This window comes from Oncorhynchus gorbuscha, linkage group LG12 (genome assembly GCF_021184085.1).
Source record: "Oncorhynchus gorbuscha isolate QuinsamMale2020 ecotype Even-year linkage group LG12, OgorEven_v1.0, whole genome shotgun sequence".
NCBI lineage: Eukaryota > Metazoa > Chordata > Actinopteri > Salmoniformes > Salmonidae > Oncorhynchus > Oncorhynchus gorbuscha.
In genome coordinates, this window is record NC_060184.1 from 22,840,129 (window position 1) to 22,912,217 (window position 72,089).

The following is a 72,089-nucleotide window of genomic DNA, read 5'->3' on the forward strand; positions in this document are numbered from 1 at the left end:
AACGGAGTCCAGAAAAAACAGGTAAGGTTCAAAACCCGGGAAGACTAGAAAAAGAGAATAGAAAACAGGAGCACGGGAAAAACATGCTGGTTGACTTGAAAACATACAACACAAACTGGCACAGAGAGACGGGAAACACAGGGATAAATACACTGGGGAAAACAAGCGACACCTGGAGGGGTTGGCGACGATAACAAGAACAGGTGAAACACATCAGAGCGTGACAATAACTTACTGTGAAATGCTTACTTTCAATGCAGTTTTAAGAAAATAGAGTTAAGAAAATCTTTAATAAATAAACTAAAGTTTAAAAAAAACATAAAATAACAACAATGAGGCTATATGCAGGGGTACCGGTACCGAGTCAATGTGCGGGGGTTCAGGTTAGTCGAGGTAGTTTGTACATGTAGGCAGGGGTAAAGTGACTATGCATAGATAATAAACAGCGTGTAGCAGCAGTGTAAAAACAAATGGTGGGGGGGTCAATGCAAATAGTCCGGGTGGCTATTTGATTCATTGTTCAGCAGGCTTGGGGATAGAAGCTGTTAAGGAGCCTTTTGGACCTAGACTTGGCATTCTTGTATCGCTTGCCGTGCGGTAGCAGAGAGAACAGTCTATGACTTGGGTGACTGAAGTCTTTGACAATTTTTTGTGCCTTCCTCTGACATCGCCTAGTAGATAGGTCCTGAATTGCAGGAAGCTTGGCCCAGTGATGTACTGGGCTGTACGCACCACCCTCTGTAGTGTCTTATGGTCAAATGCCGAGCAGCTGCCAAACCAGGCGGTGATGCGACCACCAGGCGGTGTTGAGACCAAACCAGGCGGTGATGCGACCATGCTCTCGATAGTGCAGCTGTAAAATGCTAGCAATAGTGTATCATATTAGGCTAACTTATTATAAGTTGTGTGATAATTTGGGACATGTTGTCTATTTGAATCATTATGGAACATAGACCATACATAGCAGTTTAAACCAAGTGCACGGGTTCATGACAACTAGCAGCATATGTGAAGTGTGAAAGTATGTCTGTGTGAGTGTGTGGCGTCAATATGCATGTGTGTGTGTGTGTGTGTGTGTGTGTGTGTGTGTGTGTGTGTGTGTGTGTGTGTGTGTGTGTGTGTGTGTGTGTGTGTGTGTGTGTGTGTGTGTGTGTGTGTGTGTGTGTGTGTGTGTGTGTGTGTGTGTGTAGTATTTTTGAGTGTGTGGGTAGAGTCTAGTGAATGTAAATAGAGCCAGTGCAAGGGTGTTAGTGAAAAACAATTAAGATAAATAAATAATGAAGGGGGTCAATGTAAATTGTCCTGGTAACCATTTAACTAACTGTTTCATAGTTTTAATGTCTTCGCTGTTATTCCACAATGTAGAAAATAGTAAAAATAAAGAAAAACCCTTGAATGAGTAGGTGTGTTCAAACTTTTGACTGGTACTTTATATATATTGTGCATAAAGGCTCTCCAAACCTGTTTAATGTTTTAATGTTTTCCAAATACTTTCCTAATCCTAAATATTATACAATATCAGAGTTTTTTCTTACCTACCAATTGGTGCTGAAATGAGATATATGCGTGTATTTGTGGCTTTCTTTCATTTGATCCCTAATATTCTGAACATTCTCTCCATATATTCTATTGAGTCTGTCAAAAATAAATCAAATTAAATGTACACCAAATTTAAAGGAACGATCTTACATAAATGTACTGAAAATGCTATTCAATTAAAACTCCATGAGAAAGTCTGTTGACCAGCAAGTGTGAGGTTGAATTCCATTTATTCAGCACATGCAATGGAACTACACCTGCAAAGCCAGTAAATCACCTGCATAGGAAGTGCATAAGAAAAGCATACGTAGGAAAGAATTGGGCCCATAGAGAGCAATGGTATTAGAGTATTTTTACGGGCACTAACTCCATGGCTCGTTGGCCAAAGCATATGGAGAAATTAATGGAGTTTTTCTAGGATTTTTGTATAAACGCAGAAAATAAGCTCTGCGGTAAACACAGGCTTAGCCAGGGGATCTTATAAGTTCATTTTATAAGTTCATCTTCATCAGCTGACGTCCCTTTTTGTCAATTGTGAGGCATTTATGTCATTTTAAAAAAGCACATAAAGGATTCCTACTTCATAACAGTCATGTTAACTGATTGATATTATCTCACAGAACAAAACGTATAAAATCTCCTAAACAAACCTGTTAAGCTCAGACCTTATTTCCTGTGTTTATCGCAAAAACCGATTCTTTCACATGTATTTTCTCTATAGGAATCTCTGAACGAAACAGAAGTAAATCATTTGCGTTTTTTAGGATTACGAGCTGGCGAGCTCTATTGATTTCTCCGGCGCAGCTCTGCAAAATAATATTTCGTGCACGCAGACACAGCCGCACAGACAAATGCCCCTTCGCAACACTTTTACAACATGGTCTTCCTAGGCATGTGAGCTTGAGTTCTGCTGAGATATTGTATCGAATAGTCATGACATGAATACATCGTGGCAGACACCTGTTTCCTAGGCATGCCCAATCCTTGAGTGAGTGAATATGTTGACGTTGAGGAAATTGCACAACAATGGGTATCAAACAGTCATTTACATAATAGAGTAAAAACATATGGAATTTTGAGTGCATGTTCTTTTATTTTAGTATGTTTCACACAGGTTTACAAATGATGAGCAATCACCAAATGAACATATATAAAAACGTCTTACAAAAAAGACTTCCAGCCCATGTTGTGAAACATTTGGAAGGATGAAGTGCAAAGGTCAGCATGCAGTAAAAACAAAACACTTCTTGGCTGTAGTCCAGTAAAATGGACTCAAATGATTTAACTAGTGATGTCTCCCAGCTCATGCCTTCTCATAGGTACGCACTGCCACAATGTCTTCAAATGTAAGAGTCTGTGAATGAGATAAAATAACAAATACATCTCTGTGCATTGAAGATATCAAACATGAAATACAGTATAAATAACATTCGTCATGAAAAGTAAGATATTGCTTGATGGACTCTTGAAATAAGAGTCCAGTTCTTATATCACATCAGGTCAGACTGGAACTGAATGTTGCATAATATGGACTATTAGAGGTCACTCCTACAATTTGTGGGAAATGTAAAACTAGAGTCATAATGTTAAACTGATGAGGAACATGCACATAAAAAAACTTATTTGCATGTATCTCTACACTGAGAACTATGCTACTATGCTACTATGCTACTATGCTACTATGCTCAGCAGCACCAGCTTCAGCACAAAGGCTTTCAGCATAGAAATACCCTCTACACCATTTCTAGTACTAGTACTAGTGTAGCCTTGCTTCCCCATCACCTTGTTTCAAAATCCATATTACCCAGGAATTCTAATTTCAGAATACATTTAAGAAGGCTCTTACCATGACTAATTTCCCATCCTTGATTTCTCTCACAAACTTGGTCTCCTTGCCGTCCCACTTCTGAACGTGAGCAAGTTTATCTCCATCCAAGCTCACAGTGGACTGCAACCAGATGGGACAAATAGGTCAGAATATTGCTCTCAACAACAAGTTAAATATAGTTACAATATATTATGGTAATTTACATGAAGACATAAATGCAATACTTCCAAAGTTCCAATGTTTCATAATCCAGATCATATTACATATTACTAATGTGGCTAAATAGAAACAAATTGAATGAAATTTGTCAAGTAAACATGTTAGTCAATGCATTATTAAAGGCTGGAAACAATATATTACAACGTTGGACTGGGCTCTTTAACAGGTTCCTCAAACCAACCCAGTGAAAAATATAAGAGCTGTTCCGTCTGACAAAGCCTATATTCAAGTGCAGTGTCCAGTGCATATATCCCTTTAAACAAAATCCAATATTGTAACACTTACTTTACAGTTTCTGTCATCTGCAGTGGCTTCATCAAACTCCTCTCCCAGTTTGAAGGATATTTCAGTGTTCTTGAAAGTACTCTGGGTTTTAACGACCACTTTGTCCCCCTCTTTTGCGATGATAACGGTTGGTTTGGTCACATTTCCGACCTGCCTTGTTGCAAAACCAACACCTGTGAAAGTAATGAAAAAAGGCAATGAGAGAGGTGGGATCATGCAAAATGAATCACCTGACGCGAACTACTGTACATTATGTCATTGAACAAATATACAGGTAATAAATAACTTTTCTAATTATTAGGTTATAACTGTAAAATCATGAAAACTTACCAAGTGCTTTCATGTATTCATCGAAGTTGTCACTGTCGACCAGTTTCCAGGTGGCACAGAAGGCATCAACCATGATGAAGAGTTAGAGGACCGTGCAATAAGAGAACTGAGGTAAAGTTGATACGGATGGTGCCGGAGTCAATATGAGCTTTTTCACATAAACCTTCATTATTTGTCTGGGGCTTATTAATATGCTCGTAGGGGGTGGAGACTTACTTGCTATTGGCTCAGGAGATACTTTCTGTCTTCTGATTGGTGTTGAGAGCTTGTAAAGCTATGCTTTGATTTTCACTTTACATAGCATATGCCATGCCATGATTTGACACACCTATTGCAAAATACACATATTATTTATCAACTGTTTGTGCATTGATCGCAGTTGCAGATCCGTCATGTTGTGACTTAGAGTAAACATACTAGCTACACTAATCACTGTCCCTGCTCTGCAAGACAGACGGTAAATGGAATGTGTCAGATCTAGGGCTGAAAACCCACCCAACTGGAATCAGAGTTTGTTTGACAAATCTTTGTCATTAAGTGGATTAATCCACTCTAACAGTCCCATGGGCTTTCTGCATTGATGACAGTTATTATGCATTCTGTGTGCATTCAAGTACCAATGTATTTGTTTTAGGCAAAGATAGTTCTTCACAGTATCCTAAATCTGAAGGAAAGTAAAAATCAAACATTTATGTCTTACATATTATTGGGTAGGCTATGGATACTGTAATTATTCCATAGCATGATCAGGTTTGGACTATTCTGATCACATATATAACATATGCTATGCATGTATGAATACCATTAGGAGACAATCATCTTTTTAACTAAAGATTTTCAGCATAATTTTCAGTGCTTTGCTTCCAAGAGCTTTGAAATTTGATACAGAGCTTTTTATGTGTAGTTTAATAGAATGTATATATCCCTATTTGAAGAAATATGTCTCCTTGATGTATTGTTTATTATCTACTCAGTAAGTTGCTTTATATTTCATGACAATAAAAAAGGTTGTTAAAAAAATATAATGTATATTTATTTGCCAGTGGATTTTGTAAAAGATCCATTCATGTTGGTGTGAAAGACATGTTTGGTGCCCTCCTCTGGCCAAATCAGTCCCCACCAGACACTATGGTACAATATGAGGAGAGATATAAATTACATCTACAAAAACGAACAACATGGTTTAATTTTTCAAGGTACTGTAGCCTTTCATTCGTGGCCAACCAGACACATCAATATTCTGGTTCCATGGCTAAGAAAAGCTTTGCTGATGTAGTGTATTATTGCAGATGCCTAAGACAGAGTAGGAGAGACAATGTAATCGCCATTTTACTGCCAATGATTAAACAAGGTAAGTTGGTATCAATTTCACTGTGCAATGAGACGCCTCCCTTGTACAAAGACAACACACAATGTTTATTTTATTTTTTATTATAGCATCTGAAAAATATTTACCACAATGCCGTATATAAAGCATTATGTTTATTAGCTGCAGTGGACATTAAAATGCATCTTTAATGGGTGGCAACTATAATGTAAAACTATTTACTGCCCAAAAATACATATCTTTTTTTTGGTTTCTAGTTACTCAGTTGTTAACTATGCATATTCTAACAGTAAAAAAACACACAAAGTAGAGGTTGCACTGAAGTGCTCTAATAAACAACAATTGTAAGATACAAATTTGACTAACATCACCAAGTGGAATGTTTATTATTTTGTTGTGCAAATATAAACATTCCTGCAACTACATTTTGACATTCTGAGAAAAAAATGCATTCATTGGAATAGCTCCGTATGCAAAGTATGTACAAGTCCCTCTTGCTCAAATAAAAATGACATTTTTCAGTCATGCCACTTCACCAGTTCACTTCATATGCTAATATGAACCCGGACATAAGTGCAGTTTCATTCTCTGTACATGTAATAAATTATGGGTAATCTTGAACGAATACCCCCTTAACTTATAAAGAAACAGCCTTTTATTTTTTATAGTGCTCTCCCTTTCTCACCCAAATATTTCAGTTTCCATCATAGGTGTCCTGACATTGCATAGCACAGGGCATGACGATTACAGTTGTCTAGTCAATGGGGTTGGTTTGAGGAGAAGTGGCCATAGTAGAGCCAGTCTCTCTCTTGTTCTCCATCTTCTCTTGTAGTCAGTTAGCCAGAGACCACGGCCCTATTACGTCCCCTCCGCCTTCTCCTCACCCTCTATAGGGCAATTCGGTGGGCTTCCAGAGGACGTGCACTCTCCGCCTTCTCCTCCATCATCTGAGAAACACACAGAGCAACATTCATCATTTCAGTCAGGAACAGATCTTTGAAAATGCCTTAATGCCCATGTAGTTGAAAATGTTTGCATTCCATTCACAATCCAAACTGTAGCGTATACTTTCCCCTATTTTGTGTTTGTTTGTAAGACATGGAAGATACAGTGTCTTGCAGTCACAAGATGAAGGGAATATGAGATTGTCAACCTCAGCACCTGACACCTTGAGTATCAACAGACTAAACTTAACACAGATCCTCACAACTCAACCACTTTGTTCATATTCAGCATTTTAATACGGTTTTGAACACTGTCAAAATGAATTACCCTACAGAGAGCCTTCACCATCATTGAGATGACAGTCTTCAGGGAAAATGAGCCAACACAGACTGCTTCTTGACAGACAATTCCTTTCTGTATTTTATAGGGGATTTTTTAATTGCACGCAACTGTGATATATCTGGTTCATGCCCTCTACAACATTAGGATCTACATTATATGCTGCTGGTTGGTTCAATCTGCTTAAATCAAGTCATGAAAAGGCCAATGTGAGTAAGAGAAGGAGATGAATTTCACAAAAGCTATTGTTTGACCATTTGAGCCCTTGTGTGTGTTTGTGTTTATCTGTGTGTGTGTGTCTGTGTGCAACCGTGTGTGTGCATAATCTTGTTATTGACTCATACATTAATGCTCAATGGACCAGTCGTTATAGTTGAAGGGTGTAACACTGCAGCCACAAAGTGAAAGGGAGCAACGCTGAGTAAAAAAGTTATACATAAACAGAGGCCTCCAACTAACAATGACTTCCCCTCCTACCTATGAAGCAATATGTGTATTGGCTTTAGTATATAACCAAGACAGCAGCTACTATTCCTGGAGTCCAAACCTCCTGGTCTTTCCCTCACTGATAGATAGTTAGCCCTTTCCAAACTGCCTATTACTAATAGAGGAAGATGGCTGTTTCTTTCATTTGTTTCCATTTAAAAAGTTAAAGCTGTGGTTCATTTTCCCTTCTGTTAACGTTCAGATGCCCTTCCCATTAAACCCTGGTTGATTAATGGAAAGCTGGCTGTCCAGACATGACATTTGATAATGGTGATGGGTACTGGGCTGGCAGGGCCTCACAAAAGCACTCAACTATCTGAGTAAAGAGTTTCTTTAATGACAGTGCTTTATTACGTGTTGCTCCACCACACTTTTTCTATAATGGCTAGATACAGATAAGTATTGTTATGGAAAATTGCATGTACTTCTATGATTAAAAAAACAGACACAGTACCATCTTTAATATTCACAAAATACTGCTTCTGAAATAAACTGATTCAAATTCTAATTGAAATGTATCGATGAAAATACTTTGAATTACAATTCAAAGTACAATTAATCTTAATCCATACCAGAGTGAAAGCATGCAATCATGTACTGTAGGCGTATGTCAATTATTGGTAAATATCGCAGAAACTTTGCAATCATGTACTGCATGTAATTGAGAGTAAATTTCCCTACCCACCTACAACAGAGAGCTCTGCTAGTTTGTCTGACAGGTCAGCAGGCCCTGCCCCAGTGATATCAGGTACAGCGTTCCTCCGGCCAGTCCTCCCCGTGGCTGCAAAATCAGTGACAACAGGCTCCACATCAGTCATCGCTGGGCCCTGTTCTCATAGCATAGTCTGGAACACAACAACAAAGTGCAATTTATGTCTAAACATATTGTACCTGGTTGATAACACTGTGCTATGTTTAAGCAATAAGGCCAGAGGAGGTGTGGTATATGGCCAAAATAGCACATCTAAGGGCTGTTCTTAGGCACGACGCAAACCCTCGACGTGCCTTATTGCTATTGTAGACTGGTTACCAAAGTAATTAGAGCAGTAAAAATAAATGCATTGCCATGCGCATGGTATATGGTCTGATATACCACGGCTTTCAGCCAATTAGCATTCAGTGCTCGACCCACCCAGTTTATGACACTCATTACACAAGCTTTCCGTGTCACGCCTTGGTCATTGTATTTTGTGTTTTTGTTATATGTTTGGGTAGGCCAGGGTGTGACATGGATTTATATGTTGTATTCGTATTGGGGTTTGTATTATTTGGGATCGCGGCTGATTAGGGGTGTTGTTAGGCTTGGCTGCCTGAGGCGATTCTTAATCAGAGTCAGGTGCTTGTTGTTGTCTCTGATTGGGAACCGTATTTAGGCAGCCTCACTTTCGCTTTGTATTTTGTGGGTGTTTGTTCCTGTCTCTGTGTAGTCTTCACCAGATAGGCTGTAATAGGTTTCACGTTCCGTTTGTTGTTTTTGGTAACTCTGGGTCTTCCTTTCCTGTGGTGGTCCTCATGAGAGCCAGTTTCATCACAGCGCTTGATGTCTTTTTTGCGACTGCACTTGAATAAACTTTCAAAGTTCTTGAAATGTTCCACATTGATTGCCCTTCATGTCTTAAAGTAATGATGGACTGCCGTTTCTCTTTGCTTATATGAGCTGTTCTTGCCAAAATATGGACTTGGTCTTTTACCAGATAGGGCTATCTTCTGCATGCCAACCCTACCTTTTCACAACACAACTGATTGGCTCAAACGCATTAAGAAGGAAATACATTTCACAAAATCATTTTTAACAAGGCACACCTGTTAATTGAAATGCATTCCAGGTGAGTACCTCATGAAACTGGTTGAGAGAATGCCAAGAGTGTGCAACGCTGCCATCAACGCAAAGGGAAAGGGAAAAGGGTGGCTACTTTGAAGAATCTCAAATATAAAATATATTTTGAATTGTTTAACACTTTTTTATTTACTACACGATTCCATATGTGTTATTTCATAGTTTTGACGTCTTCACTATTATTCTACAATGTAGAAAATAGTTTTTGAAATAAAAAAATAAAAACATGGGATGATTAGGTGTCCAAACTTTTGACTGGTACTGTATGTCTGTTTGAAGTGTATGCAAATAGATTATGCAAGTGGTTAGGCATTTTCAACACACACACGTTTCTTAAAAAGACTAGAAGATGTAGTGAATTTCTCCTAAACCCTGGTACAGTACGGTATGGTACTCACTGAACCATAATATGAGCACTATAACAGACAATAGTGCTTTCAAAAAGAGCACTGCTTGCCTCAATACCCTGCTCTAAGGACATTTGGTCCCTTAGCTCTAGTCTAAATATCCAGGACCTTCATTACCTTGGCCTAATGACTATTGATTGGTACTACTTTATTACTATAGGGACATTGGTACACATGTGATCAATACTTAACCATGTGTTATGCAACTTTTCCTGCATGCCATTACTGCAGCTCTATTTCCCCTTAAAATATAGAACTTTGCCTTTTACATTATGGGACCCCATGTAGTAATGGACCGACAACCAGAAAGTCTCAAAATAATATGCAATGCAGTATACAATTTGACCAGCAGGGGGCTCAATTCACAGCAGTACAGTACTGAATAACTAAATTACAAATCTACTCTCCATGTTAAACATTCCCTCTTGTTGCTAAATTAATGCAAAATAAAACATATTCCGAGATTTAATTACAGTTTCTCCTGACCTATTCACTATCTTTCAATGGATTACAGTTTCTCCTGGCCTATTCACTATCTTTCAATGGATTACAGTTTCTCCTGGCCTATTCACTATCTTTCAATGGATTACAGTCTCTCCTGGCCTATTCACTATCTTTCATTGGATTACAGTCTCTCCTGGCCTATTCACTATCTTTCATTGGATTACAGTCTCTCCTGGCCTATTCACTATCTTTCAATGGATTACAGTCTCTCCTGGCCTATTCACTATCTTTCATTGGATTACAGTCTCTCCTGGCCTATTCACTATCTTTCATTGGATTACAGTTTCTCCTGGCCTATTCACTATCTTTCAATGGATTACAGTTTCTCCTGGCCTATTCACTATCTTTCAATGGATTACAGTTTCTCCTGGCCTATTCACTATCTTTCAATGGATTACAGTTTCTCCTGGCCTATTCACTATCTTTCATTGGATTACAGTCTCTCCTGGCCTATTCACTATCTTTCATTGGATTACAGTTTCTCCTGGCCTATTCACTATCTTTCAATGGATTACAGTTTCTCCTGGCCTATTCACTATCTTTCAATGGATTACAGTTTCTCCTGGCCTATTCACTATCTTTCAATGGATTACAGTTTCTCCTGGCCTATTCACTATCTTTCAATGGATTACAGTTTTTCCTGGCCTATTCACTATCTTTCAATGGATTACAGTCTCTCCTGGCCTATTCACTATCTTTCATTGGATTACAGTCTCTCCTGGCCTATTCACTATCTTTCATTGGATTACAGTCTCTCCTGGCCTATTCACTATCTTTCATTGGATTACAGTCTCTCCTGGCCTATTCACTATCTTTCATTGGATTACAGTCTCTCCTGGCCTATTCACGATATTTCATTGGATTACAGTCTCTCCTGGCCTATTCACTATCTTTCATTGGATTACAGTCTCTCCTGGCCTATTCACTATCTTTCATTGGATTACAGTTTCTCCTGGCCTATTCACTATCTTTCATTGGATTACAGTCTCTCCTGGCCTATTCACTATCTTTCATTGGATTACAGTCTCTCCTGGCCTATTCACTATCTTTCATTGGATTACAGTCTCTCCTGGCCTATTCACTATTTTCATTGGATTACAAATAGGTTTTAATAGCAGAAATAAATATTGCCAGTCGCTTGACATGGGTACGAGTCCCGGTCGGGACTACCCCTTGAATTCGCTACAATACCATACACATTTAGACACCCTATACATTTACAAAGAAAACATATCCTACCTCCAAGAACACAACACACACACATGCATGCACACACATACATTTGCGCGCACACACTCACATCCTTACACTCACTCACACACACACACACAAAGAAAACATATCCTACCTCCAAGAACACAACAAACACACATGCATGCACACACATACATTTGCGCGCACACTCACACACACACACACACACACACACACACACACACACACACACACACACACACACACACACACACACACACACACACACACACACACACACACACACACACACACACACACACACACACACACACACACACACACACACACACACTAGTCATCATTCAACAGAAGGTGCATCACCTCTAATGGGAGTATCAGTCCCGTAGAAGATAAGCACTCGCTGGATGTCACAACATTTAGAATTGAATCAAACCTCCTTTAGTCAAGACAGGCAATTATTGCATTAGATTTGTCGCTATTATTAACAGGGCTCCAGCATAACACCTGGGGCACAGGTGAAAGATGGAATAAGGGGGAGACGTTAGTCAGAATAGGGGCCAGAGCCAAGCAGGGCCATTTAGACCAAAAATGTAATTGTCTTGACTTGTTATGTAAACATTCACTAGGTGAACAACACTTCTTAAATGGGCCCTCTAATCCTCATAGCTCCCTCTCCTTTATCTGTGGCCAGCTTTGGAAGACATGTTGTGCTGGTTAAGCAGTGTGGCCCTAAAGGCCCTGTGTGTGCTGAGATGCTCTGAGGAGTGTGTTTAAAGGCCCACTGCTAAACACATGCATCCATAACTGTGTGTGACTACAGATAGACTGCTGTATTTGGACTTGGGTCCATACAACAGAAGGCTCTGGGTAGCAGTGGAACCCACAGTGGCCTCGCAGAGTGGAAGCAGCAGGAACTGGTGTTGGCATTCTTCTCCTTGCAGTCTTCCACTCATCTATGTCCACTGGAATAAAAGGAGCTGTGTGCATTGCCAGCAGGCCCCTGTGCCAAGCAGCCAATGTGAGGGAGAGTCCAGTACCAGAAGGCAAGAGGGAGGCATCAGCTTGTGTGTGTTTGACTGAGAACATCGCCCGCCCATTGCTGTTAGAAACCCAAGCTTATCTCCGTATGGTTGAGCTTGCTGGAGGGCGTTGTAAAGCATCATGTGCATATGTGGGTTGAAAGGTGTAGGTGTGTAAAGGCTTATGTTATCACAATCAGAAAGGATCACAGTTTAGACCACTAAAGACTAACATATCCTAGTTAATCAGCAAACATATTCCCCTCGAAAGTATGCAAAGAAGGAAGTCAAATATCTTGAAAATCAACACCTTAACACAGACATGACCTAATAACAACCCCTCTAAAAAAAGACTGCTACTCCAACTCATCCCAAACCATCTCAATTGGGTTGAGGTCAGGTGATTGTGAGGCCAGGTCATCGTGAGGCCAGGTCATCTGATGCAGCACTCCATCACTCTCCTTCTTGGTCAAATAGCCCTTACACAGCCTGGAGGTGTGTTTGGGCCATTGTCCTGTTGAAAAACAAATGATAGTATGCACTAAGAGCAAACCAGATTGTATGGCGTAACGCTGCAGAATGTTGTGGTAGCCATGCTGGTTAAGTGTGCCTTGAATTCTAAATAAATCACAGACAGTGTCACCAGCAAAGTACCCCCAAACCCCCACACCATCACACCTCCTCCTCCATACTTCACGGTGGGAACGACACATGCAGAGATAATCTGTTCACATACTCTTTGAACCAAAAACTCTTGGAACCGTTCACATACTCTTGGAACCAAAAATCTCAAATCTGACCTCATCAGACCAAAGGACAGATTTCCACCGGTCTAATGTCCATTTCTGATGTTTCTTGGCCCAAGCAAGTCTCTTCTTCTTATTGGTGTCCTTTAGTATCCTCCTGCTCTTAGACCTTAGTGCTGATTTTGATACCATCGATCACCACATTCTTTTGGAGAGATTGGAAACCCAAATTGGTCTACATGGACAAGTTCTGGCCTGGTTTAGATCTTATCTGTCAGAAAGATATCAGTTTGTCTCTGTGAATGGCTTGTCCTCTGACAAATCAAATGTAAATTTCGGTGTTCCTCAAGGTTCCGTTTTAGGACCACTATTCTTTTCACTATATATTTTACCTCTTGGGGATGTCATTCAAAAACATAATGTTAACTTTCACTGCTATGCTGATGACACACAGCTGTACATTTCAATGAAACATGGTGAAGCCCCAAAATTGCCCTCGCTAGAAGCCTGTGTTTCAGTCATAAGGAAGTGGATGGCTGCAAACTTTCTACTTTTAAACTAGGACAAAACAGAGATGCTTGTTCTAGGTCCCAAGAAATAAAGAGATCTTCTGTTGAATCTGACAATTAATCTTAATGGTTGTACAGTCATCTCAAATAAAACTGAAGGACCTCTGCGTTACTCTTGACCCTGATCTCTCTTTTGACGAACATAGCAAGACTGTTTCAAGGACAGCTTTTTTCCATTTACGTAACATTGCAAAATCAGACATTTTCTGTCCAAAAATGATGCAGAAAAATTAATCCATGCTTTTGTTACTTCTAGGTTAGACTACTGCAATGCTCTACTTTCCGGCTACCTGGACAAAGCACTAAATAAACTTCAGTTAGTGCTAAATACGGCTGCTAGAATCATGATTAGAACCAAAAAATGTATCATATTAATTCAGTGCAAGCCTCCCTACACTGGCTTCCTGTCAAGGCAAGGGCTGATTTCAAGGTTCTACTTGCTAACCTACAAAGCATTACATGGGCTTGCTCCTACCTATCTCTCCGATTTGGTCCTGCCGTACATACCTACACGTACGCTATGGTCACAAGACGCAGGCCTCCTAATTGTCCCTAGAATTTCTAAGCAAACAGCTGGAGGCAAGGCTTTCTCCTATAGAGCTCCATTTTTATGGAAAGGTCTGCCTTCCCATGTAAGAAACGCAAACTCGGTCTCAACCTTTAAGTCTTTACTGAAGACTCATCTCTTCAGTGGGTCATATGATTGAGTGTAGTGGCCCAGGAGTGTGAAGGTGAACGGAAAGGCTCTGGAGCAACGAACCGCCCTTGTTGTCTCTGTCTGGCTGGTTCCCCTCTTTCCACCGGGATTCTCTGCCCCTAACCCTATTACAGGGGCTGAGTCACTGGCTTATTGGTGCTCTTTCATGCCATCCCTAGGAGGGGTGCGTCACTTGAGTGGGTTGAGTCACTGATGTGATCTTCCTGTCTGGGTTGGGGCCCCCCCTTGGGTTGTGTCGTGGCGGAGATATTTGTGGGCTATACTCGGCCTTGTCTCAGGATGTTAAGTTGGTGATTGAAGATATCCCTCTAGTGGTGTGGGGGCTGTGCTTTGGCAAAGTGGGTGGGGTTATATCCTTCCTGTTTGGCCCTGTCTGGGGGTATTATTGGTGGGGCCACAATGTCGCCTGACCCCTCCTGTCTCAGCCTCCAGTATTTATGCTGCAGTAGTTTATGTGTCGAGGGGCTAGGGTCAGTTTGTTATATCTGGAGTACTTCTCCTGTCTTATCCGGTGTCCTGTGTGAATTTAAGTATGCTCTCTCTAATTCTCTTTCTCTTTCTTTCGCTCTCTCAGAGGACCTGAGCCCTAGGACCATGCCTCAGGACTACCTGGCATGATGACTCCTTGCTGTCCCCAGTCCACCTGGCCGTGCTGCTGCTCCAGTTCCAACTGTTCTGCCTGCGGCTATGGAATCCTTACCTGTTCACCGGACGTGTTACCTGTCCCAGACCTATTATTTGACCATGCTAGTCATTTATGAACATTTGAACATCTTGGGCTAACCCATCTAACCCTACTTCAACTCTGAGAAACATTTATTTGAGCTGCAATCTGAGGTGCAGTTAACTCTAATGATCTTATCCTCTGCAGCAGAGGAAACTCTGGGTATTCCTTTCGTACCTTGTCACAACACAACTGATTGGCTCAAATGCATTAAGAAGGAAATAAATTCCACAAATTAACTTTTAACAAGGCACACCAGTTAATTGAAATGCATTCCAGGTGACTACCTCATGAAGCTGGTTGAGAGAATACCAAGAGTGTGCCAAGCTGTCATCAAGACAAAGGGTGGCTACTTTGAAGAATCTAAAATATATTTTGATTTGTTTAACACTTTTTTCGTTCCATATGTGTTATGTCATAGTTTTGATGTCTTCACTATTATTCTACATGGTAGAAAATAGTACGAATAAAGAAAAACCCTGGAATGAGTAGTTGTGTCCAAACTTTTGACTGGTACTGTATATATTATGCCCCCCAAACACACACACTTATAAAAACCAATGTTGTGCTCCTGTGTCATGTAGTCTGCTCTCACAACCTTTGTCATCAAAGCTTTGACATTTTAGTGTCACTTGAACTAAAGGCTGAAACACAATACAGTCTCACTCTGTCCATCAGTGCTGGTGGGACCAATGTGGAGTGATGACCTAGAGCAGCTTGGCCGAGTGTGATAAGAGTAACGGCCATGGAAGCTCCTCCTCCTGTGTCAGCACAGCAAACAACACGCAAAGCCGCCCCAGCCAATTTACTCAGTGACAATGGCTTAAAAGAGAACCATGCCATGTGAAATCGCTGATTACTCTGGGCTAGGCTGACCTTGAAGCTCAAACATCCACCTCCACTCATCACCAGCATTGCACACCCTGTCAGCCACAAGGTTAATTTATCCTCCTCATACCCTCCTATTTTATGGAGAATTTAACAAGCTTTCAATAGCCCCAATAACTATTAATCCGCACACTCTTTGAAAAAAGGGTTACAAAAGGGTTCTTCGGCTGTCCCCATAGTAGAAACCTTTTAAATTCCAGGTAGAACTTATTTTGGTTCCATGTAGAACCCTCTGTGGAAAGGGGTCTACCTGGAACCAAAAGAGTTCTACCTGGAACCAAAAGGGGTTCTTCAAAGGGTTCTTCTTTGGGGACAGCTGAATTACCCATTTAAATACTAGATAGCACCTTTTTAGAAGCTCTCCATTGTGGTAAGAGGATTGATAAGTGAGGGAAAGTGGAGCTTTTACAACAGCTCAGATGAGACACTGGGTGCAGTGTCAACATGTGCATGTACTCATAAAGGAACGTAGTGCTATTTCAACCAACTATTTCTAGAACTTTCTGTAGTATTTTCTCTCTAGGTGACAAATACAATTTGTTAGCGCATAGTCCACCATAAATTACATTCAACCAGCTGTCATGAAGGCCATTGTTGTGATAAGTTTTTAATGAACAGTATACGTATGTCCGATTCCCAGGAGGCTTAAAGTGACACCACGGCCCAATCAGGACCCTGTCCCTGGGTCCCCCTCTTCCTTTCACTCCACTGAGAGAGGAGAGAGCTCCCAATGTCCGATAATGAGCCGTGTTCAGTGGGAAACTTCAAGGAATGAAGTCACATGGCAGCATTGTGAATGAACAGTTGACTGTTCATTATTCAGGAAGGCCTGGTGGGTCAGGGCCTCTCATAAATGTAGCCACACACAAACACAAGAGTCCTGCTCACAGAGCATAGGGAACTGCCTGCCTCTCCACCACCACAGTTACTCCCACTGTTACCCTGTCATATAGCAGTGCAAAGCATAACATTATATCATTGATCAGGCACCATTATCGAATTATCCACTGAGGTATTCTTGAAAACAATGATTTTCCAGATCCCAGATACTCTACTTCAAAAAAGAGAAATGGCCTTCCAAGAGACAGTGCCTTATTTATATCTGAGAGATGGCCATCCAATAGTATTTTATCTTGCCCCTATGGGATCTTTATCCAACCCAGTGGTAGCTGTTGACCGCGCTGTGAGTGACAGTGTGGAAGGCTAGCACGTCCTCGGTGTGTCCCTCTCAGCAGGCTCAAAGACTTTTCCCAGCACCCCTCTGGTCAAAAGGGCAGCATGTGACCAGGTGAGCGGTCAGATAAAATGGCCACCACAGAGAGACCCCACCAAGGCACTGAGGACGCCTGCCAAACATAACCGAAAAATACTGTGATAACCTCTGACAATGGCACTGCAGAACATAAATAAAACACAAACAAACACGCTAATAAACAGCCATTTATGGAAAAAATCTCTTTGAATGTTACAGGAGCGTAATGCTTGTTTATGTAACTGATAAGAAAACACATTATATTGCAAAAACATGCAATTAAATTAATCACAGCAGTACAATATTTGCAGAGACAATGTTATTTCAGAGTTACATGTGTTACTGATCATGTTACACTGCTCATTGGACCTCTTCTATTCAGAAATAAATCCCAGTGGGGGAGGCCACAATATTTCCTTTGTTATTTCCACCTCATTTTCCTGCTATTTGTCCTTTTGCTTTGGAAAGACGTCATTTGAAACAAAGCCTACAAGGTGACTTCCATATTTTGAAACATAGAGAGGCTAATTAAGTACATGTCTCACATAGCAGCCAGGAAGAGAAGAGATCTCTCCTCTTCAATACAGGGCTATATTTGGACAGGCGACCTCCTGCTGAATGGGCTTTAGAGGATACACCTCCCAGGGTTGTTCAAATGTCAGAGCACCAAACTAACAAGTGACTTCAGTGCACTCAAAAGTCACTGAGTAAGGCTCCTCCAGCGTACTTCCAATGGGCTCTAGGGTGCCATTTGGAAGGCTCTCGGGTGCCATTTGGAGGGCTCTAGGGTGCCATTTGAAGGGCTCTAGGGTGCCATTTGAAGGGCTCTAGGGTGCCATTTGGAGGGCTCTAGGGTGCCATTTGAAGGGCTCTAGGGTGCCATTTGGAGGACTCTAGGTTGCCATTTGGAGGGCTCTAGGGTGCCATTTGGAGGACTCTATGGTGCCATTTGGAGGGCTCTAGGGTGCCTTTTGGAGAGCTCTAGGGTGCCATTAGGAGGACTCTAGGGTGCCATTCGGAGTAGAGATCGACCGATTAATCGGCATGGCAGAGTAATTTGGGCCGATTTCAAGTTTTCATAACAATAGGTAACCGGTCTTTTTGGACGCAGATTATGGTCAATTACATTGCAATCCACAAGAAAACTGCGTGGCAGGCTTACCACCTGTTACGTGAGTACAGTGTCAAAAGGACCTTGTGGCTGCAATGAGCCATGGTAAGTTGCTAGCCAGCATTAAACTTATGAACAATATTAACTAGGGAAATTGTGTCACTTCTCTTGCGTTCAGTGCAAGCTGAGTCAGGGTATATGCAACAGTTTGGTCCTGCCTGGCTCGTTTCGAACTGTGTTTCTTCCTAACAATGACCGTAATGTGCAATGTAACAGCAATATTTAGACTTAGGATTGCCACCCGACAAAAAGGAATGGTTCCGTATTTCACTGAAAGAATAAACATTTTGTTTTCGAAATGATAGTTTCCGGATTTGACCATATTAATGACCAAAGGCTCATATTTCTGTGTGTTTATCATAATTAAGTCTATGATCTGATATTTGATAGAACAGTCTGACTGAGCGGTGGGTAGGCAGCAGCAGGCTTGTAAGCATTCATTCAAACAGAACTTTACTGCATTTGCGAGCAGCTCTTAGCAATGCTTGATGCACAGTGCTGTTTATGACTTCAAGGCTATCAACTCCTGAGATTAGGCTGGCAATACTAAAGTGCCTATAAGAACATCAAATAGTCAAAGGTATATGAAATACAAATGGTATAGAGAGAAATGGTTGACGCATCATAATTCCTATAATAACTACAACCTAAAACTTCTTAACTGGGAATATTGAAGAACTGGGAATATTGAACCACCAGCTTTCATATGTTCTCATGTTCTGAGCAAGGAAGTCTGCCCAGCGGCCGCCAGTGCCGCCAGTCAGCCAGGGTCCGCCAGTGCCGCCAGTCAGCCAGGGGCCGCCAGAGCCCCTCAGCAAGGGGCCGCCAGAGCCCCTCAGCCCAGAGGCGCCAGAGCCCCTCGGCCCAGAGGCGCCAGAGCCCCTCGGCCCAGAGGCGCCAGAGCCCCTCTGTCCAGAGCTTCCACCCCTCTGTCCAGAGCTGCTGCCCCTCAGTCCAGTGGGGTCATTTAGAGGGGTCGCCGTGGTTAGGAGGCCACGGAAGCAGGCAATAAGGCTGACTAAGACAATGGTGAAGTGGGGTCCGCGTCCCACGCCAGAGCCGCCTCCACGGACACACGCCCACTCAGACCCTCCCCTATAGGTTAAGGTTTTGCAGCCGGAGTCTGCACCTTTGGGGGGGGGGGGGGTACTGTCACGTTCTGACCTTTATTTCCTTTGTTTTGTATTTATTTTAGTATGGTCAGGGCGTGAGTTGGGTGGGCAGTCTGTTTGTTTTTCTATGTTTTGGGGTAATTTCTATGTTTCGGCCTAGTATAGTTCTCAATCAGAGGCAGGTGTCATTAGTTGTCTCTGATTGAGAATCATACTTAGGAAGCCTGGGTTTCACTGTGTGTTTATGGGTGATTGTTCCTCTCTCTGTGTTTTGCACCAGATAGGGTTGTTTTTGGTTTTCGCACGTTTATTGTTTTGTTTATTCATGTATAGTGTCTTTATAAATTAAACATGAATAACCACCACGCTGCGATTTGGTCCGCCTCTCCTTCACCACAGGAAAACCCTTACATTTCATTATTACAAATATATATAAAAATCGTCCGATTAATCGGTGTCGGCTTTTTTTGGTCCTCCAATAATCGGTATCGGCATTAGAAAATCATAATCGGTCGATTTCTATCGGCCCGTTATTTGGGATGCACATATGATCATGGTGCACAAGAAGACTGCATGGGCTGTGCTGTTGAAGTGATGTTTCAATGGCAGGAGATGCCAAAGTGAATCTGTGGGATCCAGCAGCGTTTTGGGAGACACTTACCCTCTTCCCCAAATCCCGTCTCTGGATCGCTACCAGGGATTTCACAGAGCAGATCAGGAATAGAAGTCATGCACCATCTAAGTGAACCACATCTTTTCAGTAATGATATGAAACCTTCAGTCATAACATGCCTACCACACATGTCTATTGTGTTGACTCACACCATGATTCATAGTAGATAATGTAAGCTATTAAAACCGATTGCCATGTTGAAGGCTATCACCTATTCAGACAATGTAGATGACTAAATCGGAGGTCGCATCTTGCTTTCCTTCAGTTTTGAAGACGTGACTCACTAACGCAGACCAAGCCAGACGTACAGTATATCTTAATCAGGACTGATTATAATCACCAGTAATTTAGACAGCTAGCAAATACAATCAGCTATAATGATATAACTCATCATTCATAACCACTAAAATACTGTAATCAGAACATCACATAAAACATCCATAGAATATAAACAGTTGTTTCCCATGCAGACCAAAACATTGTCTTATTCACCTTCATATTCAGTTCTCTTCCTGATAGCACACATAAAATGGTTACCCACACTGAAAGCACTGGTCAAAGCAAATCCCTCCAGGCTTTACTAAAAATCCTTTGAGCTGGATAGTCAATTGGATCTCTTCTTATGTGCTTTGAAGTGAAGAAAGCCAGATTTGCTTTTGAAATAAGACTCCACAACCAAAAGAGCTTTTGAAAACAGCTGCACATGACTAAGTTGGCAATTTATAGAAAATATACAACACATTGATATCTTATTGACGTTGAGCATTGGCAGAAAAAAAATGCATTTTGTCGTTCTATCTATAAAATCTTCTGGATGCCTAAAATAGTCCCACAAAATGTATAAATACCTAAACCAAAAATCAGCAATTAACATTCCTCTCACACCAAACAGTATGTTCCCAGCAAACCGGGAACATTCCCAGGACATTAGCTAACATTCCCATTAATATTTAGTTATGGTGTTATCTGACATTAGGATGATGACATCTCAAAAACATTCATTCAAATAATGTTTTTTTCCCAGGAAATGTTTTAAATTAAATATCCTTGGAATGTTCTCCTAACATCCACTAAAATGTTGTGCACGACATCTGTAACAACCACCACAGAACATTCCCCTAAGGTTGTTTAGGTTTCAACGTAATAAAAAAATGTGTTCTGGAAACATTCTTGCAACATCAGGCGAATATTTTATACAAACATTGTATGATCATCAGCACAACCATAATTTTTGTATTATTAGAACTTTTGGGGCAACATAATGAATGTACGGTTTGATATACCACGGCTTTCAGCCAATCAGCATTCAGGGCTCGAACCACCCAGTTTATAATTACAATTAATGCATATCTTAGATGCTGGTGGAAGCTGTGACCCATCGTGTTGCCAAGGGTAGCTTAAAAGTTATGTACCTCTCCCTCAGGAAGCAGCCTGTGACTTTGAGAAGGCCGTCTCCCTCCACGCTTTGTTGAAAAATCACCTTGGGAAGATTTATGAGGAGTTTAATGTTTGGGAGAGCAAGACTCAGAGAGAGAAAATACACCTGAAAGCCAATTCATGACACACACCTGCCAGAAGAGGCATGTACGCACCCAAACACTGTAACTCCTCTCTCTGGCAGGTCTATGATGGCCTCACCATTAAGTGCTCTGACTGACAGTGACCCTATGAATGGAAAACAGCTCTTTTTGCTCATGCAAGAGTGAATACAATTGGATAATTACTGATATAAGCATATTTGAAGGAAATCTTCATATATTGTACTGTGTATATTTACACACATGCACAGGCATTCACTACAAAGAGTCATAGTGATTCACCTACACTTCATGACCAAAAGTATATGGACACCCCTTCAAATTAGTGGATTTGCCTGTTTCAGCCACACCTGTTGCTGACAGGTGTATATAATTAAGCATACAGCCATACAATCTCCATAGACAAACATTGACAGTAGAATGGCCTTACTGAAGAGCTTAGTGACTTTCAAAATGGCACTGTCATAGTAGGCCACAAAAGCTCACAGAACGGGGCCCCTGGGTGCTGAAGCGAGCAGCGCGTAAAAATCGGCTGTCCTGTTGTACCACTGAGTTCCAAACTGCCTCTGGAAGCAACGTCAGCACAATAACTGTTCATCAGGGGCTTCATGAAATGGGTTTTCATGGCCGAGCAGCGGCACACAAGCCTAAGATCACCATGCACAATTCCAAATGTCGTCTGGAGTGATCGAAAGCTCGCCGCGAGCAGTCGAAACGCGTTCTCTGGAGTGATGTATCTCGCTTCACCATCTGACAGATGAATCTGAATTTAACGGATGCCAGGAGAACGCTACCTGCCCCATTGCATAGTGCCAACTGTAAAGTTGGTTGGAGAAGGAAAAATGGTCTGGGGCTGTTTTTCATGGTTCGTTCTAGGCCCCTTAGTTCCAGTGAAGGGGAATCTTAATGCTACAGCATACAATGACATTCTAGATCATTCTGTGCTTCCAACTTTATGGCAACAGGAAGGCACTTTCCTGTTTCAGCATGACAATGCCCTGTGCACAAAGCGAGGTCCAAACAGAAATTATTTGTCGAGATCGGAGTGGAAGACATTGACTGGCCTGTACAGAGCCATGACCTCTACCATCAAACACCTCTTTGGGATGAATTGGAATGTCGACTGCGAGCCAGGCCTAATCATCCAACATAAGTCCCAGACCTCACTAATGCTCTTGTGGCTGAATGGTCCCCGCAGCACTGTTTCAACGTCTAGTGGAAAACTTTCCCAGGAGAGTGGAGGCTGTTATAGCAGCAAAGGGGGAACCAACTCCATATTAATGCTAATGTTCGACATATTAATGATGTTCGACGAGCAGATGTCCTCATACTTTTGGTCATGTAGTGTATCTATTTGGCCTCATGTGAAATAGTACATTTGTAGTAGGCCTACAGACCCTCATTCATAATCAGTCAATCAATACTTCTCTTTCCAATTTCCACAGAAATTATGTTTAAAACAATCCAGATTAACAAGGTGTATTACACATGGAAAGAGAAACAATCATCTCTTTTAATTATCATGGGCTTTAATAAATAATTTGTTTCTTCACATCAGAGAGAATTCTTGCCAGAGGTTGATAACAAACACTTTGTGAATGCCACACTTGTCTTTATATCGGCCCATATGTGTCACAGACTACATTAGCAGACAGGCAGTTTGTTTAGCAGGAAATGAGAGTGCCATTTCAGCAAATCACATAGGGCAGTCTAGAAAAAAACATCCTTCTTGTTGAAGAGTTTACCAGGCAGTTGTGCGGTCGGTTGTGGCCAAACGATGACAGCTAGGCGGTCTGTCTCATATTTGTTATTCCTCATACAGTGTCTTGTTCAACCGCAGATTTATTTTCGAAGTGTAAGACAGGATATAAAGCAGAGCGACGAGTACAGCCTAGATTGCTCGTGGTTTATTTTTAGCCTCTGTGATAACTCAGTTCAAATCCAGTGATATAAGATAACACGATCCTGGTCGTTTTATTGGCCCAAAACTCAGACTTTACACAAGGCTGGATAAAGATAAGGATTAGGCCACAGAGCTGTGTGTCTGTGGGGCTCTTCATCCGGCATTGTGTGTGCTAAGTGAATGATATGTATGGTAATAATCAGACTTACAACGTAGTTTATCTGTGTTTTAAAGACAATCCATGTCTGGTATGGATTGCCAACTGTGGCCCTAGGAACAAGGAACGCAATCTGTGTTGTGGTCTTAAAATGACTCGTTTTGGGATGCACCACTGCACTGTGTAGACTAGAGTAGCATAATTGTGGGCACTACCAGTGAGAGCTAAGTGCACTCATCGGGTTCCTGCATGTGTATCATGCAATACTGGCACTGCAACATTATAGTACTCCACTGTTCTCTTGTGAGTGACAAACTGGCAGCTGGTGACCCAAAGGGACTTAGATACAGGCAGATGAACATGGACATACCCATAGGGTAGGAACCTCTGAGGAGAGGAATACTGCGGTTCACAGTGGGTCGATGGGCCAATCAGCACATTTGGATCCTAATCCAGCGTGGCAACAACAGTGTAATGAAGCTTTAATCACTAAAAGATCGAATTACTCCAAAACCCTAATCCAGGGATGACCTTAACCACAAAATAAACACAATAATATGGGATTTGATTGTTTTGCTGTTTAACCACCTAACCCATGGCTCCTTTCATTACCAAAATGCCAGAGGTTTAAGGGGCTAAAAAGGGCAAAATGCGACCCAATAGTATGAATAAAGCATTAGTAATACATCCAATACATAGTTTAGTCTTATTGTCAATATGTCACAGAGAGAACATATGTGTGCAGCAGTCTCTGCAAGCTGTTCTGTCTCTGGCAGAGTGGTCCAGAATGCCAATGTGATAGATTTTGATATACATACCCCCCCACCCCCACAAGGACCTGTTAGTCTTCCACAGAGGGACCGATTTGTGATAATTTTATTGACTCAACAGTGAGAGGAGCGAGAGCATGCTTGGCTATGTGCTAAAACTGAGCCGGTTTCACAAGAGCCAATTACTGTGCTGCTGACTGAGCTGAGAGAGAGCCAGGCAGAAGAGAGGAATGATGGGAAAAAGGATCCCTCCTGGGGCATTGCCATTGAAATACCAGCACAGAAACTGTCAAAGACAATCACAGGCGCCTTGATGACACTTGATGAAAAAAAAGACTTCAAACAGAGTGAGCTACAACTGTTACAAAAAAATATTTCCCTGTTACAAAAAAATATTTCCTGAGTCGCAGCTCGCAGGTAGTTAAGGATGTCCAAATTGAAATATCACCTATTGACAGTGTTTACCTGACTAATCCCTTCAGACACCATCTTTAAAAGACTTTGTTGGTCTCTGGGGCTTTCAGGTAGGGGTGTCTTCGATCAAACACTCTTGATGAAACTGATTTAGTTACACCTTCCACTTTATTTGTTTGATACAACAGGCACAGTTTCTCTTCGCATTTGTTTTAACAGACGTGCCTGAGAAAAACAATTCATGTGTAGACACGACACAATGTGATAACAGGAAAATAAGTGATACCAAACTGCACTTTTCATTCCCATGTGTGTAATTACACATACTAGTAGACAGACACCATTGGTAATTCTCTGTCATCAACACAGCCAATTAAGAGGATAATACAAAATGGGACGCACCTGGATCCTCCTAGGCTCATTAACTGAATGTTTTTTTAAAGTACAGTCACGATTGACCATATTGGAATTACCTACTGTGACATTTAGATCCTGAGTGACAGGCTGGCAGATGATGTATGACACTAGTTCACTTGAATAATGAATAGTAATAACTGCATATCTAACACCGGACAAGCTCCAGTTAGCAGGAATATAGGCCTATAGGCAGCAGCCAGCTAGGGACAGACAAACCCCACCTCTAACGTTAAAAGGGTAAACAGCATTCTTCACCTCCCTCTTTACATTTCCAGAAAATAATGATAACGACATAGTGTTGTGAGGTGAAGGTGCAACCGTCTGAGTCTATTTGAGTCAGTGCTGCCCAGAGGAAGCAGAGGGGTTGTAAATACTATGTCCCCTGCAACTTCATCCGTCACTCTGGATATGCGTTAACAACATTTCATTTCTACTTTTAGTATCCTCTTTAGAAAATACAGCAGTCAATAGACAACAACAGCCTGGTCCAAGCTGAGTGGCACTGTTTGAATGTTAAAATGACACACTACAATATGGTGGAGAAGGTCAGACAGATTGTATGAGAGGGTCTGGAAATTACGTTACACAGGATTCTAAAGACTAGAGTAAGAAGGAGGGTGGGGGTGTATGCCTTATGATTAATGAGTCGTGGTGTGGTCATAACAACATACAGGAACTTAAGTCCTTCTGTTCACCTGACCTAGAATTCCTTACAATCAAATGCCGACAGCAATATCTACCAAGAGAATTCTCTTCGATTATAATCACAGCTGTGTATATCCCCCCAAGTAGACACCTCGACGGCACTGAAAGAACTTCATTGGACTCTATGTAAACTGGAAACCACATATCCTGAGGCAGCATTTATTGTAGCTGGGGATTTTTAACAAGGCTAATCTGAAAACAAGGCTCCCTAAATTTTATCAGCATATCGAATGCACAAATCTGGGCTGGCAAAATTCTGAAAATCTAACCACGACTCCATTTTGTTACTCCCAGCCTATAGACAGAAACTAAAACAGGAAGCGCCAGTGCTCAGGTCTGTTCAACACTGGTCCGACCAATCTGATTCCACACTTCAAGATTGCTTCGATCACGTGGACTGGGACAACAACATTGATGTAATATGCTGATTCGGTGAGCAAGTTTATTAGCAAGTGTATCGGTGATGTTGTACCCACTGTGACTATTAAAACCTTCCCCAACCAGAATCCGTGGATTGATGGCAGCATTCGCGCAAAACTGAAAGCACAAAGCACTGCTTTTAATCATGGCAAGGTGACCGGGAACATGAACGAATACAAACAGTGTAGCTATTCCCTCCGCAAGGCAATCAAACAAGCTAAGCGTCAGTATAGAGACAAAGTAGAGTCACAATTCAACGGCTCAGACACGAGACGTGTGTGGCAGGGTCTACAGTCAATCATGGATTACAAAGAGAAAACCAGACCCGTCGCGGACACCGACGTCTTGCTCCCAGACAAACTAAACAACTTCTTTGCTCGCTTTGAGGACAATACAGTGCCACTGACACGGCCCGCTACCAAAACCTGCGGGCTCTCCTTCACCGCAGCCAACGTGAGTAAAATATTTAAACGTGTTAATCCTCGCATGGCTGCCAGCCCAGACGGCATCCCAAGCCACGTCCTCAGAGCATGTGCAGACCAACTCGCTGGTGTGTTTACGGACATATCCCGCACCTTAAAAGCAGTAGACCTGCCACTTTCAAGGTGCGGGACTCTAACCCGGAAGCTTACAAGAAATCCTGCTATGCCCTCCGATGAACCATCGAACAGGCAAAGCGTCAATACAGGGCTAAGATTGAATCATACTACACCAGCTACGATGCTCGTCTTATGTGGCAGGGATTGCAAACTATTACAGACTACAAAGGAAGCACAACCCCGAGCTGCTCAGTGACACGAGCCTACCAGACGAGCTAAATCACTTCTATGCTCGCTTCGAGGCAAGCAACACTGAGGCATGCATGAGAGCATCAGCTGTTCCGGACGACTGTGTGATCACGCTCGCCGTAGTCCTACGTGAGTAAGACCTTTAAACAGGTCAGCATACACAAGGCTGCGGGGCCAGACGGATTACCAGGATGTGTTCTCCGGGCATGTGCTGACCAACTGGCAGGTGTCTTCACTGACATTTTCAACATGTTCCTGATTGAGTCTGTAATACCAACATATTTCAAGCAGATCACCATAGTCCCTGTGCCCAAGAACACAAAGGCAACCTGCCTAAATGACTACAGACCCGTAGCACTCACGTCCGTAGCCATGAAGTGCTTTGAGAGGTTGGTAATGGCTTACATCAACACCATTATCCCAGAAACCCTAGACCCACTCCAATTTGCATACCTGCCAAACAGATCCACAGATGATGCACTCTATTGCACTCCACACTGCCCTTTTCCACCTGGACAAAAGGAACTCTTACGTGAGAATGCTATTCATTGACTACAGCTCAGTACCATAGTACCCTCAAAGCTCATCACTAAGCTAAGGATCCTGGAACTAAACACCTCCCTCTGCAACCGGATCCTGGACTTCCTGTTCTCTCTAGTACCACATGGCAAGCGGTACCAGAGTGCCAAGTCTAGGACAAAAAGGCTTCTCAACATTTCTTACCCCCAAGCCATAAGGCTCCTGAACAGGTAATCCAATGGCTACCCGGACTATTTGCATTATGTGCCTCCCCCCTACAACCCCTCTTTTACGCTGCTGCTACTCTCTGTTTATCATATATGCATAGTCACTTCAAAGCTGGGACCGAGAGACTGAAAAACAGCTTCTATCTCAAGGCCATCAGACTGTTAAACAGCCATCACTTGAGTGGCTTCTGCCAACATACTGACTCAAATCTCTAGCCACTTTAATAATAAAATATTGCTTGTAATAAATGTATCACTAGTCACTTTAAACAATGCCACTTAATATAATGTTTACATACCCTACATTACTCATCTCACCTGTATATACTGTACTCTATACCATCTACTGCCTCTTGCCTATGCCGTTCGGCTGTTCAGCCATCGCTCATCCATATATTTATATGTACATATTCTTATTCATTCCTTTACACTTGTGTGCATAAGGTAGTTATTGTGAAATTATTAGATTACTTGTTAGAGATTACTGCACGGTCGGAACTAGAAGCACAAGCATTTCGCTACACTCGCATTAATATCTGCTAACCATGTGTATGTGACCAATAACATTTGATTTGATTTGATGGTGGAGAAGGTCAGACAGGTTGTACGAGAGGGTCTGGAAATGACGTTACACAGGATTCTAAAGACTAGAGTAGGCAGTCGACAGATTTAAGATTAGAATGTGTCTGCAATCTCTTCTTTCTCCATATCATAATCAACACATTTCCCCGGGCTGGCTTATTATTCTTCCAAGCATGTGGTCTCTCAGGGCAGCTGTTGACTGGTACAGTAGGTGTGTTGATGGTGGGTGTGGAGGGAATAACATGGTGCTTACCGTCTACTCAGCAGGAGTTAGAGAGTCAGAGCACTGGCATGAAATGCATGCTGCAACCAATAATAAACCTAGTGCATGGAGGTCACCATAACTACAACATCTTACTGCATGATGCATGATGGCCAAACACTATTTTAAACCATGGGGTTGAATTTTGTGATAAGAAAGCTGCTGGCTGACTCACATTCATCGTAAACAGCTCATTCAATAGACAAGACCCATGTTTATACAACCATGCTTTATTTAATCAGCAGGGGAATATCAACAAAAGTGAAAAGGAAACATAGATTAATATGATCATGTTTGTTCCTTGTGATTGCACTGCAGTCAGGTCATTGAAATAAGCTATTTATTGCATTAAAGAAAATCAGCCAAGTAGACGGACAGGTAGACAGAGGGACAGACCATTGTATTTGAGATAGGTATGCGGGGTTTTCAAGTATTCAATAGCCATCAAAGGCAAACGTCATTGGGGAAGACAGGAGAGGAGGATGTGTCATTCAAATAAAACGCATTTATGATCAAATAATAGCATATGCCTTTTAATGATCCTGATAATCAATCAATCCCAAGTGGCATATGTATGACTGATATTCGTTGATATTCTTCTGCATCACATACAACATGTTTTTTTTCCATAACAATGGAATACATGTGCAACGAATCCATCAATTGACAAAAAGGTTGCTCTCACACATCTCTGTGCCTTGTATCCTTTATGCATGACATTGCATACGGCATGGTCATGCGTTGAATTGACATGACCAACATTTTCTGGTTGCAGGTTTCAACAGCAAGCAATGACAATAATAACCAGCTGAATTAAAAACTTGTAGTAGCCTACAATCTGCTGTAGCCTATAACTTGCCCATAAATTAGGCTACAGCAGATTGTAGGCTACTTGTCGGCATTTGGCAACAACCTGACGACGAGAAACCTGCCAAAATAAGATATATTGTGACACCTACTTACCCAATGTGTAGAACAATGATTGTTACGAGAATGTTATTTATTTGCGCTCCAACGAAATAGATATTTCACCATCGACAACCCATGGAAAGGACTCGGTGCACACAGTCTGCCCTCATCGTGATTTCCTCTACTCTCTTTATTTAAGTGCGAGGATAACTATCTCCGCCGCGGTGACATCACACAGAACGATATTTTTTTTTATCACCCAGAACTAGTATTCTACCAGCAGCACAAATGATGACGTCACGTTCTTTCGGAAATGAAGAAACCTTCCAAATAAAAGCAATGTTATGGTTAGTAGAGACTCTACTGAGTATTTCCCACACCACTTTATCTGAGACAGATAGTAAAGTTCTCTCTCTGTATCCCATGTACAGTCTATTACAGTGTATTGCATTGGGCTATGGAGCTGGTGGAGAACGAAGTGCTGCTGGATATGTTTAATACAGTCCCCTTCCCAAACTACACATATTTGGTTAGTAGAGGAATTACTGACTATTTCCCACCCCAATTTAGCTGAGACAAGTAGAAAAGTATTTTCTCTACAACCCAGAAAGTATCCCATATACCGTATATTGCATTGCAGTGAATGAAGTGGGGGAGTAAGGCGTCACCAGTACTCTGTATTGTCACGGATTCCTCCGGTACTGATGTTGACACTCTGTTCACCAGCTCCTGAGGTCTATATCACCAGCCTTCTAGGCGTCACTGAACTGGATCATTACCACCAACCCTGGACTGTCTGGACTGGACTGTCTTTAAGCACACCTGGTTCCCATTCTCCCTGATTAGTATGTGTATATATGTGCCCTCTGTTCATGTTGATTATTGTTCCATGTCTGTTGGTGTTGTGAGTACCTGTGTGCTTGTGTATTGGCTTGTGTATTGGCTTGTGTATTGGCTTGTGTACTAGTGTTATTACGTGTCTCGTCCCATGTATTTATTGGAGGTTTACATCTCACTCTTTGTTTGGGTTACAGCCCTGTGTTATATATACAGTGGGGCAAAGTATTTAGTCAGCCACCAATTGTGCAAGTTCTCCCACTTAAAGCTGAGAGAGGCCTGTCATTTTCATCATAGGTTCAACTATGACAGACAATGAGAGAAGAAAATCACATTGTAGGATTAATGAATTTATTTGCAAATTATGGTGGAAAATAAACTTTTGTTATTGACCAAATACTTATCTCAATACTTTGTTATATACCCTTTGTTGGCAATGACAGAGGTCAAATGTTTTCGCTAAGTCTTCACAAGGTTTTCACACACTGTTGCTGGTATTTTGGCCCATTCCTCCATGCAGATCTCCTCTAGAGCAGTGATGTTTTGGGGCTGTTGCTGGGCAAACTTATTTCTTTCATCACATTCCCAGTGGGTCAGAAGTTTGAATGTACCGGTCATACAATGAGAGAGACAGGCCTATTTCAGTCATTGCAAAGTCTAATGGAATAAGGTATCCTACCAAATTAATGCTTGAATTCATTTCTTGTGTAGTGGTTCATCTATTTGTAGAATATGCCTATGCATCACTGAACACTAGGTGATGTGTCACCTCCACAATTGCTCTCTTCCCAGAAATAAAATGAGCAATGAGGTTTTCTGGAAACTTACTCAATTATGAAATGTAACACTGAATCCTAGACCAGACAGCCAAAGAAAAAATGAATTTCATGACATAATTGTGATATTAAATATGCATGTATGCATGGGAGGACAGGGAACAAGCACCCCTTTTCAGCTGGAGAAAACACAGACTAAATAAACTGGGACAAAGCCACTGCAATGTTGGAGCTAGAAACATGAGCATTTCACTGCAGCTGCAATAGCATCTGCAAAATATGTGTATGAGACAAATCAAATTTCAATTTGATTAGCAGCACAATTTTGTGTTGTGAACCATGTAACGGCTTTCCTCCTGGGAAGGAGAGGCGGAATAAAATGCAGCGTGGTTAAAGTTCATGTTTTTAATAGGAAACCTCAACATGAACATAATACAAAACAATAACTGGCAAACCTGAAACAGCCCTATCTGGTGCAACAAAGACAGGAAACAACCAACCACAAAACCCAACACAAAACAGGCTACCTAAATATGGTTCCCAATCACAGACAATGACTAACACCTGCCTCTGATTTGAGAACCATATCAGGCCCAAACACAGAAACGGACAAACTAGACATCCAACATAGAATGCCCACTCAGATCACACCCTGACCAAACAAAACATAGAAAGATAACCAACCAAACTATGGTCAGGGTGTGACACATGTAATGATGCAAATCCATTTCAAGAGTCTCAAATGGTTGGGGGGTCTTGTGATGGTGAGAAAAGTGTTATGCATGAATTTCCCCTAGACGTTCCTATTCTACTAAATCATTAGTGTCAGGCTATAGTCAGAGTTTCTTTGCTATAGTAGCTTGGAGAGGTAAAACGAACTGCCTCAATACATGACGACTCTTGATAGAATTAGGCTACGGTGTCCCTAATCTTTCCCGATTCCCATTAATGCAATTAGTTTTATGAGTACTGTCTGAACAAGGAGTCACTGACTCTTACTGTACAGAGTAGGCCTATGTAAGGTTTTCATCCAAACCAAACAGGGTAAAGAATAGGGTTATGCTCAGTGTGGAAAGGCTCAATTATCACCTGAGCATGGTATCTGGAAAACTGATGCCCATGTGAAACCCACAAGCCAAGGCTCGTGCGAGGCTACTTCTGAAACTCAAAGCACTCATGGATGACTTCCTAATGCTCCGTATCCAGAATATGTGTTTATCCAAAATAGCCTAAAGGTGATAGAGCTACCAAATATCTGATCTAACATCATGGTTGATTTGTTGACTGTGAACTTTAACAGTAGCCCTTCGCTCACTGAAAAAGCCATGCATGAATCATACTTATTTCCCACACATTCTCTTTTTCTCTATCCACAGCATTTGTGCTCAGGGGGTATTTACATGTTCAATGTGACTCAATTATTAAAATGAGAAAACAGCTAAGAAGTAAGTCAATTCAACGTGATAGGAAAATGCAATTAGGACAAGTTATTCTCTTCTGAAATCAAATAAAATTTTATTTGTCACATACACATGGTTAGATGTTAATGCGAGTGTTGCGAAATGCTTGTGCTTCTAGTTCCGACTGTGCAATAATATCTAACAAGTAATCTAACCTAACAATTTCACAACAACTACCTTATACACACAAATGTAAAGGAATGAATAAGAATATGTACTTAAAAATATATGAATGATCAATGGCCGAACGGCATAGGCAAGATGCAGTAGATGGTATAGAGTACAGTATATACACATGAGATGAGTAATGTAGGGTATGTAAACATTATATAAAGTCGCATTGTTTAAAGTGGCTAGTGATACATTTATTACATCAATTTTTTCATTATTAAAGTGGCTAGAGATGAGTCAGTGTGTTGGCAGCAGCCACTCAATGTTAGTGGTGGCTGTTTAACAGTCTGATGACCTTGAGATAGAAGCTGTCAGTCTCTCGGTCCCCGCTTTGATGCACCTGTACTGACCTCGCCTTCTGGTTGATAGTGGGGTGAACAGGCAGTGGCTCGGGTGGTTGATTACCTTTTTGGCCTCCCTGTGACATCGGGTGGTGTAGGTGTCCTGGAAGGCAGGTAGTTTGCCCCCGGTGATGCGATGTGCAGACCTCACTACCCTCTGGAGAGCCTTACGGTTGTGGGCGGAGCAGTTGCCGTACCAGGTGGTGACACAGCCCGACAGGATGCTCTTGATTGTGCATCTGTAAAAGTTTGAGTGTTTTTGCTGACGAGCTGAATTTCTTCAGCCTCCTGAGGTTGAAGAGGCGCTGCTGCACCATCTTCACCACGCTGTCTTTGTGGGTGGACCATTACCTGGACCAGGTACTTAAAACTTTCCACCTTCTCCACTACTGCTCCCTCTGCTGTTTCCTGAAGTCCATGATCATCTCCTTTGTTTTGTTGACATTGAGTGTGAGGTTATTTTCCTGATGCCACATTCCGAGGGGCCTCATCTTCTCCCTGTAGGCCGTCTCGTCGTTGTTGGTAATCAAGCCTACCACTGTAGTGTTGTCTGTAAACTTGATGATTGAGTTGAATGCGTGCATGGCCACGCAGTCATGGTTGAACAGGGAGTACAGAAGAGGGCTCCAGTGTTGAGGATCTGTGGGATGGAGATGTTTTTACCTACCCTCACCACCTGGGGGTGGCCCGTCATGAAGTGCAGGACCCAGTCGCACAGGGTGAGGTCGAGACCCAGGGTCTCGAGCTTAATGATGAGTTTGGAGGGTACTATGGTGTTAAATGCTGAGCTGTAGTCGATGAACAGCATTCTTACATAGGTATTCCGCTTGTCCAGCTGGGTTAGGGCAGTGTGCAGTGTGATTGCGATTGCGTTGTCTGTGAACCTATTGGAGCAGTAGGCAAATTGGAGTGGGTCTAGGGTGTCAGGTAGGGTGGAGGTGATATGGTCCTTGACTAGTCTCTCAAAGCACTTGATGATGACGGAAGTGAGTGCTACGGGGCGATAGTCATTTAGCTCAGTTACCTTCGCTTTCTTGGGAACAGGAACAATGGTGGCCCTCTTGGAGCATGTGGGACCAGCAGACTGGGATAAGGATTGATTGAATATGTCTGTAAACACACCAGCCAGCTGGTCTGCGCATGCTCTGAGGAAGCGGCTGGGGATGCCGTCTGGGCCGGCAGCCTTGCGAGGGTTAACACGTTTAAATGTTTTACTCACGTTGGCTGCAGTGAAGGAGAGCCCACAGATTTTTGATAGCGGGCCATGTAGTGACACTGTGTTGTCCTCAAAGCTAGCAAAGAAGTTGTTTAGTTTGTCTGGGAGCAAGACAAACTAAACAAGACATTGTGGTCCGAGACAGGTCTGGTTTTCCATTTGTAGTCAGTGATTGACTGTAGACCCTGCCACATACCTCTTGTGTCTGAGCCATTGAATTGCGACTCTACTTTGTCTCTATACTGATGCTTAGCTTGTTTAATTGCCGGAAATGTAAGTTATCCCATGAGAACTTTTGTTTTCCGAAAATGCTAGTTATGGGCATGTTGCAGTAGTGTGTAGTAGGGAGATCCGTAGATCTGAGAAGTGTGCAGGAGCAGTGACGAGAATGGTAGCGGAAGATGGGTACAGGGTGAGGGATATTGAGAGGATTCCTGTGGATAGGCAGAGCCCAAGAGAGAGAGAGTGATGGGAAGAATTTGTGCTTCAGTAAGGTGTGATTTCTGGTATTCATAGCCATGGATGTCAATTATACTGTAGAAATGGATCAGAAGTCACGGAAAATAGAGGATGTGGTGGCTGCCGCAGAGAAGTATTTTTGATCGCAAGGATTTTTTGCAGAACAGTTGCACGGGGTGTTGAGTGGTTGAGTTCTATCCTGTCAGACCTTTGGTCTGGAGTAGGATTAGATAGGGTTAAATAGTGGAATGTTTTTTTTTTTTTTAGAGGGTTAATAGTTGGAAGGGCACTTTTAATTTTCTCAAATTGTGTGTAATTTAATGTGGGTACATAATTTAATGTAGGTACAGTAGGCCGTGAAATGCCTCACACACCAGTACAGTAGATGGCGGTATATGCACCTTCAATTGGATGCGATCCACGAACCAAATCCTAAGAAGAAGCGCGATTGTGTTGTAAACAGACGAAAAGCATCCATCTTTTACAGCACAGATAAGTCTTATTTCGGCATAACATCATGGGGGCCGTTCTCGGACTGTGTTCCATGGCGAGTTGGGTAAGCCTTCGTTTTTATGATAATTAAAATAAGTCGACATCACTCAGATCCACTTTTTTTTTTAAACGGACCGAATCAAATATTTATTCAGACGACAGTTTCGCTAGCTACAGTAATCCTAAAGTAATTGTAGCTAGCTGTGTTAGCGTCAATGCACAACAACAAAGCCAGGGTGGTTCCCTGTTCAGTATGGCTTGGTGCATTGCCTTTTAATCAAATACATTGGCCCCGGGTAATCTTTCTAAAACATGACCACAATTTTAGCTAGCTAACGTTGGGATGGTTAAAATCGTCATGTCATTTGATAAACACTCGTCATATGCAGGTTTTGACAGTTCGATCCCCGAACTGGTTTGCTTTGCTTGCTCTCTGTACGTTTACATTTGAAATTCTACAGCAATGTAGGCCTACTTGAGACCTAGCTAGATAGCCACTTTGTTATTGATAGTGCCTATATGTTCAAGAGTCTTTTTAATGACCCACATTTCACAATGCACAGGTGGCCTAACTGGAGACGTCATGGTTAACGTTAGCGGTTATCTAGCTAGGTCTCAAGTAGGCCTACATTGCTGTAGAATTGAAAATGTAAACTTACAGAGCGCAAGCAAAGCAAACCAGTTCGGGGAGCGAACTGTCAAAACCTGCATATGACGATTGTTTATCAATAACATGGTGATCATTTTAACCAGCTAGCTACTGCCCGGTACTTGGAAATATTGCAACACCGTGGCTAGGCATCAAAACAGAATCAAATGTCAGATAACCGTTAACTGTGACGTCTCCAGTTAGGCCACCAGTGCATTGTGAAATGTGGGTCATTAAAATACTTTTGAATTTAACGGCACTCCGTTCAGTTAGGCATATGTCTGGTATTGTTTCCTATTTAGTTTAACTAATAATATTCCTGAAACTATTTCAGCTAAAAGTGTACCGTTAACTGCCTGGTCTCTCCTCCACATTGGTATCAACTTGATTAGGTTTGACACATGCCGTGGCCAGATCTCTATTCTTAGCAGAGATTTGGTTTCCAACGCAGTTAGCAACTTGGGAAAAACAAGTGTGTTGGTATTATGTCAACCCTACGTAGATGTATTCACTTTTATCAATGAATGAAAACCCTATTGACTTTGTACTTAGGCTATATTCTAACTGTAAAACCATTCAGCGGTGGGCAGATATATTATTTTGTCAGCATCAGTTCTATACTTGTATGACTTAGCTAATTGGTTTGAATCATATTTAACCCCATTCCCTTGTCTTGCCTTGTAGATCCCCTGCCTGTGTGGCACTGCGCCCTGTCTGCTGTGCAAATGCTGCCCCAGTGGGAATAACTCCACTGTCACCCGACTCATCTATGCCTTCTTCCTCCTGCTGTGTGTGGGCATTGCATGCATTATGCTCATGCCAGGGATGGAAGAGCAGCTCAAGAAGGTACCAAACTATGTGTTTTATGTATTTGACATACAACATTTACAGTTAAGACAACTAATTCTACACATTTTTGTTTGGCCTGACTAGTTACTTGTGCATCTTGGCTCTTGCAGATTCCAGGATTCTGTGATGGGGGAATGGGTACATCAATTCCAGGTGTGGAGGGTCATGTCAACTGTGATGTCTTGGTTGGCTACAAGGCTGTGTACCGTATCTGCTTCGGCATGGCAATGTTCTTCCTGCTCTTCTCCCTCCTCATGGTCAAAGTCAAGAGTAGCCAGGATCCCAGAGCTACTATACACAATGGGTAAATAGCACCGTGTCCTCTTCATATATGGGTTATGACAATATCAGTAAGCATTATATACTGCAATGCAGGAAGAGAAATAAGGAACAAGGGTATCCATAGGTATATTTAAGTTCAAACAGGTCGATCAGTTAAAATACTTATGCTTTCTTTTAGGTTTTGGTTCTTCAAGTTTGCTTCTGCGACTGCCATTACCATTGGTGCATTCTTCATTCCAGAGGGTCCCTTCACAACTGGTAATGGCCCTTTTCATACAAATAATGTTTTTCTGTCTCATAAAAATATACAGTACCAGTCAAAAGTTTGGACACCTACTCATTCAATGATTTCTTTATTTTTATTATTTTCTACATTGTAGAATAATAGTGAAGACATCAAAACTATGAAATAACACTTATGCAAAAATATATTTTAGATTCTTCAAAGTAGCCAACCTTTGTCTTGATGACAGCTTGGCAAACTCTTGGCATGCTCTCAACCAGCTTCACCTGGAATGCTTTTCCAACAGTTTTGGAGTTCCCACATATGCTGAGCACTTGTTGGCTGCTTTTCCTTCACTCTGCAGTCTAACTCATCCCAAACCATCTCAATTGAGTTGAGGTTGGGTGATTGTGGAGGCCAGGTCATCTGATGCAGCACTCATCAATCTCTTTCTTGGTTAAATAGACCTTACACACCCTGGAGGTGTGTTGGGTCATTGTCCTGTTGAAAAAAAATGATAGTTCCAATAAGCGCAAACCAGATGGGATGGTGTATTGCTGCAGAATGCTGTGGTAACCATGCTGGTTAAGTCTGCCTTAGATTCAAAATAAATTACACCGTGTCACCAGCAAAGCACCATCACACCTCCTCCATGCTTCACGGTGGGAACCACACATCCAGAGATCATCCGTTCACCTACTCTCTGTCTCACAAAGACACAGAGGTTGGAACCAAAAATCGTACATTTGGGCTCAGATTTCCACCGGTCTAATGTCCATTGCTTGTGTTTCTTGGCCCAAGCAAGTCTCTTCTTATTATTGGTGTCCTTTAGTAGTGGTTTCTTTGCAGTAATTTGACCACGAAGGCCTGATTCACGCAGTCTCCTTTAAACAGTTGATGTTAAGATGTGTCTGTTACTTGAACTCTGTGAAGCATTTATTTGGGCTGCAATTTCTGAGGCTGATAACTCCAATGAACTTGTTCTGTGCAGCAAAGGTAACTCTGGGTCTTCCTTTCCTGTGGCGGTCATGATAAGAGCCAGTTTCATCATAGCGCTTTATGGTTTTTGCAATTGCACTTGAAGAAACTTGAAAAGTTCTTGACATTTTCCACATTGACGGACCTTCATGTGTTAAGGTAATGATGGACTGTCATTTCTCTTTGCTTATTTGAGCTGTTCCTGCCATAATATGGACTTGGTCTTTTAACAAATAGGGCTTTCTTCTGTATACCACCCCTTACTTGTCACAACACAACTAATTGGCTCAAACGTATTAACAAGGAAATAAATTCCACAAATGTACTTTTAACAAGGCACACCTGTTAATTGAAATGCATTCCAGGTGACTAACTCATGAAGCTGGTTGAGTGCCAAGAATGTGCAAAGCTGCCATCAAAGCAAAAGGTGGCTACTTTGAAGAATATCAAGTAGAAAAAAGTAAAAAATAAAGAAAAACCCTTGAATGAGTAGGTGTCCAAACTTTTGACTGGTACTGAAAGTGTAGCTAATAATACTCACTTAGCCTGCAGCTAGTTCACACTTCTCTCCCTTAGTTTGGTTCTACATAGGAATGGCTGGAGCTTTTTGCTTCATCCTGATCCAGCTGGTCCTGCTGATAGACTTTGCCCACTCCTGGAATGAGTCCTGGGTGGAGAAGATGGAGGAGGGCAACTCTCGCTGCTGGTATGCAGGTATGGTAATCAAAAGGAGCTTCTCTTTAAGAATACCTTGTGAAAATGCACTGGTGACAGGTTGAGTTAAAGCAACCCTCTGTGTCTACACTTTTAACTCCCCCTGTCCCCATTGTCCAGAAATAACCAGTAAGTCTAATTTCTCCCGTGCAGCTCTGCTGTCTGCTACAACCATCAACTACATCCTGTCCCTGGTGTCTCTGATCATGTTCTACGTCTACTACACCCACACTGACGGCTGCACTGAGAACAAGGCCTTCATCACTGTCAACATGCTGCTGTGTGTCGGAGCCTCAGTCATGTCCGTCCTGCCCAAGATTCAGGTAAGGAAGTGCATTGGACCAGCATGTCACCTGTTGTACCCCAGAAACCTTAAGTCTCTGGACCTTCATCTTGTATAATAAACATGTAATTATAATATGTTCTGACACATTTACATCTTAGTGTTATCTCACCCCTTTTCTCAACAGGAGTCCCAGCCAAGGTCTGGGTTGCTGCAGTCTTCCATTGTGACTCTGTACACCATGTATCTCACCTGGTCTGCCATGACCAACGAGCCAGGTGAGAAGTTTAATGATCAAATGTCTCCGATACACCAATAAATGGCTAACTCTTCATCAAGACAAGCACTCAAGTAAATGTGTTTGTCTTTGCCATCCACAGACAGGAAATGCAACCCAAGCTTGCTGGGTATCATTGGCCTCAACAACACCACCCCAGCTGGTAAGGACCACCCTGTTGTTCAGTGGTGGGATGCCCAGGGTATTGTGGGGCTGGTCCTGTTCCTGATGTGTGTTCTGTACTCAAGGTAAGGAAACAACGTCTGCAGTTTTCTCTTCGAAGAAACTGCTAATGCTATTTTACCAGTTACCAGCTTTGTGCAGTTGCTATTGACCCTGACAATAACATGTTATCCATTCATTCCTATAGCATCCGCAACTCCTCCAACACCCAGGTGAACAAACTGACTCTGACCAGTGACGAGTCTTCTCTGATTGAGGATGGCCACCACCCTGAGAACTTTGATGTGGAAGATGGTGAGAACCGGGCCGTGGACAACGAGAAGGAAGGAGTCACCTACAGCTACTCCTTCTTCCACTTCATGTTCTTCCTGGCCTCCCTCTACATCATGATGACCCTCACCAACTGGTACAGGTGTGTATCCTCACTCTCCTGGATTATTTGGTCTAGTAGGATGATAACTAGGCAACAGTAATGAGTCTGTAGCCTTACACTGAACCCAAACCGGCTGCGTGCATACGCCATCGTGCGCTACCTTGCATAAATTTATAGCTAGTAAACAAATCTGTGGTGGTAGTCAGTCGTTTTTAACTCTAATGCAATTGATTGGTTAAGTATTACATGGACACGTATTTGGGTTGACATCCATACAAGCATTATACTCCAATTTTTACCTCAACAGTGTGAAATGCACACAAACAGTAGCCTAAATGAGATCTTTCCCAAACGGCCATTTTCCCCCACACATTTCCATGGCAATTCCATTGTTTTGGTCAAGTTTGATTGACCTCTTTTGCATCTATCGCTCGCAAGTTTGACTTGTTTTTTGATTTTCTCAGCCCTGACTCCAACTATGAGACAATGACCAGCAAGTGGCCCTCGGTGTGGGTGAAGATCTCCTCCAGCTGGATCTGCATTGCCCTCTATGTGTGGACCCTAGCAGCCCCACTGGTCCTTGTCAACCGAGACTTCGACTGATTATCTAAAGAATGAGGGGGGCAATAATTTGCTCATGATCATTTTGAATATTCAACTCGTAAGGTGAACAAGCTCTGTAAATACTGTATGTGCATTCCCCACCCACCCTTTTTGTTAATACACTGCATGCATGCTATAGTATTGAATACATGGGTGTTTTATGTACCATGTTTTATCCTATTGCAAAGTTAAAGAATGTTTTTTTTGCTGAGTTGGGGTTGTAAAAGGTAGCTGGGGCTTGGAGAGATGGTCAGTGAAAGGAGGACTCTTTGTCAACTGTAATTGACTCTGGATAAGAGACATTCAGAAAGAACCATTGATTTGTTACAAAATGGGCAAGACTGCTTGATGTTTGATAATATGCTACACTTTGCTTTAAGTTATGCAGCAATGAAGTGCAGGGTTTCAGATATTAGCTCATTGTTGTAATCCTAGGTTCATATTATAGGCTAATCTACCATCATGCTTTGCTGTGCTTTCCTTTTCAAAACATCCTCCCAAATTGCAAAACTGAAACTACAGCTTTCCCTTTTGTGATCATGCACATCTTGTTGTAGGTCAGATATTAGTCCTTCAGTTTTGTGTACCTTGTTACTTATGATTCACACTGGAGTTATCTTAATGTAAAATACTGATGTTCAGTGGATAAATTATTTTGTAGATGCTTTAACATACTAGAAATGTGTATTCAGTATTTCCAGCAGACTGACAATTGTTTTGTCTTTTGACATGTATTAAAGTGCATTGTAACCCACCTTTTAATAAACTTTAAGGCAAAGCATGCATTTTCTTGAATATACCATCACTTACAGAACAAAGCATTCAGAATGTAATGATGCTTTTGCTGTTCTTAATGTCATTGTCACTGTTAAGCTTCGCAATCTATGAATCTTAACATGAAACATTATGATACACGGTACATAGACTACAGTACTTGAAATGATCAACATTGGGGTTTTACTAAGGAAACAGGCACTTCTGTTTTTTGTTCATTAAAGATGAATGTGATCCTTAACATATCAAGAATACTTAGTGAAACATTCCCCTTTTCACAAGAAATGCTGAAACCTAAACCAACAATTGCAGCCTCATCTTAATCGGGGTTTACGTACAGCTGTTAGATTATGCCACTAAATGACGGAATGTCTTACTTCTGAACAGGAAATAGATAATTTTAACAAGTATCTACAAAAGGTCCAATCCTTTTTCTGCTCCTTGGTTAACCTTGTTAAATCTCCAGCTGCGTCGAGTCAGTGGTGTCACCTTCTGGGTTGAGTTCACACAGATAGAAGAGCGTTGACTCGCTGGCCTCTGCCTCAGTCAGGGGCTCCAGGCGGATCAGAGAGCTTCGTGGAGGCTCCTCGTCTGGCTCCAGCAGGTCTGTGGGGACCTCAGTGATGTGCTGCAGCAGGCTGTCTCCCAGCTCTGTGGCTGTGCTGCTGTCTGCCTCTGTGGCCAAAGGGGTGCAGCCATCCAGGAAGGCCAGCAGAGGGCAGGATGTGTACTGGACCAGCTGGTTGTCTGCTGAGAAACTAGACTTGTCTCCTTTGGATAGCAGCCCTGCATTTTCTTTGGGACCACCACTCCCCTAAAGAGTGAAATGAATGAGTATTCAGAAACACACAATTCAGACAAACTTGGGGTATAATCATCATGTCAATTCTGTGGCAAAAGGTTTCGCAACAGAAACCGTTTACTCCAAATGGGAAATGCAAACGAGTTTCTATTGGACAAATTCAGGTAGGTCCCTTACATTTACATTTAAGTCATTTAGCAGACGCTCTTATCCAGAGCGACTTACAAATTGGTGCATTCACCTCATGACATGTTTCATTCAGTTTGCTGTGTTTGGTTCTTAAACAGTTTCTGTAACAAATACATCCCGGATATTGAATTGAGTGGGTTAACCAGGTAATTCTATACAAGTGCAAAACTGTAGATTTTGTATGGAAATGTAATTAACATAAACCTCTGTGGCCTCTAAAATATCTGGATCAATGCTGAACTGCTTCCCGTACAACATAGCCTGAAAGTCTTCCAAACTGCAGTCAATGCTGTCCAAGTAGTCCATCAGCTCAACCCTGTTAAAACATTTGGATGCCAATTAACTGTAAGACGAGACAATAATTCAATAGGCCTTTATCCTTACAAATGAAAAAATGCAACGCAGTAATATGGAACATAATGTGAGAAAGCCTTCAAGTTCTTCATGAACTACAGGCCACAAACGTACAGCTAGTCAAGTCCACTTACTTGCCGAGGAGATTGATATTCTGAGAAATAGCTCCACTCTCATTGAGGATTGAGTCCATCATCTTCATTGGATCCTCCAGGCTCAACCCTGACTGTTTGTTGAGCTGCAAGGTGCTGCTTGTGGGAAGGCTATCATATGTGCTTATGGTGGTCTCTTCTGGTTCGATTACTAAAGAGTTGGTCTGTCCTATACTGTCAGCGCTGTCTGTCTGTGACACAGTATTGCTGTTGAAGCCCTCAACTATTTCTACATCCCTGAGAATGAAGGACAGGAGAAAAGGCATGAGGATGGATGATGGCAGATGGAAATATACATGAAACAATTTTTTTATGTTGAATTACGATTGATCCAATGCTCTTGAGGGGCCCTCTGTGATCTCTGTGTCATCGTCAGTTACATCACAGATGACGACATCGTCAGTAAGATCAGCACTCTTCAAACCACTGACAGAGGGCTGTGAGAGAGTTCAAAATGTACATCTTTAGAATAGCTTACATTGAGAAAACAGACTTTTGAAGTAACAAACTCATATTATGGAAAAAATCTGCACCGCCGCCAATGTTAAGTTTTGTTCTCACAATGCGGCATTTTCCTTGTCAGTGATCCTGCCGTAATATTGTAAAAAAAATGAAAGGATCTGTTTGCTAGCATCATTAGCGTCCTGACTGATTGGATGGACACCACCATGTACACCTTACATAGGGAGGTAAACACATTCAGACCTCTACACATACTTTGTTGTGGTCCAGAGGAGGATCATCGTAGATTTCATGGATGTATTTAGGCTTCTTTCCATTGCTGTTCAGTAGAATAGGCCTGCAAAATGGAGATTCAGAAATGAATTAATAATGTTTAGTAATCGATGATGTCATTCAAAGGAAGAATTGCTATACTACGAAGCCTTACCTCTTGCGTTTTAAACTCATCCGGTTCTTCTGTACCAATGTGACAATGAATTGTATTAACTGCAATGAATAAAGATAATTATTATCAAAGTTAGACAACTATTATACCCTAAAGGACAATTGTTAAGCATTTTTATTGTGAGCAAATTGTTTCCAATTCAATTCCTACTGAATATGGAAACTCATTCTTGGTGCAGAATGTTTTGCTGCACCTTCTTAATGATTTGCTGCTGTTGGGAGTGCTTCTGTCTCAGGTCTGATATTTCCCTCCATAGACCTTCATTATCTCTGTAAACATAAATTCAAGCATGAGCATAGAACTCTCTCCAAACCAACACATCAATACTACTTTCTAACCTCCATTTGATAGCCAGGGCATGGTAGTTTGCTTACCTTTTCAGTGTGTTGAGTCTGGAATCAATGCTTTCTTGTTTTCCATGAACATTGTGAACACTGGCCAAAATATTGGACAGGTCTTCCTGTCTGATCTTCGTATCATTTGGTCTTGCATTGGAAACCTGAAAAAAATATGCCCTTATTCAGTTTGACGTACTTACTGATATAGGTGATTTATTTGTTTACCATTATATGTTTGTTTCCATGGAGGTCTTACCTAGGGCTGTTGCGGTGACCGTATTACCAACACACCGGCTGTCACAAGTCGAGAAGGCAGTCAAATTCCACATGACCTTTTTAGTCACGGCAATTAGGCTTCTCTAAGCTCTGATGCTGCTGCTAGTCATTAGTAGCCTACCAAACTTGCTAACTGCCTGGTACTCAGCATGCTATTGTCCCTCTAATCACTATAACATCAATGCAAATGTTTTCGAAAATCTAATCAAACACTTCATGAGAACCCATCAGCTCATTTGTTTAGACTATGCGGGAGAAAACAGAGTGATGGCCGCTAATAAAAAGAGGAGGATCCCATCAGCCTTCTATAGGCTTGCCCTACTATATTTTTTCTCAACTTCCCTAATACTAAGCACATTGCTTATATTTACAACAGGAGTAGAGCCTACCTGGCTGGCATGAAAATACACCACAGGGAAAAGTCCTCAATTAGCTATTTAAGTGCACAGATTGCGTGCCCATTTTTCCCCACTGCCCCTGTTTCGATACAGGTGCATGATAATGGTCCATTCTAAATCAAAATAAATGTCACACATACAGTACCAGTCAAAAGTTAGGACACACCTACTCATTCAAGGGTTAATCTTTATTTTTTACTATTTTCTACATTGAAGAATAATAGTGAAGACATCAAAACTATGGAATCATGTTGAACCAAAAAAAGTGTTAAACAAAGCAAAATATATTTTATATATTTCAGATTCTTCAAAGTAGCCACCCTTTGCCTTGACAGGTTTGCACCCTCTTGGCATTCTCTCAACCAGCTTCATGAGGTATTCACCTGGAGTGCAATTCAACTAACAGGTGTGCCTTAATAGTTAATTTGTGTAATTTCTTTCCTTCTTAATGTGTTTGAGCCAATCAGTTGTGTTGTGAAGATAGCTCTATTTTGTAAAAGACCAAGTCCATATTATGGCAAGAACAGCTCAAACAAGCAAAGAAAAATGACCATCCATCATTACTTTAAGGCATGAAGGTCAGTCAATATGGAACATTGAGAACTTTTAAAGTTTCTTCAAGTTCAGTCGCAAAAACCATCAAGCGCTATGATGAAACTGGCTCTCACGAGGACCGCCACAGGAACGGAAGACCCAGAGTTACCTCTGCTGCAGAGAATAAGTTCATTAGCGTTACCAGCCTCAGAAATTGTAACCCAAATAAATGCTTCACAGAGTTCAAGTAACAGACACATCAACAACTGTTCATAGGAGACTGTGTGAATCAGGCCTTCATGGTCGAATTTCTGCAAAGAAACCACTACTAAAGGACACCAATAAGAAGAAGAAACTTGCTTGGGCCAATAAACACAATCAATGGACATTAGACCTGTGGAAATTTTGTCCTTTGGTCTGGAGTCTAAATTGGAGATTTTTGGTTTCAACTGCCATGTCTTCGTGAGACAGTGGGGGTGAATGGATGATCTCTGCATGTGTATTTCCCACCCTGAGGCATGGAGGAAGAGGTGTTATGGTGTGGGGTTGCTTGGCTGGTGACACTGTGATTTAAATAGAATTCAAGCACACTTAACCGGTATGGCTACCACAGCATTCTGCAGCGATATAACAACGCATCTGGTTTGGGCGTAGTGGGCCTATTATTTGTTTTTCAACAGTACAATAACCCAACACACCTCCAGGCTGTGTAAGGGCTATTTGACCAAGAAGGAGAGTGATGGAATGCTGCATCAGATGACCTGGCCTCCACAATCCCCCGACCTCAACCAAATTGAGATGGTTTGGGATGAGTCGGACCACAAAGCGAAGGAAAATGCATGTTCAGCATATGTGGGAATGCCTTCAAGACTTTTAGAAAAGCATTCCAGGTGAAGCTGGTTGAGAGAATGCCCAAAGTGTGCAAAGCTGTCATCAAGGCAATCGGTGGCTACTTGATGAATCTCAAATATATAATATATTTAGATTTGTTTAACACCTTTTTGGTTACTACATATGTTATTTAATAGTTTTGATGTCATCATTATTATTCTACAATGTAGAACATAGTACAAATAAAGAAAAACCCTTGAATGAGTAGGTGTTCTAAAACTTTTGACTGGTAGTGTAGGAGTACCTATTCCTTTGTTAACCGCTCAACACAGAATAGCCGCATGTGCGCACTCCCTCAAATCATTTGTAGAAAATATTTATATTTTATTCAGCTTCGTTCAATTGTATTCTTCATACTATAAAATAATGCAAAGGAATTATAAGTAAATCTTGTCTGCTAAATGAACTTGTGGCTAGGCCAAATGGCTGTGGGCAACACATCTGGATCTAACATAAGGAAAACTCAGATTATGCTATTCTTTCCTTCTGAAATAGACTACATTTTCTTTGGACATGTCTAAAATAAATAATGGATTTATTGTGAAGGTGTAGGCTATATTACATGGATTTATTAGACTTTTTCAAATGGCTTATAAGAATGTGTGTGGACATATTAAATGTGTTTATGTTAATTAATGGTCAATTACCGTGAGACCGACAGTTATTTGCTTGACAATCAGCGGCTGACAAACAGCCACAGACTTAGTCTTACCTTTCTTTTGATGTTTTCCAGCAAGTCATCCTGACCATGTTTAAAGTAATGATGCTGAAATTCAACTGGTCCATCCCTCTCTTGCTTTACTATGCCTGTGTCGATGTGCATCACTTTGCGAAATCCATCTGCAAATTGACCACCCATTAGACAGCTGCATAAGAGGCATTCCACTAAAACAGCAGAGCCGCTATGTTTATAGAAGCGCTTACTTACACATATTCAGCTGTCTGACAAAGCTGGCCATGTTGTTGTGCTTGAAGAACTTGGGAAGGATATCCTTGGAAAATCGTTGTTCATCCATGACAAGGAAACTGTTACCTTCCTAAATAAATGTGTATATATTAGGAGACTAGAATGTCTACAACTACATCCAATCAATTACATTTATGTGTCTTACATTTCAGGACCTAAATAGTGCATGGTTATTCTTGCTTAATTCTTATCAAGGAATGCATATTTACATGCTCTTTTGTTAGTTAGCCAATTTTATTGATATGCTATTGTAAGAAGCTAGCCAATTTACAAACAGATCATTCAAAATAACGTGCTAGCTTTAGTCAGTAGGGACAATAATAACAAAAGAGTATCAGTAACAAAACAAAACGATGCTTCTTGAATCCTACTAATCGACACATGCATCTAGGACTAGGCAGACATAGCTACTATAACTGGCTAACTCGTTTCACACCATGCAGAGTCAAGTGCTAGCGCTACCTAGCTCTGCCAGGCTGGCACGCTCAGTGGGGGAAATTTAATTTACCTGACTCCAACAAATAAATTCATTTGTGTCAGAATCTTCCACAAGAGTCCAAAGCTTGGTGAGAAAGGCTGGTACATTTGAATTTTGTTTCATTTTGCAAACTGAAGATGGAAAGATGCCTTTTTGTGATGAAAGAAGCAAGTCGCTGAGAAGAAGAAAACAAGCGTCCTAAGCATGCATACGACTTCCTGTTTGAAGAGCAGCAGCTGATTGGTTGAATGTTGACTTACATTACACATGTGTAACATGGAGAATAATGCATAGATCATTATTCGTTTGCAAATTATTGCTGAAATGTTTTGTTTTTCTGTGACATGCATTAAAGTAACTGACCAGATTTCTATTAAATATGACCTTTAATAAATTGCAATATGAGTTAAATCGTTTTCCTTCCCAAAAAAGGTAATTAAGTATTGGTGAAATGTTGTAGTTTTTCTGACATGATTTAAAGGTACACTCAGCAATATGATATAGATGCAGAAACTAAACAGCACAGTGGGTCACTTTCTGTAACAACTAAGAGCGTTGAAGAGCGAGGCTCAACTTCTCTGGCTTTTTGGTGCCTGCATGATGTGAACCCAAGCACATGCGCTTGTGTGTGACTTTGTGGGAGAGATGTCTTGTGTCTTCAATATCTACAATAAGTGTTGTAGTGATTCCTATGTTGTTGATGTTAAGAATGTTTGTTGGTCTGTGGTGTGCAATGATGAGCATCCAGACGCTGCACTTGACACAGTTATGAAATGGCTTATTCCAGTTACTAATAAGCATGCATCCATTAAGAAAATGACTGTAAAAAAAATTAAATCCCCGTAGATTGACGAGGAATTGAAAAATTGTATGGTTGAGAGCTATGAGGCAAACGTAGTGGCAAATAAGTCTGCCCAACCGATTGGAAAGTGTACTGCAAATTAAGAATTCACATGACTAAGGTTGATAAAAATAAGAAACTATACTATGAAACAAATATACATTATATAAAGAATGATAGTAAAAACCTTTGGAGCAGCTTAAATGAAATGTTGGGCAAAAGGCTAACTCAGCTCCACCATTCATTGAATCAGCTCATTCATCACAAAGCCCACTGATATTACTTTAATGATTTTTTCATTGATAATATCAGCAAACTTAGGCAGGACATGCCAACAACAAACACTGACATTACACATCCAAGTATAACTGATAAAATTATGAAAGATAATAATTATAATTTAGAATTTTGTAAAGTGAGTGTGTAAGATGGAAAGATTTGATGGAAAATTACTGAGGATAATAACGGCCAATATTGCCACCTCTATTTGCCATATATTCAGTCTAAGCCTACTTGAAAGTGTGAACCCTCAGGCCTTGAGAGAAGCAAAAGTCATTCCACTACCCAAAAATAGTAAAGCCCCCATTACTGGCTCAAATAGTCGACAAACCAGCCTGTTACCAACCATTAGTAAACTTTTGGCCAGATACAATACTATTTTACTGTAAACAAATTGACAACTTTCAGCACACATAGAGAAGGACATTCAACAAGCATGGCACTTACACAAATGACTGATGATTGGCTGAGAGAAATCGATGATAAAAAGTTTTGTTAGACATCTGTTTGGCTTTTGACATTATCAATCATAGTCTGCCGATGGAAAAACATATGTGTTATTGCTTCACATGCCATGCTATATTGTGGATAAAGTGTTACCTGTCTAACAGAATACAGAGGGTGTTCTAAGGAACGGCCCCCTTTTTTTCAATTTTCACTTAAAATGACATACCCAAATTGAACTGCCTGTAGCTCAGGCCCTGAAGCAAGGTTATGCATATTATTGGTACCATTTGAAAGGAAACACTATAACGTTTGTGGAAATGTGAAAGGAATGTAAGAGAATATAACACAATAGATCTGGTAAAAGAATATACAAAGAAAAAAATCAATCGTTCTTTTGTATTTTGTTTTGTACCATCATCTTTGAAATGCAAGAGAAATGTCATAATGTATTAATCCAGCCAGGTGCAAATTAGATTTTGGCCACTAGATGGCAGCAGTGTATGTGCAACGTTTTAGACTGATCCAATGAACCATTGCATTTCTGTTCAAAACATTGTAGCAAGACTGCCCAAATGTGCCTAATTTGTTTATTAATAACTTTTCATGTTCAAAATTGTGCACTCTCCTCAATAGCATGGTATTATTTCACTGTAATATCTCATGTAAATTGGACAGTGCAATTAGATTAAAAAATATTTAAGCTTTCTGCCAATATCAGATATGTCTATGTCAGATATGATATGTCTATGTCTCCTCTATGTGATAGTAGAGGAGTGGCCTGAGGGAACACACTTAATGTGTTGTGAAAATTGTTATGAAATGTAATGCAATGTAATACTTTCAATTGTATTAACTGCCTTAATGTTGCTGGACCCCAGGAAGAGTAACTGCTGCCTTGGTAGCAGCTAATGGGGAACCTTAATAAATACAAATACCTTTAAAGTGGCAGACCAGTGTATACAGATTTCCACGAAATATGACCTTTAATTAATTACAATATGAGTAAAATAGTTTCCTTCCAAACAAATGTAAATAAGTGTTTAAAAGCAACTTTTCTGTGTTGGCAAACCCGAACAACAGAATGGTGTGGGTGTTTACCGTTCATAAAAAATATTAATGCGAGTAGACCACTGATTGGCCAGCTCATCCTCCTCAGGAGGATGACATCATCCTCTATCAGGAAATATCTGTTTGAGTTAAAAGTTTGAAGTGGGGTACTTGAAATATTTTTTCTCCAATTTATGCTTTTGTCACAAATACAAGTATAGGAAGAGTCAACAACATTATTTGGGTATGAGTCAAGAGAAAATGTACTTTTAAAAGTGAGATTTTCACTGAACAGTTATTTTAAGGTAACTGGAAATGTTCTCACACAGATATTGACAGCCTTTCAATTGACGCTCTTGAATTCAGCTGGCATGGAAGGATGCTCATAACACCCCCTACAACCTAGCTTTGTTTACATTAGATTGATGAGTCATGCTATGTCTTGCCACTAGGTGTCAGCCTTAGATCATGTAGTATGTAAAAACAGATATTTCAACAATTTCTGCTCCTATAAATTCTGCTCTTGGCACTTTTCTTCTAATGTAAATATTTGTTTGTTTTCATTACAATATGCTTTTTTCAGCTCTATTCCCTGCATAAAGGTCTAATACAAATAAAAGTATAGCAATTATGAAAGTGAAATTAAGAATAAATTGTCAATTGTTCTTGATCATTCATTCAATTTCTGGAGTATCTGGAATAAATATTTGCAATGTTCAGGACAAAATGTCCTGAAAAAACTGAGAGAAAAAAATCTATTTACTATTATAGTTATCTCAGTGGAAAAAGCCATAAAGGAGAGTTCAGGGGTTAAGTAAAACCATTTCCCTCCGCAGTTTGAGAGAGCCACTGTTGACTACCTACCTGCTAGAGTGCAGCTAGAGTACAGCAGAAACAATGTGTCGGGGTTGGTTGGCCAAAACTGCCTGCTTTGTGAACCAGATAGGCAAGGACATAACTTATTCCCAGTAGAAGGCATTTCTTATTTGCCATAAAAAGTATAATTCAATAAGTATCACCAATCATTTGATTGGTGTTTATTGCATTCTTCAGAGGGATTAATGCAAATGTTTAAGAATTCCTAAATGCTGCACATGAACAAAATGTAATGCTATTGTACTGTATTTATCTCACACCCATAAACATAATTTCAGTGCTTTTTTCCATGTGTGGCTTAAAAACATAGGCTAGCACACTACACAGAGAGGGGGACAATTTGCAGAAAGATCTATGTTGCCAACAGCGCATGCCTCTTCTAACATTCAGACATCATAACAAAACGAGGTTGACAAGTGCACAGCTAATTGGGACAGACGGTAATATTACATCAAAAGACGTCATGAAGTCCTTTTAAATGGCAGTAATTAGGACATTCTTTGATTCTGAGACAGAGAGATTATAGGAAAGGCAAAATCACAGCACACTAAAGTAAGACAGGTGATATTCTGCCTTTCATTGTATAAGTACAGGGAGGTAAGTTCAGTGCCATATGTACAATTGTCCTGGATAAAAGTAAAATACTGCTCGACCCTTGAACATTAGTATATTTAGACAGTATGGTGCTGAAGTATGTAAGTTGCTTCTTATTATATTTGACAATATCCCCGCCATGGTTGAAAAACTTCCATTGTTGAAAAAATGCTGGAGAGTAGGTATAGCGCCAGCAAATAGAGTGCTTATGGGGACTTACAGTATGTCTCACTTGGTGGCAGGCAGCATTGTTAAAAGGCTAATTCAGAAGATTAAATTAGCTTTTGGTGAAAGGTTATGACACTCTTCCCATCTGACTTGTAAGGTGTTAATGCCATAGGAAAATATTGATACAGTGTTCCAAAAGGAATTGGCTACATGACTTGACCTATACTTGTCGTGTTATCTACTTTTATTCAGGCCTGTGTTTGTATGGAACCGTGAGGAGGACCAAAGCACTGTTAGGTTAAAGTTTTACCAAAGCATTCCTTAATCATGCCCATTCCCTGGACCAGGCTCAGGGTGTTCAGGTAGTGGTTGTGAAGCTGCATACTCACTCTCCCTCTTTTTGCAGCAAAGTTGGAACAAAAATGTTGGAATGAATTTACATTTTCCATTGGATGTAGAACTTGGACCCTCATTTTACAGTTGTTGTTGTTCTCTCTCATTATTTGATTAATCTTGAAGTCTAACAGAACGGAAAAGAACCAAAGAAAAATATATTAGTCCAGATCTCAGCAGATTTATTTTTTACTTAATTAATAAATACGTTTGGAGTTTGCCATGTACTGATGGTATTAGACTTCCTTTAGACTGCCAAGGGAGAAGTTTTACTGCTGTTTCAAACATCTTTGATTAAGTGTAACCAAATGGGAATGCCTCTGTATATTAATTGATGTTGCATATTCCACCACACAAATTGAAATAAAATGATCTCACCAAAGTAGTTATTTTTAAGAGCTATGTGCAACAATAAAACACACCTTCTCAGTTGGATGTTAGAGACAAATGTTCAAACTCATTTCTTTGCTTTGAGGAAGTTCTTAGTAAAAAGATCATTGCATCCATTTATTTTCTTTTAGCTCAGTGAGACTTGGAAATGAAATGACTACTTACAAGCCAGAATCCATAAAATATATGTTTACACGTTTCACATTAGTGTTAGGTTCTGGGTTGAGAATAAATGGGTTGCAGCATGGTATCAATATCCAAGAGCAGAGAGGACATTTAGGCCAATAGCGCTGGGATGGAGGCCTTGTATTATGTTAATTGGTTTGAACTTTGTCTTCAGATTGATGACATACTGTATAGGCCTGGTAAAACTATTGACAGAATTCAGAAAGCTGACCAAAGTCTTTACTTACTCATCAGCTTGCGTAGATCTCTCTCATTTTAGTAAAGGAACAATGATGGTATTGGGAATACATGGATGGCTTTATTCTAATGAAATCTAAAATAAAGGAGTTTGTCCAAAGGTAGATTCAAAGTGGGACCCTAGGCACATCCCTATCCTAAACTCTAACCCTAAACTTAACCCCTTACCCTTACCCTAGGTTTAGCCCCAACCTTAACCATAACCCCTTTACCTTAACCATTTTACATTTCAACTTCAATTGACTGATGTCAGCGTTAGATGTCCCAAGGATTCCACTTCGACTTTACCTTGTCCAAATGGTCTTATGTCCCTTTTTTGCCTCCAGCTTCCATCAGCTGATGGGAATATCCTGTACATTTCCCACTCGGGTGGATGTTGTGCTTTGCGACAGATGGGGGTTCAGTACACTTTAGCTAGCTAGCTAATATTGATTTGCTACTGCATTTTGGTGTCTGTTTACTTTACAGGTGACATGCCTGATGAGATATTTTATCACCAGAGAATTTGATAATTTCAGTCAAATTAAACTACTGCGGACCAGAGCTAGCTAGCAAAAGTCACATTTTCTAAGAAATAATCTCTCGTCGACTCGGACAATGTCCTGGTCTTACTATATATTTTACGAGGTTGGCCTGCTATTGGCACTTCTGACACCATGTTGTGATCGATCGTAAGATATGACCAATACAGGGACACTACACAGAAGAGCCGAAGGGAGCAAATCGCTTAGCTTCAAAATGTTAGTAATCAATTTAATCATTCATGAAAATTATACGCAAGCTCAGACCATAACCCTAGTTTTTGATTTAAAAAAAAGGCCCTACCCAGTCCTAACCCGATGTAAGATGTCGGAGTCCATAGAACTTAGGTTGGGTAACAGAGCTCAACTAGGGCAGACCAGAGCTACTGCAGACCAGAGCTTGCTAGTAGCTATAACATGGATCAGTGCTAGTTAGTGCAGACTAGAGCTGGGACAATGCTAGTGTGGACCAGAGCTGGCTAGTTACTAGGTACACCCTGGATCAGAGCTGGACCAGAGCTAGTGTGGACCAGAGCTAGCTAGCTACTAACTACTCCCTGGACCAAAGCTATTTATTGCAGACTAGAGCCAGACAAGAGCTTTGCTCCAGGGTGTAGCTAGTAGCTAGTAGCTAGTCATTGTTTCCTATTGAAGCCTATTGAGCTTTTATGCAAATGCTAAATGGTTATAGTCCAAAAACAAAATAGTATCAACAATCTTTTGTCAAGCAATCTAAGTTGAGTCAGTCTGAACATTTACATTACATTACATTTAAGTCATTTAGCAGACGCTCTTATCCAGAGCGACTTACAAATTGGTGCATTCACCTTATGACATCCAGGACATGTCAACGTTGGTTTGGTGTTTTTAGCTTTAACAGTTCAAGAGCAGTCGTGAATCCAAATTCTTCCCATTGAAGCCTATGGATCTTTTATACAAATTTAAAATGATTAGATTTACTATTAATGGTATAAAAAAACAGTATACGAGCAACCAATTTCAGACCAGTCTGCGCCTTTTAGAGTTTGAATAGTGGTTCAAGCTTAAACAGTTTGTAATAGTTCTTCTTCTTCTTCTGTGAGGTTTAACAGTTGTTGGCATCCAATATATTGCATTGCCGCTCCCAATTGAACTATAGTATACAGTATATCACTCATTGGCCTATCCCTCTGTTCTGGCACAGATCTACTATTCACAGGGATTCTCTCAGAATCGCCTCAACATACAACCCCTTCCGCACTACTCTGACCCTGGCCACCTCAACCTGCCTCTCCCGCACCCTGACAAGTCCGATCCTCAGCAAAATGAGCACCCCTGCAGTTGCACACACAACTTATACACATTACTCTGTCCCATGTCCTCACGCACACTTCCCACATATTGGAAACTCCCTCCTACACACTCCTGCGACATGCCCATAAATGTGACACTTATAACACCACAGTGGATTGGGCACAAAAGCTCTAACAGTATAACTCATATATCCTAACATTACTTTGTCAGGTAAAGACTCTAAATCAAAGTTCAAAAGAACCACCCTCTCTGGCAGGTCTGTGTCGCACCAAACGGTGAGCGTCACAAACACCAGGAATCTTCAACTTCAATTGCTCCACCTCCACACTTAATGCTACACCAGAAATCATTCCTTTCAATGGTGGCCTGTACCTAAGTGCAAAGCAAGATACAGGTCTGCTCCCTCTGATCTGAAGAAACACAAGTAAACATCACAAGTCCACTTTGGGTTACCTTCAACAACTCAACAGCACCCACCATCTTTTCCACCCAACCTGAATCCACCCATTGATCAGCCAAAAGGCCTAGTTCCACCCTCTTCAAAAATCTCACTCCCACGGGATCAAACTTATCTTTATAATAACCATTTCCATCAATACAAGGCTCGGGCTCCAAGTCCCTCACAACACCTTCTACCCCCTCCATTCCATCTCCAGAACTCGAACTGGCATCCAAATTACTCTGTTTGAACTTGACACCAATCTTCCTCGACATACCCTCTCCCTTGTTATTGCTAGCTTCAACAGATTCAAACCTATCCTCTGCCTCCCTCAGTCTTTTCAACCTCCTCTATCTTTCCCTCAAATCCTCCTCCATTAATCAATTACCCGACTCTTTCTGAAAGTATTCAACTTTTACAAGACAAAATCCATTTTTATCCTCCTTGAGAGACATGCTTAGCCCTGTACACACACCAATCTACTACAAGAAATTCTGAACCTACCGTTGAAAATAGTAGCGACCAGAATTGGAATGGAATGCATTGGGATTTATGCAAATATGGTGTAGTGTGAAAAGTATAAGTTGCATCAAAACATCATTTTTTTCTCAGGTGACCCAAAGACAGTCTGCCTACACGTTCTAACATTGTTTTGGTGTTGGCTCCTTTTACGGTTTTGGTCCTAAAGGTGGCAGTGAAAGGCTGAGTCACTGGCTTACTAGGGCTCTTTCATACGGTCCCTAGGAGGGATGTGTCACTTGAGTGGGTTGAGTCACTGATGTGATCTTCCTGTCTGGGTTGGCGCACCCCCTTGGGTTGTGCCGTGGCGGATATCTTTGTGGGCTATACTCGGCCTTGTCTCAGGATGGTAAGCTGGTGGTTGAAGATATCCCTCTAGTGATGTGGGGGCTGTGCTTTGGCAAAGTGGGTGGGGTTATATCCTTCCTGTTTTGCCATGTCCGGGCGTGTCATCGGATGGGGCCACAGTGTCTCCTGACCCCTCCTGTCTCAGCCTCCAGTATTTATGCTGCAGTAGTTCATGTGTCGAAGGGCTAGGGTCAGTTTGTTATATCTGGAGTATTTCTCCTGTCCTATCCGGTGTCCTGTGTGAATTTAAGTATGCTCTCTCTAATTCTCTCTTTCTCTCTTTCTTTCTCTCTCTCGGAGGACCTGAGCCCTAGGACCATGCCTCAGGACTACCTGACATGATGACTCCTTGCTGTCCCCAGTCCACCTGGCCGTGCTGCTGCTCCAGTTTCAGCTGTTCTGCCTGGGATTATTATTATTTGACCATGCTGGTCATTTATGAACATTTGAACATCTTGGCCATGTTCTGTTATAATCTCCACCCGGCACAGCCAGAAGAGGACTGGCCACCCCACACAGTGGTGGACTGGGACCTAGGTTTCTTCCTAAATTTTGGCCTTTCTAGGGAGTTTTTCCTAGCCACCGTGCTTCTACACCTGCATTGCTTGCTGTTTGGGGTTTTAGGCTGGGTTTCTGTACAGCACTTTGAGATATCAGCTGATGTACGAAGGGCTATATAAATCAATTTGATTTGATTTGATTTGAAAGGCAAATAATAATATGTGTAAATAATTTCTAAAGTTGTGCTTGGCTTTCAGCAAGCACATCTAACTAGCGCTGGCTAGCTAGCTAACTAGCTAGCTAAACAGTGTAACTTCCAGCATCCTTGCTAGTCTATTGGTCAATTTCGCCCCCATCTCATTTTCTCATTTGACATACATTTTTGTTTAACTAGCTAGCTAACACCTTTCATAGAAACAATTCTAGCTTGTATTTTTACTTGCAGATGGAGGAACGAACTGCCTTTTGTGGCCTCCCAAACAGTGTATTAACCAACCTGCATTGATAGGCCAGTGATTGGTCACACTAACTCGTAGTGGACCGACCAAGTAGGTAGCTGGATGCACTTTCAACTCTCTCTGGTGCATCCCAGATCCCAATAATCTCTCCATCTTCCTGAAGTGTGCACTCGCTCACTACACTACTTACTCCCCACAAAATTAAACGCATTGGATTGGTGTTGGCATGGGCTACAGGGGGTTTAAATATATTGGTATTTTCCTTTCAAATCTTGGGAGAAATCTGTTTTTCTTGCTACCCCCCCTCTCTCTCTGCCTGACCAGCTGTTTCTTAAAATAAGGGGATGCTCTCATGGCTACAGTTTTTGTACAAATGGCCTGTCTCTCCTTTCTTTACGTTAACCTTTGCTGTAACACAAGTAGCTAATAGGCCATTTGACTGTAAAATGTGAGTGTGTATGTATATTTATTAATGTGATGTAGAAATGTCTTTATAGCTATATAAATTGGATGGACATTTGTTTGTATGTGTCTCTACCTTGGGAAATCCGGTTTGCTCCTAGCCGCCTAACATGAGCCCACAGTGCTACTTATTTACCAACCATTGTCTGTGCCTGTTTTGCGATGCTTTTCCCCCAGGAAAACATTACATGCAATTGTTAGATGCTGCCGACTATGGATAGCCTATACATTCCGATGTTTGGTTTTGATCTGGAGGGGTAGGTAGCATCCAACACTTTGATCTAATAGTTTCTTGTGAACTGCTCTGTGATGTAAGATCTGTCTGCCGACTATGGATAGCCTATACATTCCGATGTGGAACATGGGCTGCTGCTACACAGGTACAGTCATTTGATCGTGAGTTATCTGGAACGCGTTCTCTATGGAATGCAATTAGACCTTGTCTTATTAGTAAATTAAATAATTCATAAAGAGGTCTAATTTTGGGCAACCCCTGACAACCCCATTGTGTCCACCTTCCAGACTGTGAAGAACCTCAGTGGGACCTTGGAAGACACCTTGTTGTGGAATTCAGAGCCGAACCGATATTGCTACGATGCATAGACTACTACTGCTGCAAATCACACTGATTCACATGGAAGTTCTACCTGGATATTTGATTTGATTTATATGTCTCAGGCTCTGCACTCTCTTTGTTGGCATCATGTACCTTGCTTTCTGTGAGTAGTCTCAAAAACCTGACCCTAGGCAACGCAGTGACTGGGGTCTGGTTTCAATGATAGGCTCTTTTGGCACATTGAAACTACGTCACTGTGTGCGTCACTACTTTATCCGCTTGAATAAAATACAAAATAGTAGCTAGCAAGATGGAGCTCACAGAGGTTATTTTTAATGAGTGCTTTTCGCAAGTGGCTAGTTTGCATCAACTACCTTCACCAAAACCACTGCAAAGGTTTTGCCTGCAAACTTTGGTTTTAAATCGGACATTCTGGCATGTCTGCCTCGTGGCAGTGACATAGTTCCCCTAATCCAAAAGAGTACATCATTGAAACCAGTCACTGTGTTGCCTAGGGTCGGGTTTTTGAGACTATGCTGTGAGCCAGTCATAATTAGCACACTAACTGTTTGCAGATGGTAAGTCTCACACATTGTTTGACTCACAAACGTGAGTTCTTCTAATCATGTGGTTTTATAAAGGACAAAACATAAAACTGGTTATTTTATTGTATCAAACGTTATCCTTTCTCTCAATTTATTTGCTGCAGGAATAGACAAATCCAGATTAGCATTTTTTTTTTGTATTCAGGTTATAGACTGTTGATTCAGGGTTTCTACTCTCACCATCTGTGTGACGTGACATCATTTTATGTACAATGACATCACTTTATAATAACAATATCAAACCTTTGTAGAAAACACCTGATTCCTACATAAAATCATTAGCAAAGCAGCAGAGCAGGGATCAAAACAGCATGGGCACATATGGCTTTGTTCTAACTAGACAGATATAGTTAATTACCTAACTAACACCTTCACATCTTTGGGGTTAGCTCCAAATCCTTCCAGTTGCATGATATACATGAAAATCCTGCTCACTCTTCAACTTGTTGCACTTTCTCACCACTTTTTTCCTTTTCGATAAATTAAATAAAGCAATTTGGCCTGGATGCAGGCTGCTTTATCCCAGTGCGAGACCTGCATTCCTGCATGCCAAGAGTAATAAAAGTAAATAAATATATAAACGAAGCCTCCAAACTTTCAGAACCACCTGGCACACATGTTTATATGCTACAGTATTAACATTTTCTTGTACTTTATGGCTCAGAAAACACTTACAGCGGTGTCACAAGGCCATGGGGACACACAGCTCAGCCCCATTAGGCATTTATACATGACCCAGGAGTGAACTACAACATGAGGAGAGGAGATGGATCACTGGAGGGTAACCAAGATTTGGCCTGGCTCAGTCAAGGTGATTAGGACAAACCTTTTTTCTGATGGTTGTATGATCTAGTGTAGAGTGTAGAAAGATAGACAGCAGGTTTCTCTGTACATGACAGTGGAAGGGGAGGACCATCCATCCCAGGGAAATTTCATAAAAAGAAATATTGTGTCTGTTATGCAGGTGAGTGAGGACCCAAAAGCGACTTAACAGAAACTGAGTTTATTAAAGTCCAAACAGAGAAAACATAATCCTCAATCCTTAACAGGAAATGTCCAAACAGGGAAAACATAAATCCTCTTTAGTTGTTGAGGAGAATTGCAGGATAAGCGGCAACAGACTGCAGGTCCCTTCGGGTAGGCGCGGGCCGTAGCGGACAGAGACACCTGCTCACACGCAGCATCTGATGAAAAGGCAAAACACGACAGGACAGAACAAGGACACAGCAAACAGCAAACAAGAATCCGACAAGGACAGAGGCAGAAACCGAGAGAGAAATAGAGACCTAATCAGAGGCGTAAAATAGGGGACAGGTGTGAGAGAGTAAACGAGGTCGTTAGGAGAATGAGGAACAGCTGGGAGCAGGAACGGAACGATAGAGAGAGAGAGGGATAGAGAGAGAGCGCCTCCTGGCGCACTCGAGGAGGAAACCTGGCGGCAATGGAGGAAATCATCGATCAGCGAACGGTCCAGCACGTCCTGAGATGGAACCCAATTCCTCTCCTCAGGACCGTACCCCTCCAAATCCACTAAGTACTGGTGACCACGTCCCCGAGAACGCATGTCCATAATCTTCCGGACCCTGTAGATAGGTGCGCCCTCGACAAGGACGGGGGGAGACGAACGGGGGCGCGAAGAAAAGGCTTGACACAGGAGACATGGAAGACTGGGTGGACGCGACGAAGATGTCGCGGAAGAAGAAGTCGCACTGCGACAGGATTAACGACCTGAGAAATACGGAACGGACCAATGAACCGCGGGGTCAATTTGCGAGAAGCTGTCGTAAGGGGAAGGTTACGAGTGGAGAGCCATACTCTCTGACCGCGACAATACCTAGGACTCTTAGTCCTACGCTTATTAGCGGCTCTCACAGTCTGCGCCCTATAACGGCAAAGTGCAGACCTGACCCTCTTCCAGGTGCGCTCACAACGTTGAACAAAAGCCTGAGCGGAGGGAACGCTGGACTCGGCGAGCTGGGACGAGAACAGAGGGGGCTGGTACCCAAGGCTACTCTGAAAGGGAGATAGCCCGGTCGCAGACGAAGGAAGCGAGTTGTGAGCGTACTCTGCCCAGGGGAGCTGATCTGCCCAAGACGCAGGGTTTTGAAAGGAAAGACTGCGTAAGATGCGACCAATAGTCTGATTGGCCCGTTCTGCTTGACCGTTAGACTGGGGATGAAAACTGGAAGAGAGACTGACGGAAGCCCCAATCAAACGACAAAACTCCCTCCAAAACTGAGACGTGAATTGCGGACCCCTGTCCGAAACGGCGTCTGACGGAAGGCCATGAATTCTGAACACATTCTCAATGATGATTTGTGCCGTCTCTTTAGCGGAAGGAAGCTTAGCGAGGGGAATGAAATGAGCCGCCTTAGAGAACCTATCGACAACCGTTAGAATAACAGTCTTCCCCGCTGACGAAGGCAGACCGGTAATAAAGTCTAAGGCGATGTGAGACCATGGTCGAGAGGGAACGGAAAGCGGTCTGAGACGACCGGCAGGAGGAGAGTTACCTGACTTAGTCTGCGCGCAGTCCGAACAAGCAGCCACGAAACGGCGCATGTCACGCTCCTGAGTAGGCCACCAAAAACGCTGGCGAATAGAAGCAAGCGTACCCCGAACGCCGGGGTGACCAGCTAACTTGGCCGAGTGAGCCCACTGAAGAACGGCCAGATGAGTAGAAACGGGAACGAAAAGAAGGTTCCTAGGACAAGCGCGCGGTGACGGAGTGTGAGGGAGTGCTTGCTTTACCTGTCTCTCAATTCCCCAGACAGTCAACCCGACAACACGCCCCTCAGGGAGAATCCCCTCGGGGTCGGTAGAGGCTACAGAAGAACTGAAGAGACGGGATAAAGCATCAGGCTTGGTGTTCTTAGTGCCCGGACGATAAGAAATAACGAACTCGAAACAAGCGAAAAACAACGCCCAACGAGCCTGACGCGCATTGAGTCGTTTGGCAGAACGGATGTACTCAAGGTTCTTATGGTCAGTCCAAATGACAAAAGGAACGGTCGCCCCCTCCAACCACTGTCGCCATTCGCCTAGGGCTAAGCGGATGGCGAGCAGTTCGCGGTTTCCCACATCATAGTTACGTTCCGACGGCGACAGGCGATGAGAAAAATACGTGCAAGGATGGACCTTATCGTCAGAATGGGAGCGCTGGGACAGAATGGCTCCCACGCCCACCTCTGACGCGTCAACCTCGACAATGAATTGTTTAGTGACGTCAGGAGTAACAAGGATAGGAGCGGATGTAAAACGCTTCTTGAGAAGATCAAAAGCTCCCTGGGCGGAAACGGACCACTTAAAGCACGTCTTGACAGAAGTAAGGGCTGTGAGAGGGGCTGCCACTTGACCGAAATTACGAATGAAACGCCGATAGAAATTCGCGAAACCGAGAAAGCGCTGCAGCTCGACACGTGACTTAGGGACGGGCCAATCGCTGACAGCATGGACCTTAGCGGGATCCATCTGAATGCCTTCAGCGGAAATAACAGAACCGAGAAATGTGACGGATGAGACATGAAAAGCGCACTTCTCAGCCTTCACATAAAGACAATTCTCTAAAAGGCGCTGGAGAACACGTCGAACGTGCTGAACATGAATCTGGAGTGACGGTGAAAAAATCAGGATATCGTCAAGGTAAACGAAAACAAAGATGTTCAGCATGTCTCTCAGTACATCATTCACTAATGACTGAAAGACAGCTGGAGCATTAGCGAGACCGAACGGCAGAACCCGGTATTCAAAATGCCCTAACGGAGTGTTAAACGCCGTTTTCCACTCGTCCCCCTCCCTGATGCGCACGAGATGGTAAGCGTTACGAAGGTCCAACTTAGTAAAGAACCTGGCTCCCTGCAGAATCTCGAAGGCTGACGACATAAGGGGAAGCGGATAACGATTCTTAACCGTTATGTCATTCAGCCCTCGATAATCCACTCAGGGGCGCAGGGTACCGTCCTTTTTCTTAACAAAAAAAACCCCCGCTCCGGCGGGAGAGGAAGAAGGGACTACGGTACCGGCGTCGAGAGCAACAGACAGATAATCTTCGAGAGCCTTACGTTCGGGAGCCGACATAGAGTACAGTCTACCCCGGGGGGAGTGGTCCCCGGAAGGAGATCAATACTACAATCATACGACCGGTGAGGAGGAAGGGAGGTAGCCCTGGACCGACTGAAGACCGTGCGCAGATCATGATATTCCTCAGGCACCCCTGTCAAATCACCAGGCTCCTCCTGTGAAGAGGGGGCAGAAGAAACAGGAGGGATAGCAGACATTAAACACTTCACAAGAAACGTTCCAGGATAGGATAGAATTACTAGACCAATTAATAGAAGGATTATGACACACTAGCCAGGGATGACCCAAAACAACAGGTGTAAAAGGTGAACGAAAAATCAAAAAAGAAATGGTTTCACTATGATTACCAGAAACAGTGAGGGTTAAAGGTAGCGTTTCACATAATATACTGGGGAGAGGACTACCATCCAAGACGAACATGGCCGTGGGCTCCCCTAACTGTCTGAGAGGAATGTCATGTTCCCGAGCCCAGGCTTCGTCCATAAAACAGCCCTCAGCCCCAGAGTCTATCAAGGCACTGCAGGAAGCTGCCGAACCGGTCCAGCGTAGATGGACCGACAAGGTAGTACAGGATCTTGACGGAGAGACCTGAGTAGTAGCGCTCACCAGTAGCCCTCCGCTTACTGATGAGCTCTGGCTTTTACTGGACATGAAATGACAAAATGTCCAGCGGAACCGCAATAGAGACAGAGGCGGTTGGTGATTCTCCGTTCCCTCTCCTTAGTCGAGATGTGAATTCCCCCCAGCTGCATGGGCTCAACACCTGAGCCAGTGGGGGGAGATGGTAGTGATGCGGAGAGGGGGGACACTGTTAACGCAAGCTCTCTTCCACGAGCTCGGTGACGAAGATCTACCCGTCGTTCTATGCGGATGGCGAGTTCAATCAAAGAATCCACGCTGGAAGGAATCTCCCGGGATAGAATCTCATCCTTAACCTCAGCGTGGAGACCCTCCAGAAAACGAGCGAGCAACGCTGGCTCGTTCCAGTCACTGGAGGCAGCAAGAGTGCGAAACTCTATAGAGTAATCCGTTATGGATCGATCACCTTGACATAGGGAAGCCAGGGCCCTGGAAGCTTCTTTCCCAAAAACTGAACGATCAAAAACCCGTATCATCTCCTCTTTAAAGTTCTGATACTCGTTAGTACACTCAGCGCTTGCCTCCCAGATTGCCGTGCCCCACTCACGAGCCCGTCCAGTAAGGAGAGATATGACGTAGGCGATACGAGCTCTACCCCTTGAGTATGTGTTGGGCTGGAGAGAGAACACAATATCACACTGGGTGAGAAACGAGCGGCATTCAGTGGGCTGCCCAGAGTAACACGGTGGGTTATTAATTCTGGGCTCCGGAGACTCGGAAGCCCAGGAAGTAGCTGGTGGATCGAGACGGAGATTGTGAAACTGTTTTGAGAGGTCGGAGACCTGAGTGGCCAGGGTCTCAACGGCATGCCGAGCAGCAGACAATTCCTGCTCGTGTCTGCCGAGCATCGCTCCCTGGATCTCGACGGCTGAGTAGCGAGGATCCGTAGTCGCTGGGTCCATTCTTGGTCGGATTCTTCTGTTATGCAGGTGAGTGAGGACCCAAAAGCGACTTAACAGAAACTGAGTTTATTAAAGTCCAAACAGAGAAAACATAATCCTCAATCCTTAACAGGAAATGTCCAAACAGGGAAAACATAAATCCTCTTTAGTTGTTGAGGAGAATTGCAGGATAAGCGGCAACAGACTGCAGGTCCCTTCGGGTAGGCGCGGGCCGTAGCGGACAGAGACACCTGCTCACACGCAGCATCTGATGAAAAGGCAAAACACGACAGGACGGAACAAGGACACAGCAAACAGCAAACAAGAATCCGACAAGGACAGAGGCAGAAACCGAGAGAGAAATAGAGACCTAATCAGAGGGCAAAATAGGGGACAGGTGTGAGAGAGTAAACGAGGTCGTTAGGAGAATGAGGAACAGCTGGGAGCAGGAACGGAACGATAGAGAGAGAGAGGGATAGAGAGAGAGAAAGAAACCTAATAAGACCAGCAGGGGGAAACGAAGAGAAGAGAAAGCACAGGGACAAGACATGACAATACATGACAATACATGACAGTGAAACATTAAATAAGTAATCCTTTTTAGATAAACTATACTAAAAATATTCATATGTCACCAAATAATTGGTTAAAATACACTGTTTTGCAATGAAGGTCTACAATAGCTGGAGGACAGATAACTTTCATCCTCCTCTGGATACATTGACTTCAATACAAAACCTAGGAGGCTGGTAGGCCTCACTCCCTTCCATGGACATACAGTACATGGTAATTATGATCACTTCCGGAGGACGTCCTCCAACCACTCAAAGCCTTTGTAGTATGAACTGACATGTTGTCCGTCCAATCATAGATGTAGGATCAGAGAACTAACCCAGTGTGTTGTATTGGGATTGTGCCACAGATCATTATGGGGGGTGTTATGTGTTGAGAAGCTTGGTGACATTGTTGGATAAAGATTAAGAGTGAAGAGTGGCAGTTGAGCATTTTTGGGATATTATTCAATTCAAATTACAGGAGACGGAGGAGGTATATTACACATTGTTTCCTGGGTTTAGAACTTTTTTATTTTTAAAAATGTTGTCCAGTTAGTGCTATTTATTTAAATTTGCCTTGCTAACTTCAGTAGCTAGCTAGCTACCAGATGGTAGAATGGCCAACGCTACCAAAATGCTGTGGACTTTTTGTTGAAGAACCCCTTTCATTCTCTGGGGTTCATGGAAGGTGCGAATTAGAAGTGAGGGCCAACTTCTGCCTGAGATCAGTTTCATGAAGAAGGATGAAAAGTTGAGGGCGTTCAATACCAACTGGTATCAAACATATCAACATAGCTCAGTAATAGACTGAGGTAAAGTTGGTTTAATATTCACACATTCTGACATTCAACAGACAATCCACAAAGCCAATTACAAATGTATAAATCAATAACTAATTCACCGTTTGTCACAGAAAAATCTAATGAGTTATGATATATTCTTTAAATGTCTAGCATACTTTTACAAACTTTTTTTTTAGGAAAAATTCCGGTTTTGATTTGATAGAAATACATAAAATCTATAAAATGCCATTAAAAGTGGTATAAATCAATAACTAATTCACAGTTCGACCACAGTAACATCAAACTAGGTAAGATTTATTTTTATAAATGTCTAGTATGCTTTTCCAACCTTTGCTTTGAGTAAAAATTCCAGTTCTGATTTGATAGAAATACATAAAATGCCATTTAAAGCTATATAAATCAATAACTAATTCACTGTTTGTCACAGAAACATCAAACTAGGTATGATTTATTCTATAAATATCTATCCTACGTTTACAACCTTTGCTTTGAGTAAACATTCCAGTTATGATTTGATAGAAATACGTACAAACTATAAAAATACAATTAATGTCTTGATCGTCTAAAGAATTAACGGACCAAGGCGCAGCGTGCGTAGAGTTCTACATGTTTTAATAAATGAAACTCACCAAAACAATACAGAACAAACGAAGTGTGAAGTAAATGCAGTGCTCAACAGCAACTCCACTAGAACAAGATCCCTCAAAAAGGCTGCCTAAATATGATCCCCAATCAGAGACAACGATAAACAGCTGCCTCTGATTGGGAACCATACCAGGCCAACATAGATATAAACACACTAGATCACCCACCCTAGTCACTACCCGACCTAACCAAAATAGAGAATAAAAAGGCTCTCTATGGTCAGGAGGTGACGGTGCGGACCCGGGCCGCAAAACCTGACTCTATAGGGAAGGGTCCGGGTGGGCGTCTAGCATCGGTGGCGGCTCCGGTGCGGGTCTTTGGCCCCGCCCAGACTCCGGGTCCGGCCATGGAGCCGGGTAGAACGCTGTACCCGGACTGGGCACCGGCGCCGAGGAAGGTTCCGGCCATGGAGCTGAGTTGGCTGCCGTGCCTGTATTAGGCACCGGCGCAGAGGAAGGTTCCGGCCTTGGAGCGGGACTAGACGCCGTGCCTGGACTGGACATTGGTGCAGAAGAAGACTCTGGCCTTGGAGCTGGACGCCGTGCTTGGACTGGGCATCGGCGCAGGGGAAGGCTCCGGCCATGGAGCTGAGTTGGCCGCCGTGCCTGGACTGGGCACCGGCGCAGAGGAAGACTCCGGCCTTGGAGCGGGGTTGGATGCCGTGCCTGGATTGGGAACCGACGCAGAGGAAGGCTCTGGCCTTGGAGCTGGACTGGACGCAGTGCTCGGACTGGGCATCGGCGCAGAGAAAGGCTCTTGCCCTGGTCCCGGACTGGTTCCGGACTGTGAACCGTATCAGGAGGTTCCGGACTGGGGACCGTCGCCGGACGTTCTGCACTGGGGACCGTCGCCGGAAGCTCTGGACTGGGGACCGTCGCCGGAAGCTCTGGACTGGGGACGGTCGCCTGAAGCTCTGGACTGGGGACCTTCACTGGAAGGAGTCAGGAGACACTGCGGCCCCATCAGATGAATAAATGTCTAGCATACTTTTACAACATTTTGTTATGAGTAAACATTCCAAAATACCTGAATACTTCTGTGCATGATTTAGTGTCTAGCAAGCCAAGACCACGGGGCTTGATGTACAGTATGTAGGAGCAATTATTTTTTTGAATAAGGTGGTGAACTTAATAAAACGGCAACTGAGTGTATATCACAAATAACTCATTTTGAGCAGTGTCTGTCTGTTATTATCAGGTTTCAGGTAAGACCCAAGTGAAGACTGGGTTGAAGTAACAATGTTTATTGCAACAACAGGGGCAGGCAAATTGACAGGTCAAGGCAGGCAAGGGTTGATAATCCAGAATAGAGGCAAAGGCACAGGATGGCAGGCAGGCTCAGAATCAGGACAGCCAGAGGTTGGTAATTCAGAGTAGGGGCAAAGGCACAGGACTGCAGGCATGCTCAGAGTCAGGACAGGCAAGGACCAAAACCTGGAGGACAAGAAAAAGAGAGACTGGGGAAAGCAGGAGCTGAGACAAAACACTGGTTGACTTGAACACACAAGACAAACTGGCCCAGACAGACAGAAACACAGGTATAAATACCCAGAGGATAATGGGGAAGATGGGCGACACTTGGAGGGGGATGGAGACAAGCACACGGATAGGTGAAACAGATCGGGGCGTGACAGTTATACGTTTGATCAATGGGTATAATGGTAAATCTGATCCCCAAGGTCCTCATAGGCTCACTTGGCTATTATAGAGTTGGAGGTAAAGAAAAAATATGAAATTAGGACATTAAAACACATCCATTCACATACAATATGTATTTTAAAGTATAAATACCTTTCTAAGAGCACTGTCTTTCTGGAGGTTTTAAAAGGTTTGCAAATAGTTCTTTCTGCAAAGAATGTGAATTGAAAGGGATATGGTAATACCTATATAGGTGACGTAGTTTCTCCACTGGTGTAATGGGTATAAAGTGTGGTAGTTGCTTACCTCCCTGCAGAATTATGTAGAGCTGATTTGGGCCAGTTGATATTTTTTTTCATGATTTTTTGTGATAAATCTAATTGTCTCGTAGGCTTTGTGCTAGCAGTCTAAGAGAGAAAGAGAGCAAATAGCATAGTTGAAGTCCTATATTTTAATGGTTAGTGCCAGTAGATTGCAGAGGGGTTCACATACAGTCCTGAGGCAAATTATAATGTAAACATTTAGTCCAAAAACAGAACATGTACCTTCCACTTCTTATATTAGTGTTTTTGCTTTTTTTGTTATCCACCCTCTGATATCTTTCAATACCCATGCTAATATATATATATATATATATATATATATATATATATATATATATACAGTATACGTACACCATCGTTCAAAAGTTTGTGGTCACTTAGAAATTGTTGGTCACTTAGTCACTTGTTTTTAATAGAAAAGCCATTTTTTAGTCCATTAAAATAACATCAAATTGATCAGAAAATACATTGTAGACATTGTTAATGTTGTAAATGACTATTATAGCTGGAAACAGCAGATCTTTTATGGAATATCTACATAAGCGTACAGAGGCCCAGTATCAGCAACCAACACTCCTGTGTTCCAATGGCACGTTGTGTTAGCTAATCCAAGTTTATACTTTTAAAAGGCTAATTGATCATTAGAAACCCTTGTAGGCTACTAATAAGAACAGCTGCATACAGCCTATGTCCTCTGTCCATCTGGTCAGGGTAACTAATTGGTAACGTTATGTATTTATAGTGTTTGTGTGTTAGGAGAAAATGTGAATGTGATCAAATTTGATTATATTCAAAATGATTACCTGGAATGAATCAGTCCTACAGTTGCATAGGCCTGCATGATGCAAACATGGATAAAGCAAGCTCAGCCATGTGAGTTCTATTACCTATCAGTTGTTGTCTGTGTCTGAGTGAAGGAAATGCCCCTCCTAATCTAGTCTAAATATAATTTATATGAACAAATATAAGGTAGCTGCAGTTTAAATGGATTCATCCCCCCAGTGCCAGGAGTTTTTTTCAGGAGTTTTTTAAAACCATGTGACTTGATTAGGATGAACTGGTCCCATCATAGCCCATATAAAACCTTTTAACAACTGATTAATCACTTTCATACCTTATAGGGTCCAGAATAGCCTTAATTTCTCAGGTTAGTCTGGTGCCACCAGACTGCTTGCAGCTGTCAGTTATCGTCAGGTATGTGGATGATCAGGGCTTTAGTCAGGAACGTTCCTTGAGCTACTTTGATGTGTCAAGTCGGCGTGATGTGCAGTCTGTGTTCGACTTTATGAATTCTGAGATGTCTGAGTTCATAGAGAAACTCGTTGTCCAAACCTACGATGGTGCAGCTGTAATGGAATGTGTCTGCTATTTGTATTTACAGCTATGTCCCCTCATGTTCCATGATTAAGTGGTGATGACTACTCCACTCCACTACCATTGTCTACCTTCTCCTGAAAAACTGAAGCCATGATGTCTCATGTGCCCTCGCATCCACTGGCACATTGAATGTTTCCCTACTTAGAAATGTGAGTACCCCTATCAATTTTCTTTTATTACTGCACGTAGAGTCAATCACATCCACAATCACATTATTACACATCAAAGATTTTACTCCTTGCTTGGACTAACTCTTTTGTCTTACTGTGTCGTGTCTTGTGTTATTGTTTTTTTGTCTTCCCTGTCAAGCCTCTGAACACCTCAACTCATGCCTCATACCCTCATTCAATCACTGCTGTGATCCCTTTCCAACACTGTGTAAGTAGCCCTCTCATTCCCATTCCCCATAATATTGTACTATAAATGCCTTTATTAAATGCTTTAGGTTAAAATAATTTGTCTTTGACGATTTTTGAAACACACTTTATGGTCTTCGTGTGTTCCACGCCTATGCCGTGGGTCTCCCATCCTCCTCCATTTTTCAATTCACCAGCCTCCACTGGCACATGAGATGTAAGCACAGGTGAGTTTCCAGCTAACGGTGCTATTCCAGATGTTATTGTGATAATAGGGAATAATACAGTGCCTCTCGTTTTCATACAGAGGACGAGGAGCAGTGCTGTGCCAGCTGCTAGATGCCCACTGGCCTTCTACAGATTCCGCACTTTAGAGCAGTTGTTCCCAACCAGGGGTACTAAGACCACTGGGGGTACTTGACCTGTCCACAGGGGGTACTTGAGAAGACTCATGAGAACATAGGCCTACTGGTAAAATGCACACGAGGGGATGCTTCAGGGGTACTCTGGGCAGATCAAATTCAGATGGTGGTACAGTAACCGAAAAAAGTTGGAAACCACTGCTTCAGAGAGTATTTGAAGAGGTCGAGCCACTAATGCTTATTGAAGCCAGTATCCTCTTAAGAGCTTGGGCGTAATCTTAATGGCTATCCCTCGCAGTCTTGGAGATTAACCTAACGTTGCAGGTGTTAAAGAAACGCCTGAACAGGGTCAGCAGAAACCGGATGATGACCTGTTAAGGGTGCTTAGAGATAAACAGCACATGATTCCCACTTGTGATTGTTAGGCATGGCTGACAGTGATTCCAACGCTCTGAAGCGTATTTCCAGTGTAGAGCATTTCCACATACCTGTGGTGAAGTGCACATGTTCAGTTTGTGATGCTTGTTTCTCAGGCAGCTATCGAGGTCTGCATGTGTTTGTCTATAAGACTCATGTACTGGCTCCAATAGAGCTGTTGATAAGAACAGATGCATTACTACCACATCACTGGCAGATGCTCAGGTCCTCTCTCTATATATATAAATATATATATCTCTCTATATATCTCTCTCTATCTCTCTCTCTCCCTCTCTCTCTCTCTCTCTCTCTCCTCTCTCTCTCTCTGTCTCGCTCTCTCTCTCTTTCTCTCTCTCAGTACCAACATGTCCCCCTCAGCCCCCTCCCTAACAGAGACATTTTACTGGGTAATAGAGCTGCTCTCAACAGTATATCCCTGCAGTGCCATCTAACATTCACTGCCTGGTTGTGTTTTCTCCTCTAGGCTGTTTTTGATACACAGCTCTGCCCCTTCAGTGTTTGGTGTGCCTCTCACCATGTCAAACTGAGTTGGACCATGGAAGCTGTTCACGTCCCCTTGGATATCCTCCGGTTCCTCCAGAGAAACTTCTAAACGAACATGAAGGAACTATATAAGACTGACCTGGTTGTTTTACCAACCAATTTATGTTAGCCAGACATATAATCCAAATAGAATAGTGAATAAGCCTTCATTAAATACTTCCTGATTACTCTAAGAGAATATAAATGAATGCCCGTGTTTCTTATTTAGTCATATATTCAACTATGATGACACATCAGGCGACTCTTGAGTTCAACACTTCAATGCAAACAGAGAGACAAGTGGAACAATTGACAGCCCACTGAAAGACTGCTTAAATA

At 42.1% G+C, this 72,089-nt stretch overlaps 4 protein-coding genes across 5 annotated transcripts; 1 reads left to right on the forward strand and 3 right to left on the reverse strand.

Annotated features, from left to right (window-relative positions):
- Positions 1-2,609: 2,609 nt before the first annotated feature.
- Positions 2,610-4,359, reverse strand: LOC123990719 (fatty acid-binding protein, brain-like). The gene is made up of 4 exons (XM_046291530.1): positions 4,202-4,359; positions 3,872-4,044; positions 3,386-3,487; positions 2,610-2,893 (listed from the first exon to the last, which is right to left on the reverse strand). Exons 1-4 carry the CDS (start codon positions 4,272-4,274, stop codon positions 2,843-2,845), a joined length of 399 nt encoding a protein of 132 aa, XP_046147486.1. The 5' UTR covers positions 4,275-4,359; the 3' UTR covers positions 2,610-2,842.
- A 1,263-nt stretch (positions 4,360-5,622) lies between these two features.
- LOC123990721 (cAMP-dependent protein kinase inhibitor beta-like) lies at positions 5,623-30,024 on the reverse strand. The gene is made up of 3 exons (XM_046291531.1): positions 29,802-30,024; positions 7,984-8,143; positions 5,623-6,475 (listed from the first exon to the last, which is right to left on the reverse strand). The coding sequence occupies exons 2-3, from the start codon at positions 8,114-8,116 to the stop codon at positions 6,387-6,389; spliced, it is 222 nt and encodes a 73-aa protein (XP_046147487.1). The 5' UTR covers positions 8,117-8,143; positions 29,802-30,024; the 3' UTR covers positions 5,623-6,386.
- Positions 30,025-35,402: 5,378 nt separating this feature from the next.
- LOC123990723 (serine incorporator 1-like) lies at positions 35,403-41,696 on the forward strand. Its single transcript, XM_046291534.1, has 10 exons — positions 35,403-35,563; positions 36,833-36,994; positions 37,108-37,301; positions 37,458-37,537; positions 39,057-39,194; positions 39,348-39,517; positions 39,665-39,755; positions 39,858-40,002; positions 40,125-40,349; positions 40,775-41,696. Exons 1-10 carry the CDS (start codon positions 35,525-35,527, stop codon positions 40,911-40,913), a joined length of 1,383 nt encoding a protein of 460 aa, XP_046147490.1. The 5' UTR covers positions 35,403-35,524; the 3' UTR covers positions 40,914-41,696.
- LOC123990722 (heat shock factor protein 2-like) lies at positions 41,687-48,186 on the reverse strand. 2 transcript variants are annotated; one of them, XM_046291533.1, is made up of 11 exons: positions 48,004-48,186; positions 47,457-47,565; positions 47,241-47,368; positions 44,466-44,590; positions 44,285-44,360; positions 44,074-44,132; positions 43,902-43,983; positions 43,509-43,621; positions 43,167-43,421; positions 42,932-42,994; positions 41,687-42,501 (listed from the first exon to the last, which is right to left on the reverse strand). In XM_046291533.1, exons 1-11 carry the CDS (start codon positions 48,094-48,096, stop codon positions 42,252-42,254), a joined length of 1,353 nt encoding a protein of 450 aa, XP_046147489.1. In that variant the 5' UTR covers positions 48,097-48,186; the 3' UTR covers positions 41,687-42,251. The 2 variants fall into 2 exon arrangements, with proteins under 2 accessions (XP_046147489.1, XP_046147488.1); XM_046291532.1 differs by having other exon boundaries at positions 42,883-42,994.
- Positions 48,187-72,089: the final 23,903 nt, after the last annotated feature.

Bases quoted from the DNA above. Each gene is read 5' to 3' on its own strand.
- LOC123990719 (XM_046291530.1), bottom strand. From the start codon at position 4,274: ATGGTTGATGCCTTCTGTGCCACCTGGAAACTGGTCGACAGTGACAAC. The intron at 3,488-3,871 runs GTAAGTGTTACA...ATCTGGTTGCAG, and splicing joins CAGATGACAGAAACTGTAAA to TCCACTGTGAGCTTGGATGG. The intron at 2,894-3,385 runs GTAAGAGCCTTC...TCTCATTCACAG, and splicing joins AGGATGGGAAATTAGTCATG to ACTCTTACATTTGAAGACAT.
- LOC123990721 (XM_046291531.1), bottom strand. From the start codon at position 8,116: ATGACTGATGTGGAGCCTGTTGTCACTGATTTTGCAGCCACGGGGAGG. The intron at 6,476-7,983 runs GTGGGTAGGGAA...TGTGTTTCTCAG, and splicing joins AGCAGAGCTCTCTGTTGTAG to ATGATGGAGGAGAAGGCGGA.
- LOC123990723 (XM_046291534.1), top strand. From the start codon at position 35,525: ATGGGGGCCGTTCTCGGACTGTGTTCCATGGCGAGTTGG. The intron at 39,195-39,347 runs GTATGGTAATCA...TCTCCCGTGCAG, and splicing joins CTCTCGCTGCTGGTATGCAG to CTCTGCTGTCTGCTACAACC. The intron at 40,003-40,124 runs GTAAGGAAACAA...TCATTCCTATAG, and splicing joins ATGTGTGTTCTGTACTCAAG to CATCCGCAACTCCTCCAACA.
- LOC123990722 (XM_046291532.1), bottom strand. From the start codon at position 48,096: ATGAAACAAAATTCAAATGTACCAGCCTTTCTCACCAAGCTTTGGACT. The intron at 43,622-43,901 runs GTATGTGTAGAG...ACTCTCTCACAG, and splicing joins CTCCTCTGGACCACAACAAA to CCCTCTGTCAGTGGTTTGAA. The intron at 42,995-43,166 runs GTAAGTGGACTT...ATGTTTTAACAG, and splicing joins AATATCAATCTCCTCGGCAA to GGTTGAGCTGATGGACTACT.